The sequence below is a fragment of the Bufo gargarizans genome, chromosome 1, assembly GCF_014858855.1.
Source record: "Bufo gargarizans isolate SCDJY-AF-19 chromosome 1, ASM1485885v1, whole genome shotgun sequence".
NCBI lineage: Eukaryota > Metazoa > Chordata > Amphibia > Anura > Bufonidae > Bufo > Bufo gargarizans.
In genome coordinates this window covers 383,993,856-384,065,944 of record NC_058080.1, presented here as the reverse complement: position 1 = coordinate 384,065,944, position 72,089 = coordinate 383,993,856, and the positions used below count along the sequence as shown (strand labels likewise).

The 72,089-nt window shown below is 43.7% G+C and overlaps 2 protein-coding genes across 2 annotated transcripts; one reads left to right on the top strand and one right to left on the bottom strand.

Annotated features, from left to right (window-relative positions):
• Positions 1 to 19,839: 19,839 nt before the first annotated feature.
• On the top strand, positions 19,840 to 44,350 carry LOC122927412 (protein DVR-1-like). The gene is given in 3 exon segments (XM_044279234.1): positions 19,840 to 20,107; positions 43,550 to 43,947; positions 43,949 to 44,350. Coding segments are annotated over 3 exon segments (1,068 nt in total).
• A 5,974-nt stretch (positions 44,351 to 50,324) lies between these two features.
• On the bottom strand, positions 50,325 to 52,864 carry LOC122927406 (derriere protein-like). Its single transcript, XM_044279223.1, has 2 exons — positions 52,612 to 52,864; positions 50,325 to 51,136 (listed from the first exon to the last, which is right to left on the bottom strand). The coding sequence occupies exons 1-2, from the start codon at positions 52,862 to 52,864 to the stop codon at positions 50,325 to 50,327; spliced, it is 1,065 nt and encodes a 354-aa protein (XP_044135158.1).
• Positions 52,865 to 72,089: the final 19,225 nt, after the last annotated feature.

The window sequence follows — 72,089 nt, the reverse complement described above, 5'->3', positions numbered from 1 at the left end:
CACTGCTACTAGTGAACCCATTTGCATGTCCTTATGCTATCTATGTACCAGATCACAGATGTACTGCTTGTTTGTTGTTCATCCTTTTATGTTTGTTCACAAAGTGCACTTGTATGTACGTTGATGACGTATTGATGAAAGAAAATATAAATAAAGATTTGTCAAAAAAAAAAAAAAAAATGCCCCTTCTTAGTGCCCTCAGCAGATGTCCCTAAAGTGCTCCTCTCCCCCATAATGTGCTAGTAAAAAATGCCCCTTCTTAGTGCCACTATATGCCCCAATAGTGCTCCATTCCCCCATAGTGCCCCAAATAATGCCCCATAGTGCCGCTCTCCCCTATAGTGCCTCCCATAATGTGCCAGTAAAAAATGCCCCCTTAGTGCCACCAAATGCCATAGTGCCCCCCATAATGTGCCAATAAAAAAGGCCCCTTTAGAACCCCCACTTCCCCATAGTGCCTGCAAATAATGCCCCTATAGTGACACCAGATGCCCCATGTTGCCTCTCACCCCTATAGTGCCCCCATAATGTGCCAATAATAAATAAAAAAAAAGCCCCTTTAGAGCCCCCAGATACCCCCATATTGCCAGCTCCCCCCCATAGTGCCAGTTCCCTTCATAGTGCCAGCTCCCCCCCCATAGTGCTAGCTCCCCCCATAGTGCTAGATCCCCCCCCATAGTGTCACCCCCCCATAGTGCCAGCTCCCCCCATAGTGCTAGCTCCCCCCCATAGTGTCAGCCCCCCCATAGTGTCAGCCCCCCATAGTGCCAGCTCCCCCCATACTGCCAGCCCACCCCATAGTGCCAGCTCACCCCATAGTGCCAGCCCCCCCCATAGTGCCAGCCCCCCCATAGTACCAGCTCACCCCATAGTGCCAGCTCCCCCCATAGTGCTAGCCCTCTTCCCCTATAGTGCCAGCTCCCCCATAGTGCCAGCACCCCCCAAAATGCCAGCTCCCCCCATAGTGCCAGCGCCCTCCATAGTGCCAGCTTCCCCCGCAAAGAAAAAAAACAAAACACTAATACTTACCTTCATCAGCAGCGATGCGATGCAGGCCCCTTCCGGCCTGTGTCCCTGCTGTGTGCTACCCGGCTCAGGCGGCGCGATGATAATGACGTCATCGCGCTGCCTGAGCCGGCCTCTGATAGGCTGCAGGCATTAGTGCCTGCGGCCTATCAGAAGAACAGGGGTGGGAGACGCCTCTCCCTCTTCTGCCCCACAGCTCAGCCATCTGTATCGCTGTCCTGAGGACGGCGATACAGATGAATATGGAGATGAGCGCTTCCACAATGGAAGCGCTCATCTCCTACTGCCCGCCGCAATTATATCTAGGGCCGCGCCGCCTGTGGTGATCGGCGGTGCAGCCCTGAGGAATTAAACAAAAATAAAAAATATTTGTTAAAGACGGCCCTGCGGCCGTTTTTTTAGGGCGGCCTGGGGGGCAATTGCCTCCCTGCCCGCAGGCCCAGTCCGCCAATGGTGGTTGGTAATTATTGTTTAAAGAGAGTCTGTCACCTCAAACTAAGCATTCCACCCAGTACAATTGTTGTTCTGAAACATAACTATACCTTTCTTGTCAAAATCAGATCTTCTAATCCTGAGAAATACTTCTTTAATTTGTATGCTATTAAGGTTTTCAGGACAACGTGGGCAGGGCCGCTCCATTTGGTGCAACACTTCTCCACCAGTAACACAGCTCAACACCTCCTCACTAGTGTCTGATCTTGTATTGATGACACAGGGAATACCACATGTTTCAAATGAAACATTTCTTAGGATTAGAGAACTGGATTTTCACAAGATAGTTATTTTCCAGGGCCTGGACCCAATATACTTGATTGAAGCTGATTTGGGGGGAGGGGGGCAAACAAGGTAAACCAATGGTTATTATATTTTTCAGAAACAGAAAAAAAATACAACATAATATGCAAGTAGTAGTTTAGCAATATATCATAAAATGGCAATAGGAGAGGACCATGTTCCAGACATAAGAACTAAAATAAATAAAAATTCCTAATGGCTCAGGCAGGTACCACCATAAAACATAGCAACATAGGCCCTGATTTATCATGCCTTCACTCCAGAATTCTGGATTCAAAAATGTGCAAAATAGGGCTTTCAAGACCTTTTCATTTGCCCCAAGATTTTGTGAATTTTTGCATTTTTACACCACTTACTCTGGTTTTAAAGTAGATGATGGAAAAGTAGGTGTGGTTAGCTATGTTAATAAGTTCCACTCCAGATTTATCATTGAGACTTTTTTTTTTTAATCACAAAAGAAGTTGCAATCTCACTCCAGTAGGAAGGTACTACTCCAGTAGAAAGAGGGGGAGGGGGTGATGCACCACTGACTCTACCCACATCCCTGTCCCTGCCTAATTTTACTATCCGTCCTAGGTAACGGAGCACAACTGGGCAGCGTTCCCTAGCCTTGGTAAGTTCGGAGGGACAAACAAGACAGACAAACATAGATTGGTCAACAAGCCGAGTCAGAACCAGGAGATAACTATAGTACCAGATAAGCAAAGACGGGTCAAAAACAAGCCAAAGTCAAAAACCTGGAGAAGCGAAGCAGACACAAGGAGCAAGCAAGGACGGAGACGATAACAGAGTAGGGAGTCAAAAGCCACGGAATCACACTAAGGAACACTGAATAGAACCTGTGGCCAGCAGGTTGCCTGTATATATAGTGGGGAAGAGGAATCATGTGACGTGGCCAGCGCCACATGACTCATTCCCCTGCAACCAGCCGAGCGCCGAGTGCTCAGCTCGGCGCTCGGACTCCTTACAGTTGCCATGGGAGTGGAGGACGCCGACCGCGCTAAGGAGGTGAGTGCAGCTGGGCCCTCCCCATTGCTGTGGAGACGAGAAAGCAGCACACGTCCTCACTCCGTACTAGCCACAGGGCGCCAGCAGCACTGAGGAGGGCGAACGTGAAGCCGGCGTCTCGTTACAGGTAGAGTAGGAAAACTGGAGTAGCTTTTCTAGACAAAAGTGTTAAGTTTAAGAATAAAACTAATTTATCAAGCAATATGTGACATTTGATAAATGTGGCATAAAGTGCTCCAACACATATTCAAGCAAAACTGACTTCAAATATTCCCCTTATGATAACTTCCCCCATAGTAAGGCTGAACAAAAGATAAACGTCCATCCAGTTCAGACTATACTAGTTATCCTGCAAAGTTTCAGTTCAGAAAAAGGCAAAAACCCCATGAAAGTTAATTTTCCTCATTTTAGGGAACCAAAATTCCTTCCCAACTCCCAATAAGGGCAAAACTTGCTCATTCAGGATTTTGTGGAACTCGTCCGTCTAGCCATCTGGTCCAGGCACCTTGCTTAGTCCCAGGCATCTGATGGCTTTCTGTATATCTTCTATGGTTATAGGGGCATTGAAAGACTGTCTCAGATCGTTAGTCAATGTAGGTAAAGGTATGGAGCATCCTCAGTAGTCGATATAGGATAAGAATATAGTTGTTTCTAATAGTCTAGCAGGATAATACATCTTTATTATCATGTATCCTTTGTGGGTCATGATGTAGGGTGCCTTCTTCTGCTTTTAGTGCTAGGATTGGTGTGGAAGTAAAACGGCCATGTGCAAATCTAGAGAACAATTTCCAAACCTGTATTACTAGGCTTCCCTTTGAGTGTGGTAGGGGTCCTCCTTTGTATGCAACCAAATCTCAAATTGGGATTTAGCGTCCTGCCAGGCCTTCTTATTCATTAATGTAGGAGAGGAGGTGAAAGTAGTATATGCCTGTCTCAACAGGAGGCTGTGTTGAGCTAGCTGATTAGTTATATTATTTTTCCTATGGGCCATATAGTCAAGCATACGTTCTTTTATCACCACTTTGCCTGCATCTAGTGGCGTGCCCAGGGTGTTTGGCACCCAGGGCAGGACATTTCTCTGGCACCCCCCCAATACTTGACCACATACCTCTAACATCATGTAGACCTTCTCTTTCCTCTTCGCCTCTGTTAGACCGCCATGAGATATTCTTTCAGCCGCATCTTGTCTCTACAGAGTTTGTAACACAGACACATTAGATTTCTCAATTTTTCCATCAACCTGTGTCCCCACAGTGTCATCCTGCTGCCACCCCCAATACCTTTGCCTGTTGTGCCCCCCAATGCCCCAGGTACTATGCTGCTGAAAAAATAGTGACCCTGCTAGACATAATTGGGGTCCTATATCAAACTGGTGTAACGTAGAACTGGATTTCCAAAAGAGCTGTCAAATATGAAAGGTGGAATCTGATTGGCTGCTATGGGCAACTAAGTCAGATCTACTTTACACCAGTTTGATAAATGACCCCAAATGCTCCTATAGTGTCTGCAGCAGCTATAATGTCCCCTATAGTGCCCCCAGTAATAATAACTAGTGTTGAGCGCGAATATTCGAAAAGCGAATTTTTTTCGCGAATATCGCAACTTCGCGATTTCGCGAATATTTCGAATATAGTGCTATATATTCGTAAAAACGAATATTCGTTGTTTTTTTTTTTTTTTTTTTTTTCACAAAATTACAGTACACATATAATTGATTGTTTCCCAAAGGTCCAACAGCTCAGATCTTACTCACATTGCCTAGAAAGTGATTGAGGCGCGAATCTTCGTAAAGCGATTTTATTAGCGCACATGCGAATATCGGCACGTCCCAGAACAGAGGCAAATTCATACATTCATACATTAGTGAATTGAGTTGCGAATCTTCGTAAGGCGATTTTATTAGCGCACATGCGAATATCTACACTTGTCCCAGAACAGAGGCACAGGGCTTTGCATTACATTAGTGATTGAATTGAGCTGCGAATCTTCGTGAGGCGATTTTATTAACGCAAATGCGAAAATCTACACTTGTCCCCAGAACAGAGAGACAAAGGCCTGTGCATTCATATAGTATAGCACCATATTCGCGAATACGTAGAACTTCGTAAAATTCGATTTACGAATATTCGTATTTTTTATTTTACTTTCCACCTTACAGATGACATTGATCTGTACTCTGTCAACTACTGTCATCACCCCCCACTGTATCTCGATTGATTCCCAAAAGTCCAAAAGCTCAGATCTTACTCACATTGCCTAGAAAGTGATTGAGGCGCGAATATTCGTAAGGCGATTTTATTAGCGCACATGCGAATATCTACACTTGTCCCAGAACAGAGGCAAAGGGCTTTGCATTCATACTGTATGAATGCAAAGCCCTTTGCCTCTGTTCTGGGACAAGTGCCGATATTCGCCTGTGCGCTAATAAAATCGCCTTACAAAGATTCGCGCCTCAATCACTTTCTAGGCAATGTGAGTAAGATCTGAGCTTTTGGACTTTTGGGAATCAATCGAGAAACAGTGGGGGGTGATGACAGTAGTTGACAGAGTACAAATCAATGTAATCTGTAAGGTGGAAACTAAAATAAAAAATACGAATATTCGTAAATCGAATTTTACGAAGTTCTACGTATTCGCGAATATGGTGCTATACTATATGAATGCACAGGCCTTTGCCTCTCTGTTCTGGGGACAAGTGTAGATATTCGCATGTGCGCTAATAAAATCGCCTAACAAAGATTCGCGCCTCAATCACTTTCTAGGCAATGTGAGTAAGATCTGAGCTTTTGGACTTTTGTGAATCAATCGAGAAACAGTGGGGGGTGATGACAGTAGTTGACAGAGTACAAATCAATGTCATCTGTAAGGTGGAAACTAAAATAAAAAATACGAATATTCGTAAATCGAATTTTACGAAGTTCGAAGTATTCGCGAATATGGTGCTATACTATATACATGCACAGGCCTTTGCCTCTCTGTTCTGGGGACAAGTGTAGATATTCGCATGTGCGCTAATAAAATCGCCTTACGAAGATTCGCAACTCAATTCAATCACTAATGTATGATTCATACACACAGTAGTGTCCCCCACACAGCAGTGTCCCCCACACAGTAGGGTCCCCCACACTGCCCCCATACAATAGTGTCCCCCACAGTAATTTCCCCCACACTGCAGTGTCCCCCACACTGCCCCCACACAGTAGTGCCCCCACACTGCCGCCCCCACACAGTATTCCCCCCACTCTGGCCCCCACACTGTAGTCCCCCACGCTGCCCCCCACACAGTAGTGTTCCCCCACGCTGCCCCCACACAGTATGTCCCCCCCACGCTGCCCCCCCCACACAGTTAGTGTGCCCCCACGCTGCCCCCCACACAGTAGTGTCCCCCACGCTGCCCCCCACACAGTAGTGTCCCCCACATAGTAGTGTCCCCCACGCTGCCACCCACACAGTAGTGTCCCCCACGCTGCCCCCCACACAGTAGTGTCACCCACGCTTCCCCCCACACAGTAGTGTCCCCCACACAGTATTGTCCCCCACACAGTAGTGCCCCCCACATTGCCATCCCTCCCATAATAATTTGCCCCCCACTTTGCCACACAGTATCCCACCATATATCCCCCCCACGTCCTCTGTCCTGTGTGCACCCTGGCCCCCTCATGTCCCCCAAAGTTGGCACATAAAATAAAAAAAAATATAAAAAAAAAATAAAAGCTAAATACTTACATGTGCTTGCTCGCAGAGTCCCAGCACTGTGCTGCTGAGTCCCGACACTGACGTCATCACGTGCGCCTGCGCCAGGATTTCACTACCGCAGGAGCCTATGGCGGTGATCGCGGCGGAGCAGGGAACTATGCACTCCGCTCCCTGCCCCACCGCAGTATGCGGGACTGGGTCACGGGTGTCAGCACTTCAGCAATGTGCGCTTCCATCTGTATTGATGGAAGCGCTCATTGCTTCTGGGCCTGCTGGCACCTCCGTCAGAGCCCGCACCCGGGGCGCACCCCCCCCACCCCACCCCCCTGGGCACGCCACTGGCTGTGGGAACAAGTGGATGAGGTGAGTTAAATTTTTTTAATTTTTTTTTTAACCCCTCCATCCCTAATTTACTAAGCATTCTGTATTAGGAATGTTATTATTCCCCTTATAACCATGTTATACGGGAAAATAACAACACCTAACCCAAACCCGAACTCTTCTGAAGAAGTCCGAGTTCGGGTCTGGGTACCAAACATGCCGATTTTTCTTACGCGCGTGCAAAACACTTTAAAACGCTTTGCACTCACGCAGAAAAAATCCCGCAACACACCCGCATCCTATCCGGCCCTCACACGCGACGCCCTTGTGAAAGAGGCCTTAGTCTTTTTGTTTGGCGATATAGCATTTACTAAAAAGTTAATGTGTATGGAGATAGTTGTAGGTAGTAAGGCTGGAAAAAATGTCAGTCTATCGCGTTCAACCTATTTCTTTCAGTAAAGATCCAAAGGAAAGCAAAAATCCATAAAGGTACGGTCGCTTGGTCAGGTTTCTGCAGTTTTGAAAGCCAAATTCAGGAGTGTATCATAAAAAGAGAGAAAGTATACAGGACAGATACTGCTTCTCTTTTTTTCATTCACTCCTGGTTTTGGTGATGGAGTACCACCTATAAGAATTAGAGGAATGCTTAGCGATCAGACCAGAGTAGCCCCATCAGGGCAGTACAAGAGACACTGCTGTCAGAGCTGGAAAAATTGTGGGAAAAGTAGATGAGCAACATAGTAAAAAAAATTCTGTTAAATGGAAACAAATTGAAATTCACTGCATAAAAGGTCCCTTTGAGTTCATTAGGATCTGTTTAAAAAAGCATCCCCTAGTGCCATAAAAAGAACAACTTCACATAATAGAATCCCTTAATCTGGACTGGAGTGATGATGGTACAGAGGTGATGATGACATAATGGGCCATGTGCGTCACATTATCTGACATTTAAGGTCCATAGTGTGTGGTAAAATCACGGATATTACATCACTGCCTTGCTGATGTAACTTCTAATTACATCATTAGGGAAATTGTAAGAGACACAAGGCTGATAAACTCATAATAGGCAATGTCAGTGACATTGTATGACATCTTCTCTTTGAAGCCCTTTAGGACAGGTGGTGACATCATACATGTGTATGGAACATATGTCATCACAAGGGGTACTAAGCCTAGAAATCGAGTGTTGAGACCTGCAGTTGCTAGACAGAAAGAGTAGGGGAGTCCCATGCTTGATACATGTGAATCTGATTTAAGGCACCATAGTGGGTGTTAACATCAAGGGCATGATGTCTCAATAGCCTGTATTACTGATTTAGTGATGTCACTTAGTGGGAGCTATGCCACAGACATGTTCTGGTGGTACACTTTAAGTCAGTGTTGTTATGATATCAAAGAGGAGTGGTGATGTCATGGAAGTGATGATGCTATAATGGACAATATCTGTGTCATTGTCTGATATGTGCTTAGATACAGTCCTGATCAAAATTTTTAGACCACTTGAAAAATGGCAAAAATCATATTTAGCATGGCTGGATCTTAACAAGGTTCCAAGTAGAGCTTCAACATGCAACAAGAAGAAATGGGAGTGAGACAAAACATTTTTTGAGCATTCAATTTAATGAAAACAACGATTAAACTGAAACAGGCTGTTTTTCAGCTGATCCAAATTTTAGGACCACAAGCCTTTCAAAGGCCAAATCTGTGCAAAGATGTGGATCCATTGTCATTTTCTGTCAGGTAGTCACACGTTGTGATCAGTGGCGTAACTAGAGTGTTATGGGCCCCAGTGCAAACTTTGGATCGGGCCCCCCCCCCCCCATTTATACAAAGAAGCGGCAGAATTTCTTACTAAGGGCTCTTTCCCGTGCGGCTAGTCCGCTGCGTGAATGAGAGCCAAGCCCCATTCCGGACAGCAGAGACAGCTCCGTGCCTCTCTGTGACCTTTTTACTACAAAATCACAATGAGATAAAGTTGTCACCGTGATTTTGTAGCAAAACGATCACAGAGAGGCAAAGAGCATTATCAATCATGTTACTACTCAGTGTCTCTGCTGTCCGGAGCGGGGCTTGGCTTTCTTTCACACAGCAGTTTAGCCACACGGGATCCGCTCGTGTTAAAGAGCCCTAAGCCCAATGCATGGCTACACTCACCCAGTCCTAATAAAATCTGGTCCTACCTCATCCAGGGTGTCTCTGGCGTCGGCGTGATGTCCGCTGGATCCAGAACAAGGTTCCTGTGGTGATAGAGAAAAAAAGAATAATCACATAAGGAAGGGATGGTGACTGCCCCTATGAAACTACCAGCAGGGGGCGCTGTGCTGGCCTGGTAGACTGAGCTATGCCAATGTATAGCAGGGTAATTTAGGACATTTCCCCTAAGTGCAACCACACAGTACTAATGTCCACATTGTGGCCCCTCACAGTACTAATGCCCACCTTGTGGCCTTTCACAGTAATTAAGCCCACCTTGTGGTCCCTTCACAAAAGTTATGTCCTTCTTGTGGCCCCTCACAGCAGTTATGCCTACCTTTGTTCCTGTCACAGTAGTTATGCCCAGATATGTGTCCCTCACAGTAGTTATGCCAAATATGTGCCCCCTAACAGTAGTTATGCCAAATATGTGCCCCCTCACGGTATTTATGCCAGATATGTGCCCCCTCAAAGTAGTTATGCCCAGATAAGTTCCCCCTCACAGTGGATATGCCCAGATATGTGCCCGCTCACAGGGGTTTGCCCAGATATGTGCCCGCTCACAGTGGTTATGCCCAGATATGTGCCCCTCACAGTGGATATGGCCAGATATGTTACCCCTCACAGTAGTTATGCCAGATTATGTGCCCCTCACAGTAGTTATGACCAGATATGTGCCCCCCTACAGTGGTTATGCCAGATTATGTGCCCCTCACATTAAATATGCCCACATATGTGCCCCTCACAGTGGTTATGCTAGATTATGTGCCCCCCTCACAGTAGTTGATATATGTGCCCCCTCATAGTTATGCCTTTATATGTGCCCCCCTCACAGTAGTTATGACATATTAGGTGCCCCCTCAGTAGAGATGCCCACTTTTGTGCCCCCTCACTCTAGTTGTGCCCATCAACCCCCTTCCCCTTTGCCCCCAGTCTGCAGTGTTAGGAAAAGAAAATAAAAAAACACATACTTACCCTCTTCCCTGGTGTTGCGCTGCCACACTCACATGGCGCAGCTGGCTGTACTGAAGGCAGTTTCCCGGGCCTTCAGAGCTCCTCCCACAGCCAGCAGCGCGATGTGCGGCCAGCAGAGGGAGCTCTAGAGCTCCTGCTTCACTGATGATCTGGATACAGCCTGGCAGTGACAAGAAATGCCGGGCGGACTGTATGTGAGTGAGTGAGTGCGCGCATCCCCCCTCTTCCTCCTCCCCCCCTCTGCGCAAACCTCCCCCACCTTGCTTCATATTAAACATGTAATGGAGCGCCCTGATGGGGGCCCGGCATTGTCACTGTACTTCATGCTGGGCCCCGTCACAGCGCTTCATTACATGTTAGTACAGCGGGCCCCTCCCCCCGCCGGGCCCGGTCGCAGTCGCACTCCCTGCGACCGCGATCGTTACGCCCCTGGTTGTGATGGCAAAGGCAAAAAAACTCTCCCTTTTTGAATGTGGTCGGGTTGTTGAACTGCATAAGCAGGGTCTCTCACAGCGCGCCATCGCTGAGGGTTATGGAACAAAAAAGTCAAGTGGAAGACCCAAAAAAATGTCACCAGCACTGAGCCGGAGGATCCAATTGGCTGTCCGTCAAGACACTGGACGATCCTCGACCCAAATTAAGGCCCTTACTGGTGCTGACTGCAGCCCCATAACCATCAGACGGCATCTGAGACTGTGGTCAATCTTTTGATCAGGACTGTATAGTGATGCCTCAGGTGGGATAGTTCCAAGTGATGGCAAAGTGAGCAGAGAAGTTACAAGGGGTGCGGCCCCATATATTGACTGCACCTACAGAGACTGCATGCACAAATAGGTGTCACTGATAGTTGTACATGGGGAGGTGTGATTAGTGATTGATAGCATTCTCTGTGTGTCTATATAGATAGCTGTCAGTCACTGATAGTTGTACACAGGGGAGGTGTTATCAGTGATTGATAGCATTCTCTGTGTAAGGGATCATGCACACAAATGTACTTTCTTTCTGTTTCCGTTCTTTTTGCGGACCGTATGCGGAACCATTCACTTCAATGGGTCCGCAAAAACAACGGAAGGTACTCCGTGTCCATTTCGTTTCAGTATTTCCGTTCCCCAAAAAAGTAGTGCATGTCCTATTATTGTCCACAAATCATGGTCCAAGGCCCCATTCAAGTCAATGGGTCTGCAAAAAATACGGAACACACACAGTACACATCCGTATGTCATCCGTATTTCATCCGTATTTTGCGGATCCATACTGTAGAAATGCTATGCCTAGCCCATATTGCTCATTTGTTTGGTGATTAATAAGTTACTGTTTCCGATCCGCAAAAAGCGGATCGCATACGGAAACCATACGGATATGTTTTCTGGAATAACGGAACGGAAGAGGACTTAAATCAGAGCTAAAAAAAATTGCGAACAAGAATAGGCAGTTATATCAATGGCTGTCCGTGCCATTCCGGAAATTGCGGAACGCACACGGACGCCTTCCATGTTTTGCGAATCTGCAATTTGCAGACCGCAAAACACACAACGGTCGTGTGCATAAGGCCTATTGTGTATAGAGACATAGCTGTCAGTCACTGACAGTTGTACACGGGGAGAGCTGTTATCAGTGATTGATAGCATTCTCTATGTAAGTGTTTATACATACATAGCTGTTAGTCACTGATAGTTGTACACAGGGGAGGTGTTATCAGTGATTAGTAGCATTCTCTGTGTCAGTGTGTATACATAGATAGCTTTCAGTCACTGATAGTTGTGTACAGGGGAGGTGTTATCAGTGATAGCATTCTCTGTGTAAGTGTGTATACAGACATAGCTGTCAGTCACTGATAGTTGTACACAGGGTAGGTGTTATCAGTGATTGATAGCATTCTCTGTGTAAGTGTGTGTACATATATAGCTGTCAGTCACTGATAGTTGTACACGGGGAAGGTGTTATCAGTGATTGATAGCATTCTCTGTGTAAGTGTGTGTACATATATAGCTGTCAGTCACTGATAGTTGTACACAGGGTAGGTGTTATCAGTGATTGATAGCATTCTCTGTGTAAGTGTGAATACAGAGATAGCGGTCAGTCACTGATAGTTGTACATGGGGGAGGTGTTATCAGTGATTGATAGCATTCTCTGTGTAAGTGTGTGTACATAGATAGCTGTCAGTCACTGATAGTTGTACACAGGGAAGGTGTTATCAGTGACTGATAGTATTCTCTAGTGTGTATACATAGATAGCTGTACATGAGGGAGGTGTTATCAGTGATTGATAGCATTCTCTGTGTAAGTGTATATATATAGCTGTCAGTTACTGATAGCTGTACAAGGGGAGGTGTTATCAGTGACATTGTATTCTCTGTGTAAGTGTGTATACAGAGATAGCTGTCAGTTACTAATTGCGGTACATGGGGGAGGTGTTATCAGTGACTGATAGCATCCTCTGCCAGATCTCAATACCAGAAAACAACAATGGCTGCAGGATTTCCTGAGCTGTTAGTGTCCATCGTATCAGTGGCATACATAGAGAAGTAAGGCCCCATAGCAAAGATCAAACCAGGCCCCACATACAGGACAAAAGGGTTTCCACCTAAACCCTTTACAATGACCCTTGGGTAATTTTTCTACTTCCTGATTTGCTAAAAATGTTCCTTTAGAGGGTGGAGTCCTGACCAAGTTTTCATCTCAAGTAGAAGATATGATAATCCCAACTAAGACTGGGCCCCTTAGCAGTCGCATGGTCTGCCGCTATGGAAGTTACGCCCCTGCCTTGTATCATCACTAGGGGTGACTGGCTGTTGTATGCAATGGCTCACCTGATTATCACACCAGCATTTGGGGCCTGGTGTTGCTCCACAGGAAAGGCAGGATTGAACTGCTTACCATGAGGGCTCCATTCTCAAACTCATATCCGTCCTTGGATCTCAAAGAGAACCTAGATTCGTCGCTAGGTTGCAGTCCGTAGCAGTCCAAGTTTCTTGTTCACAACACCACTGCAAGCAGTGACTGGCTGTCAATGGCAGGACACATAATTGCCCCTTGACGCCAAATGTCCTTCTACTAAGCACTTGTAAATAGTCCAAGCAAAGACAGGGGTGTTGTCACGGAAGGTGTACAGAAAACTAGAAGACACAAAATGAAGATCCGACTGACTGGATCCAAAACTAAGGAACCAAAGGGTAAGCCCTGCAACAGACCTGGCTCTCTCCCTAACTGCTCAGCCTATGCAAAAATCTCAATAGTAGATGATTGCATATCCTCGTTCCTCGACTGTATAACACCTGAACACCCTATAATAGTGAGGGGACACGACCATCGGCTCCCTACACTTGATACGGAGGGAGTCAGGGTCACCTGGGATCCAGCAAACAGGAAAACACAAATGAATGAACAAAACTTATCTGTAGAAGACTCAGTAGTAGCATCCAGCATGCACACACACTCCAGGAAGTTGTATAAACCGCAAAGTGATGCAGTATGGGAAGGGATTTAAAGGGATGCAATCAGTGCAACTACATGACAGCTGAGAGAGGCTAACGAGATAAGAAAACGAAAGCAAAACAAAAGGAACCTCAAGCAGGAGGTTCAGAAGAACGTCTGTCAGAGCTTCTCAGGTGTCTAGTGGTGACAGGTGTGTAATGAAGATGCCACCAGTGTCTGGATAGTGGGCAACAAAACTGTAAGAGTTGCTTGTGCTTGTCGGCAGAGCAAACAATACTTTCTACTGATGGTCTGTCTGGGCCCTCCAGAGCCTGTTTGCCATGTGTCCATGCCCTGACATAACCACTACTACAAATACCTCACAACAGCTAGGTCAGTACGGCCTACATAGTGGGCAATTCGTCAAAATGAGCAACCAGCTTCTCTCAGTCCAATGATAGTCCCCCTCTGAAAGTCTGTCAACAGGGCAAAATGTCACAGACAAGAAGCATGTCTAGCAGTCCACAATTTGCAATCCAGTATGCCTTAGCAAGTGATTTCCTCCCTATTATTTGATATTATGCTTGTGTTAACAGGGTTCAAAATGGTAGAGAACCATTTTATGGATTTTTTGGGGGGTCTGGTCATTTGGCTTTTAGAAAATTTGTCTTGTGAGGTTTCTCCAACAAAACTTAATCCACAAATGCATTTTAACAAAGAGAATGCATGCTATTTTGCCCCAAGTGGATTATTCAATTTTCATGGTTCTTGACCAAGGACTTTGCTTCCTCTAAGGCCTCCTGCACCTGAATGTGTGCTGCCCGTTGCCGTATTTCAGATCCACAATACACGGGCGCCGTGCAATGGGCATTCCGCAACATGGATGCGGACCCATTTACTTCAATGGGTCCGCAAATCCGGAGATGCAGACTGGTGCGGAACAGAAGCACAGAACGGAAACCCACTGAAGCACTACGGAGTGCTTCCGTGGGGTTTCGTCCCATACTTCTGTTCTGCAAAAAGATAGAACATGTCCTACCTTTTTTGCGGAACGGGCGGATCGCGGACCCATTAAAGTGAATGGGTCCACGATCCGCTGCGGCTGCTCCACGGTCAGTGTTCGTGCATGGCCACAGGGCCACAGGGCGCACACGTTCGTGTGCAGGGGGCTTAACACTGTAACTGGATACCAGAAGGATTCCAAGGACTACATTACCTTCCCATATTTTTTTTTTTAAATAACTAATTGAAATAAAATAAAAATGATAACCTAGCCGCACAGCAATCTTTATATAACATATGAAGACATACTGTATATGACCTATAGTATTTGCAAAAAGCTCAGCGTGAGCCAAAATATTACACCATTACTTCATTCTTTATAAAGATAAGGAAAGTAAATCTACCTGCTGTCTTTTTTTTTTAGGTTTTTTGCTTTTTAGGGCTCTTTCACACCTGCGTTATTGTCTTCCGGCATAGAGTTCCGTCGTCGAGGCTCTATGCCGGAAGAATCCTAATCAGTTTTATCCTAATGCATTCTGAATGGAGTGAAATCCGTTCAGGATGCATCAGGATGTCTTCAGTTCCGGAACGGAACATTTTTTGGCCGAAGAAAATACCGCAGCATGCTGCGCTTTTTGCTCCGGCCAAAAATCCTGAAGACTTGCCGCAAGGCCGGATCCGGAATGAATGCCCATTGAAAGGCATTGATCCGGATCCGGCCTTAAGCTAAACGTCGTTTCGGCGCATTGCCGGATCCGACGTTTATCTTTTTCTCAATGGTTACCATGGCTGCCGGGACGCTAAAGTCCTGGCAGCCATGGTAAAGTGTAGCGGGAGCGGGAGAGCAGCATACTTACCGTCCGTGCGGCTCCCGGGGCGCTCCAGAGTGACGTCAGGGCGCCCCAAGCGCATGGATCACGTGATCGCATGGCACGTCATCCATGCGCATGGGGCGCTCTGATGTCACTCAGGAGCGCCCCGAGAGCCGCGCGGACTGTAAGTATACCGCTCCCCCGCTCCCCGCTCCTACTATGGCAACCAGGACTTTAATAGCGTCCTTTGTGCCATAGTAACACTGAAAGCATTTTGAAGACGGATCCGTCTTTAAATGCTTTCAGTACACTTGCGTTTTTCCGGATCCGGCGTGTAATTCCGGCAAGTGGAGTACACGCCGGATCCGGACAACGCAAGTGTGAAAGTGGCCTTAGCTTGTAAAAACGCAAGGAATTTCTAGCCTTTTTGCAAGCTTTTTTTAGGGGTGTCATTTTTTCAGTCAAACCATCTTTCTTGGTGTTTATTTCAGGCATTGTTTTCCCTCTACAGATAAGTCTATGGGAAAACACCTGAAAACATTGACACTCAGAGCATGCTGTGCTTAAAAAAATACATGGATGGTCATTTACAAATATTTTCCAGCTTTTGATGTAAAAATAGTTGCAAGACCCCTTTTTGATGCTTGTGCGACAATATTTTGTTGCACAGGCTTGTTTGCGCCATCTCCACCACTTGGGAGTGATCCGACACATTTACAATCATGTTGTGTTTGGAAACAGGTGTAAAAGAGGAATAAAAACTACTCCAGAAGTTTTTACTCTGGGCACACGGACTGCCGGATGAGCGCCTAATTTATGATGAGGCCTGAGCCTCGTCATAAATTAGCTGCTTTCTCCACCAGCACGGGAAAGGGGGGAGACAAATAGAAATAAAAAGCCAGTCTTTGTAAATGACCCCCATTGACAAAAAATAAATAAAAAAAATCTCAAAGTTGAAAAAACTTCACTACAAAAAAAGGCTATTGACCTTGCATTTAATACTTCCCATAGACTTCCAATGCAACCTCTGGAGATCACTTTCTTTGCCTAAAAAATGACAGCCCAAAAAACGCAAAACCTCTCAAAAACACCAGAAAGACCTGCGTCTTTAAATACATTTTAAACAGGAATCCGAAGTCTGGTTTGGTACCGGCTAGTACCTCAGTACCAAACCCGCCTTTGAATTTGTAAGTTTAAGGGCTCATTCACACAAAAACGTTTTTTTTTGCGTTCCGTATACGAGCTGTTTATTGCATTCCGTATACGGAACCATTCATTTCTATGGGTCCGCAAAAAAAACTGAATGTACTCCATGAGCATTCCGTTTCTGTATGTCCGCATTTCCTTTCCGCTACATTTTGAGTCTTGTCCTATTATTGTCCGCAAATCACGTTCCGTGGCTCCATTCAAGTCAACGGATCCGCAAAAAAAAGGAACACATACGGAAATGCATCCGTATGTCTTCCATATCCGTTCAGTTTTTGCGGAACCATCAATTAAAAATCTTATTCCCAGCCCAATTTTTTCTATGTAATTACTGTATATGCCATACGGAAAAACGGAACAGAAAAACGGAACAGAAACGGAAACACAACGGAAACAAAAAATGGAACAACGGATCCGTGAAAAACGATCCGCAAAACACTGAAAAAGCCATACAGTCGTGTGAACAAGCCCTAAATGTTTTTAAAAATGCAGAAATGAATGCCGAATTTATTTACTGAACTCTCGCACGTCTTCTGGTGAAACTAATTTTGCCTCCACGGAGCCAATACATTTTAATGCATCATTCACACGTCAGTGTTTGGTCAGTGATTTCCATCAGTGATTTTGAGCCAAAACCAGATGCGGCTCTAAACACAGAACAGGTGCAGACCTTTCCCTTATACTTGATGTCTGTGGAGGCTGCAGTCCTGGTTTTGGTTCACAATCACTGATGGAAATCACTGACCAAACACTGATGTGTGAATGAGGCTTAATGCTGTACGGAGACAGGTTTCTGGACAGCATTAAAAGGAAGTGTTTGAAGAAATCGACTTCTGATCTATAATCCAAAGCTCAATTCGAAGTGCTCAATTTGTGCATGCAAAAAAAAAAGCGTGACCAGAAAAATGCCAACATAAAAAACACTTGTACAAACAAGATTTCATGTTTTAGGCTACTTTCACACCTGCGTTCTGAACGAATCCGCTCATATTAATGCAGACGGTGGTTCCGTTCAGAACGGATCCATCTGCATTATAACTTCGAAAAATTTTCTAAGTGTGAAAGTAGCCTGAGCGGATCCGTTCAGACTTTACATTGAAAGTCAATGGGGGACGGATCCGCTTGAAGATTGAGCCATATGGTGTCATCTTCAAGCGGATCCGTCCCCATTGACTTCCATTGTAAGTCTGAACGGATCCGCACGCCTCCGCACGGCCAGGCGGATACCCGAACGCTGCTTGCAGCGTTCAGGTGTCCGCTCACTGAGCGCTGGCAGACGGATGCATTCTCAGTGGATCCGCCTCCACTGAGAATGCATTAGGGCCAGACGGCTGCGTTCAGGGCCGCTTTTGAGCCCCTTCAAACGGAGCTCACGAGCGGACACCTGAACGCAGGTGTGAAAGGAGCCTTAAACTCAAAAATATGAAAAAGACACAAAAAGTGACAAAATGTGTAGGAAGGAAGCCTAATGGCATGTTCACACAATGGAAAGATACATTTTTGGTGGTGGAACCCACTGAAAAGATTCAAGGCTGACCCCTGGATTTCTGCTGCTGTTTGCAATTTGCACTACTGTGCAATCCAACTGCAGATTAGCCCCATTCAATTGCTTCCCAACATGATTTTTGCATGGAAACAAAATCCACAATGTGAACATGTACTTAGGGTATATTCAGCTAGCATAGTTGTTGCAGAAATTTCCGTGACTAGAAATCTGTTCCATTCCTGTGCATCGTGATGTTTTTGCAGGAACTACATGGATTTCTGCGAGCAAGATTGAAATTAATAAATGCCTCTAATCCAAGCTCAGTTTTGGATTGGGGCAGGAAAACAGAATTATGACTCATGCATACGGCCGCAGTCCGCAAAACATGGATACCGGCTTCGTGCATTTTGCATTTTGGGGAATGGAACATTGGAATGGACTACAATAGAACAGTCCAATTCTTGTCTTGAATGCGGACATAGGATATATTTTATATTTTTGCGGATGCCACGGCACAGACAAACGGATTCGGACAGCCTCCAAAAGAGGCGCAATTTCAGTAGTAAATCCAACAAAAAAATAAGACTAATAGCATTTTTTAGACTGAAAACAGGTGGAAACGCTTTAGTAAAGGTGCCCCAGAATCTGCCATAGATTACAGGCATGCGGAAGATTTGAAGACTTCCCGTAGTATATGATTTTATGCTGGGGTCAAATTTGACTGATTTACCGCATGGAAATCCGCAGCGTTGTACAATACCAGCAAAGTGGCTGAGAATTTAAGAATTTTCATCCATATGCAGCGTTAAAAAAAGAAAAACACAGCAGAAAAGCAGTGGTATTGCAGCTTTGAAATCCGCAGCATGTCAATTCTTAGGCTAAATGCACACGATCAGGATTGCGTGAGGAAAATCCGCACCGTAGGTCATGTGCATTGTATTCTATGAGAATTTTAAATTCTCAGTGCACACGATGCAGATTTTTTCCGCTTGGATTTTATTTTCCCTGACCGGATTTTCTTCATTCACTTTGTAAAATCCGCACGCAAATCCCCACCAATTGATGCGGATTGACCGCACAGATTTGCCTGCGAACACCTGCGGATTTCAGTGTGGATTCTCCGCACATGAATCTTGAACATGTGCATGTACCCTTACAGTGGATTTCACCCTTCTCAATGGAGAGGGTAAAATCTGCTGGCTTTTCTGCAGCAAAAACCTGCATGTAATACGCGCGGTTTAGTCCCTTTTTTTGTCAGTTTTTGCTGCTAAAACACGTGTTCCTGGGTTGTGCAGCGATTTATATTGATGATCTATCCTCAGGATAAGTCATCAATATCAGATCGTCAGGGGTCTGACACCCAGCACCCTGGCTGATCAGCTGTTTGCCTAGTAGGAGGCGCTCTATGCCTGGTCTTTACACTTCACGTTGCCTCCTGTGGAGCGGTTGTGCAGTGTAATTACAGGTACTCGCCCCATTCTCAGAAGTGCAGCGTGCTCCTGTGACTGCCGCTGCTTTCTCTGTGCTTACCAGGCACAGCGCTGTACATAGTATAGCGGCTGCACTTGGTATCAGGCTCAGCCCCATTCACTTCTAAGGGGCTGAGCTGTGCCTAGGCCATGTGACCGATGAACATGTTGTGACTGCCTTGGATAAGCTGAGAGAAGGCCGCGGTGCTGCTGCTAGTCCCACTACCTTCTCGTACAGCTGACGGTGGAGGTCCCCCACTGATCAGATATTGATGAACTATCCTGAGGTTAGGTCATCACTATAAATCACTGCACAACCCCTTTAAAGGGCTTGTCTGAACATTTGAGCCACAACCATCTCTAATTAAGAGCTGATTACTGACTACAAAGCTGGGTTATTAGTGAATGCAGAATGGCTCTGTACAGATTATCAGGATGCTGGTGCTCACACTGGGGGTCTTTCTGTCTGCGGTTGTCCCATTGATAGCAAATTCTGACATGAAGCGTACAGAAGAATTGTTCTTAAGAAGTTTGGGTTTCCACGCTAAGCCAAATCCTGTCGCTCCCCCTCCTATACCTCCTGTATTATGGAAGATCTACAACCAGCGCATGGGAAGCATAGCCCCCAAGAAGAAACAAGACTTGTGCTTTGTAGAAGAGTTCAATGTCCCCGGAAATATCATTCGAGTCTTTCCTGATCACGGTGAGCCTAGGTTCACAAAAGTTGCTTGTTTTTTAAATGTCTATTTGCTTACATTTACTAATCTGTAGCATATTAACTCCACCACATCGTCAAATGTATGTGACATTTGGCCATGTCTGGGAAAAAATAAGGGTCATTTAAAAATTTTGAGTGTCCATGCAACAATATCTTGTCACATAAGTATTTTTGTGCTGTCTTCGCCGTGGGGGAGGAGGTGGGGCAAGGTCCTTGGCCCTAACACATTGGGGCACATTTACTAAGACTGGCTTTTTACCTCTGTCTTAGTCTCTCCCCCCCCCCCCCCTGTGCTGCTGTTAGATCCATGTAATTTATGATGAGGCGTGATGTTTAATAACCGCTAAATTATCTGCCACGCTGATGCAGTGGTCCAGACAGCCTTTATTTTGCTGAGGCATTTAGGGAAAAGCGAATTGAGTTCAGATGAAATATCCAAAATCAATTTGCTTAAAACTTCTTTCTAATACTGTACGGAAGCAGGAGCTTCATACAGTATTGGCTCTGAGCCGAAGTTATTGCTTCGGGAAGTCTTGCAAGACTTTGCGCAATAACTTCATAAATTAATTTGTACTATAAAAAGCCATTTCCTGAACTCGGGTTCCATTCCAAGTAGAATAAAGTTTTATGCAACTCGACTACTGATGTTTCATCCGAAGTTGATTCGCTCATCCCTAGCTGCATTCATGTGGTATACATCCTTAAGACCATTACAGCTAATCGCTGGCCTCCGTTGTCTTGTGCCATAGAGGCCAGCATCAGTGCTGATTGCTAGTAATTGGCTGCAGCAGTCGTGTGGATGTATGGCATGTGACCAGCGCAGTAAAGTAAACTGTCAGAGTCCAGCACAGCATTGGCGCTGCAGGGTATTTAACAAGTGCATGCTTGTTACTAGGGATGAACGAACTTGATGGGTTTGGTGGCAATTAGGATGAGACCCATGCTCAAAGATCTCAGTGAATCGCGGATATGTGCTGTTCTCCACAGACAGAACATGTACCCACTAGGGCACATATATCAAGCTTGCCTGTTTTTTTGGGCGTAAAATTTGACTGGCGTGTTTGATTTGTTGTCAGTCCTTTTACCTAGTATTTATTAAGTCGCACAGCGGCTGATAAATTTGACTTGGGCGTATTGGTATTAGGGCTCATTCATACGGCCATATGTTTTGTTCCGTACCTGTTCCGCATTTTTGCGAAATGAGTGCGGAGCCATCCATTTTAATGCGACCGCAAAAGATGCGGACAGCACACCGTGTGCTGTCCGCATCCGTTGTTCCATTGCCCAGCACCGTAAAAAAGATAGCGCATGTCTTATGTTTGTCCGTAAAACTCGGTTCCGTGGCCCCATTCAAGTCTATGGATCCGCAAAAAACTAAATGCATACGGAACTTATTCCGTTTTTTTTTTTTTGTGGAAAGACTGAACTGTCTGCAAAAAAAAGTATATGCATTTTTACGGACGACCAGAAAAAACATACAACTGTCTGAATGAGCCCTCTGTCTGACCTCTGGTGGTTCTTTTTCAGTTAGACAGGTTCATAATCGCTTAGAATGGTCTAATTTATTGGCGCCTGAAAAATTGTCGCATCTGTGCATAGAAGTCGCACAACTCCCTGAGGTTTTTTTGTTATGCAAAAACAGTGGGGGGGCAGAGCCTGGCTGCTGAAGCAGATGGCAGCGTGAAGCTTTAGCTCCTCTGCACCCAAGCACTATAAATCATTCAACAGAAGAGAACTGGTACCTTTTAAATACCCAATAAAATAAATCTTTATTTTGACATAAAAACATAGACAAAAATACATATACGTAGAGACCACACAGGGTGCCTTCAGAGAACAGTCCACAATAAATGCTATAATCCCAAATGGCAGGTCATTTAGTATTCTACACTTATCGTGTGAGATACTGCATATAATATATGTCTGAGTCAGCATACAATATATAAGCTGTCTCTAGTTATAGATGCAGTTATCTCTCACCCTAAATGTATATAGCATCACTATGACTGAGGTATCAGTAACATCTATATTCAGAGGCTGGTGCCGATGTAATTCATAGCATATCGCATAAAATCTATTTGTGCTCGGATCAGCTCATGATGAGGGTCCCCTACCTAAGCCTATACTCCCCCCTCCTACCTAGAAGCAGCAGAGTTATGCCGGAACTGCTTATCGAAGGGTAGCCTAAAGGGGGCCACACCAATGATGAGTCTTGAGAAGAAGGGAGGGCTTCTGGGTGGGTCGAAAGCATTTGAACCGGCAAGTGGGGGCAGGAGAGCCAGGTTTAAATAATTAAAGCCCCGCCTCCCCTCACACAAACACGGCACTCTTAATTGCCTACCACTTGTGCTCGGATCGGCTCATGATGAGAGGGTCCCCTACCTAAGCCTATACTCCCCCTCCTACCTAGAAGCAGCAGAGTTATGCCGGAACTGCTTATCGAAGGGTAGCCTAAAGGGGCCAAAAGAACCTTGCATAGGAGTTTGAAAAGACTTTGATAACAGAAACTACAAAACCAAAACTCGAAAGCCAGTGACATTTCGTATTTAAGGATCCGGGATATAACACGCGGAACTGAGATGACCCAACCGTTTGATGACATGTACTGGCACCTTATGCATGGATGCCGCAACTTCCGCGCCCATGCGGAAGGAATGTCCTGTGCTCCAGAGAGGACCGACCCCTGAACCTGTCAACTAACCCGAATGTACCTAAGAAAGGCCGCGGTGGTTAGCCGGGCATTGCCTAGTTCGAGTACGGGAGAACATGCCGGCTTGGACTAAATACTACGCAGCCAAGCCTCCAAGGCCTGCACCGGACACTATCTGCTGTCCGTGGGAAAGTATCTGACCGCCACCGATTCCCCCGGCCGTGACGTCTTGGACGAGGCCAAGGTGAGGGCATAGATGGACCCGCCCGGATGAGCTGACCTTTCCGCAAGCACCCAGCCAGCGTATTGGTGCCCATGAGCTCGCCTGACCTGACGAATGCATGGAAGGCCAGGTACCAGGCCGTTTCTACCAGCGCGCTAACCTGCGGCCTGAACGGTTTACCCTGCAGTTTGTCTGTCACGGCCTGAACAAGCTACCGGTAAATGGCTGACGCACATGTCGTTTCCCAACAGACATCTTGCGCAAACCCTTCAACGCCGCTTTGATCGGGTGGCGGAGAAGAGTGACGGTAGGTCCGGATGTAGCATGTACCAATGGTGCTGAATACCTGCCAGGTATAGTTAACAGTGCTATAGGACAGGTTTAATTGAGAGTGGCAAAAACCCAGACGAAGCCCAATAGGTGAGTGATAGGCCCCGGCGGCCGGGTAGGTGTTCTCATATCTCTGAAACAGGCGCCAAGCTGTCTTGTAAGCCCTCAGAGTATTACTAGCTATGGTGAGATGAGAGACTAGTCCCTGCGCAGCTGGGCCTGGTGAGGAATCTTTTTTTTTTTTTTTTTTTCCCCCATGCGTGAGAGACTCTAACGGCGGAGTCATCTGTGTAAACCTAAAGCGGAGAAGCCATGCGCGAGACTAATGGCGGAGCCATGCGTGAGAGACTAATGGCGGAGTCATATGTATAAAACTAAAACGGAGAAGCTCTGCGTGAGAGACTCTAATGGCAGTCATATGTGTAAACCTAAAACGGCGAAGCCATGCGTGAGAGACTCTAATGGCGGAGTCATATGTGTAAAACTAAAACGGAGAAGCCATGCGTGAGAGCCTCTAATGGCGGAGTCATATGTGTAACCTAAAACGGAGAAGCCATGTGTGAGAGACTCCAATTTTATTTTAATTTTTTATACTATAAACCACTTACGCAGCTCCCGTATGGGCACAGCTCTGAGTACGAGCATGGTATAACGCAGATCACCTGCACGGACTAACTAAAATCCTGTGCCTAAATAACCCCCTTGGAACCTTATGTACGGCCGGCAGCAGGAAGCCAGCCACCGCCTATGATCTGCTCCCCCTGACCGAGCCTAGTACTCCTTCCCCTGATCCCTGCCTACCTAACGACACGGCGGCCCGTGCCAGACTTTATTGAAGATGAGGAGCCTTTACCCCCAGCCGCGTGGGGAGCTCACGCTGCTCCCCGGCAGAACGGTGGAGCCCCCCCCCCCCCCCCCTCAGCTAGGGCCGACCCACCGCCGGCTGGACACTCGTCCCGCGTGGGGAGCAGCACCGCTCCCTGGCAATGTGCACCGGATCAGAGGGAGCCCTTCCTTTACCGTGGGCCCCGGCCCCCGCTGGTTTGAATCTTGTGCCGCGTGAGGAGCTGCACAGCTCCCTGGCATTGTGCGCCGGTGCGGGAGCGCCCCCCCCCCTCACCTAGGGGCTGGTTTGTTGTGACTGGAACCCGCTGGGAGACTGAAGCCTGACCGGACCTACCTGTGACCGTGAAGGCTGACCTCCCAGGCCGTGGCTGACCCGCGTGCGTAGACATGACGCAACTACCCGTAGATGCCCACCCAGTGCCTGTAGTCCACCGGAGTGTGACCGAGTCTGTGGATGTGACCGACTAGCCCCTGTAGTCGTGAGGGGACCCTACATCGAGAGTAGCGGTAACGGACCATCGCCTGTAGACGTGGTAGTATTACCTCACGAGTCTGTTGTTGTAAGACTACGGTCTGCAGTTGTGGCTGGCCTTTATAATGAGTCTGTAGTTGTAACAGATTTGTGCCTGCAGTCGTGGCAGGGCTTTAGAGCGGGTCTGTAGTCGTGACAGACTGATGCCTGCAGTCGTGGCAGGGCTTTATAAGGAGTCTGTAGTCGTGACAGACCTGGCAAGCAACATTCCTATCTATACCCCCTTTTTTTTTTTTTTTTTTTTTTTTTCTCCCCCCACCAAAGGCCACGACTGAAGGCGCCACCCTGTAAGAGATGCGCCAGAGGCCTGGCCATAATAATCCACCATCCCCCGACCCCCAAGCCTACGCAGGAGAAAAGGAGGGGGTTGGCCCACGCCTGCACCACCCCTGACTCACCTGGCGGCCATGACAGCAACAAACCCCACAGTATCGTAAGTTAGCCAACCACCTGTGGACCTGAATAAACAAGGACAGACATGTGAGTGAGCGCACGGTGGCTGGGTGACCCTTCACTCCTGCCACCGCTCCTTAGCTGAGCACCGGATTATTGCGACTGCGCCCGAACCAACCCCCTGACTCGCCGTATGGGCTTGCGGGCGGCCCGGCTGAGTGCGCAAAGTGACGTGGCCAGCCCCCCTCTTTTGGAGCCCTCTTTATATTTGATCCTTAAAACATATCCTATATATATATATATATAAAAATTTTTCCCCATGTCCTGCCTTAGTACCTGTCACGTCTGCAATTTTTCCAACAGTGGATCTCAACTGCGGAGTAAATGGGATCAATCAGATATGAATCTCAGGCGTCACTCACAACCTCAACGGTGAGTTTGAGATTCTACCATCACGTGATCACAGGAGAACAATTCAGGTCCGCACAGTACTATTGCTTCATAGACTGCGGGTAGGTATTAGAATACTAGAATGCGGTAGCTGCCGCAGAGTTAACAGGGGGTACTCGGTAAGAGTCGTACACAGTTATCTCAGCCTGCATGCAGGTAAGGGAGAGGTGCTCTCTCACAGATGGGGTACTTGCGATTGGCAGTAGTTATGCGATGGCTGAGACTCCCAGGTGACTGCAGTATCTGGTCAGAGCGGATCCGACTTCCAGATGGTAGCGGGGAAATGAGAAGGGTCCGGTTACGGAGCGGATCCGTCTTCCAGATGGTAGCAGGGTCCGGTTTGTGGTGGTCCCATACACAGGTGGTGAGGCAGCAGGCGTTCCGACAACAATCGCAGCACGCCATGCTGCCTCATCAGTGCCCTTAAATGGAACCAGGAAGTGAATAGGGATTTCTGATTGGTACGGACGACTTCCGCGTTCCACCGTGGAACGCAGCCGCCGCGTCACAACCCGGAGTTTGTGCGACTTCCGCGTTCCACGGTGGAACGCAGAGGACCGCAGCAGACGAACAAAAGGCCGTCCCGTCGGCGGCATTACAGTATCCCCCCCCCCCCTCAAAGGAACGCCTCCGGAGTTCCCCCTGGGAGTAGGCCGATCAGGATACCTACGATGGAACAAACGGGTCAACCTAGGAGCATGTACATCCCGTGAGTCTTCCCAAGAATCATCCGCAGGAGTATAACCCTTCCATCGTATGAGATACTGTATCGATGATCCCCTTTTCCGGGAGTCGAGTATCTTGTCGACTTCGTACTCAAGCTCACCCTGGACCTCAATTGAGGGGCCAGGGGGGGAGGCTCTAAGGGGGAGTCGGTTAGGTTTGTACGGTTTAAGCAAGGACACATGGAAGGAGGGATGGATTCTCCAGTCGGGAGGGAGAGTTAGGCGTACCGCATTTTGATTCAGGACTTTCTCGATGGGAAAAGGCCCGATGTACTGGCGACCGAGTTTCCTAGCGGGCACGTTAAGGCGGAGATTTCTCGTAGACAACCACACCCTGTCTCCCACACAGTATGTAGGGGGACTAGAGTGTCGAGTGTCATAATGTCTTTTTTGTCGCTCCTTCGCGGTCTTTAGGTTGCCTTGTATTGCAAGGGAAGTCTCTCTTAGACATTCGAGATAGTCCTGAACTGCAGGAACGTTACCGGGTAAGTAATCAGGGGGCAGGTTGGTGGGGTGGAAACCGTAGTTTGCATAGAAAGGAGAGTATTGAGTGGAGGAGTTCATTGAATTATTGTATGCAAACTCGGCTAGAGGCAGTAGATCAAACCAGTCATCTTGGAGATGGCTGCAATAGCATAGAATGTATTGTTCTAAACACTGATTTACTCGCTCTGTTTGGCCGTTAGTCTGCGGATGGTATGCGGTCGACATCCTGTGGTCAATTTGGAGGGCTGTGCAAAGTGCCTTCCAAAATTTTGATACAAATTGACTGCCCCTGTCGGAAATAATCGCGGAGGGTAAACCGTGCAATCGAAGGACTTGGCTGAGGAAAGTTTGGGCGGTTTCTTTTGATGATGGTAATCTTTTAAGTGGGGAGAAGTGAGCCATTTTGGTTAGTAGGTCGACAGTAACCATGATGGTGTTGCAACCCTCTGAGCGAGGGAGGTCGACTATGAAATCGACAGAGACAATCTCCCAAGGTCTGGTGGGTGTTTCTAGTGACATCAGTAACCCATAGGGAGGCTTCCTGTCGGTTTTGGTAGAGGCACAGACATCACAGGTGGAGACATATTCGTGGATTGATTTGGTCATGTCTGGCCACCAGAATTTTCTGCGTACAAGTTCCAACGTTTTGGTGATGCCTGGGTGGCCCGCTAGGGGTGTGTCATGCATGAGTCGAATGACAGAAGGTTGCATTCTAGGAGGGATGTAAAGTTTGTCGTTTTTGAAAAGGAATCCATCGGTTGGTGTCAACCCAGGAGGAACGGGAGGATCCCCTTCAGAGGGAGCATGTTTTAAGAGCTCCTTGAATCCCGTGGCGAGTCCCACGAACCGGTTTGCCGGAAGCAGCAAGGCAGGAGGCTCCGCGTCAGTACTCTCCTCGTATAACCTGGAGAGGGAGTCAGCCTTTGTATTTTTGGAACCTGGTCTGTAAGATATATGAAAGTCAAAACGATCAAAAAAAAGGCTCCACCGTACTTGCCTTGCCGACATGGTTTTACAAGTTTTGAGGAACTGTAAATTACGGTGGTCAGTGAAGATCATGATGGGATGTTTGGCTCCTTCCAAAAGATGTCTCCAGTTGCCCAGAGCATCCTTAATAGCCAACAGCTCTTTTTCCCCAATGGGGTAATTTTTCTCAGCAGTATTAAGAGTTCGGGAGTAGTATGCAACTGGGTGCAAGGGTTCAGAAGAGGATGGTTGTTGTGATAGAACTGCTCCTATGGCGAGGTGGGAAGCATCAACCTCTAGAACAAAATGGAAATCGGGGTTGGGCAATTGGAGTATGGGAGCTGAGGTATATCTCTGAGTATTTCGAAAGCCTTTTGGGCCTCGGAGGACCATGTATAGGGTATTGTAGAACTGGTTAGTCTCGTCAAGGGTTTTACTATCTCTGAGAATTTTTTTATGAATTTCCGGTAATAGTTGGAAAAGCCTAGAAATCGTTGGAGTGCTTTGCGTGTGTGAGGCACAGGCCAGCCCTGGATGCATTCCACTTTGGACTGGTCCATTTGAATCCCCTGGGGGGAGATGTTATATCCCAGGAAGGAAATGGAAGGCTGTTCAAAGATGCATTTCTCTAATTTCGCATAAAGGGAGTGGACCCGAAGACGGGACAGCACCCATCTTAGGTGCCTCCTGTGGTCGGTAGGACTGTCCGAGTACACCAAAATGTCATCCAAATAGATCACCACGCAGACGTCCAGCAGATCTCGAAAAATATCGTTAACGAAATGCTGGAACGTCGCCGGGGCATTGCACAACCCGAAAGGCATTACCATGTACTCGAACAGTCCGTATCTGGTTCTGAATGCCGTCTTCCACTCATCCCCTTCCCGGATCCTGATCAGGTTATATGCGCTTCTGAGGTCAAGTTTGGTGAAAATACGGGATGATTGTAACCTCTCGATCAGTTCGGGGATAAGTGGAAGAGGGTAGCGGTTTTTTTACGGTAATTTTGTTGAGTCCTCTATAGTCAATTATTGGCCTTAATCCGCCATCCTTGTTTTTCACAAAGAACATCCCTGTGCTAGCAGGCGAGGTTGAGGGCCTTATGAATCCTTTTTTTAAGTTCTCGTCTAAGTAAGCCTTCAGGTGGACTAATTCTGGTTGGGAAAGCGGATAGATGCGCCCCGTAGGAAGAGGACTGCCTGGAATAAGGTCAATAGGGCAGTCATAGGGTCTATGTGGGGGGAGTGTGGCTGCACCAGATTGGCTGAAAACATCTTCGAATTCAACGAGATGGGGAGGCAGCCCCGTGGGAGCGATCTGCATGAGTGCAGTGTTCGGATAACAAGTGGTGGTACAGTAGTGGGAATCCAACTGTACCTCCCCTTTAGGCCAGAGGAGAGAAGGTTGGTGAAGTCTGATCCAGGGAAGCCCCAGCACTACAGGGAACATGGGAGAGGAAATGACATCAAACATAAGGTGTTCGATGTGACCCTCTCCACAGGCCACGAGCAGTGGTTGGGTGTGGTGAGAGATTGGTCCTGAAGGGGATGTGGACCCATCTAAAAAAGTAATTGAGACCGGTTTTTGCTTCAATGTGTGGGGTATTTTATTTGACTTAACCAGCTGTGAATCTATAAAGTTGCCACAGGCTCCAGTGTCTATCATGGCCTTAGCGATGATCCTCTCGGTATCCCACTGTAAGCTGAGAGAAATGTATATGTAAGAATTGCGGTGGGAGAGACTGTGTCAATTTGCAGATATGTATTTCCCTACCTCCTGTCTTCTTTTTAACCGCCGGGCAGTCGTCCACTACGTGGTCAGGGGAGGCACAGTAGAGACATAGGTTCAACGTGTGTCTCCTGGCCTTTTCAGCCGATGTGAGGGGTCCCCTCATGGTTCCTAGCTCCATTGGCTCCTCTTTAGGGGTAGGTCTGGCTCCTCTTAAGGCTGGTGTGGGGGTGAAGACTCTTTCTGCTCTCCGTTCACGGAGGCGGCGGTCAATTGTAACAGAGCGTTGGATTAGGTCATCTAAGGTGGGAGGTAACTCATCACGGGCAATTTCATCTTTCAAGGCCTCCGATAGGCCGAGGCGGAATTGGTTACGAAGACTGAGATTATTCCACTCCGTCTCCCTGGCCCACCGTTTAAATTCGGCTATATAATCTTCGACTGGTCGGCGGCCTTGTTTAAGTGCTCTGATGGCAGTCTCAGCGGTCAATTGTTTACTGGAGTCATCATAGAGGAGTGCCATGGCCTCCATGAATCTGGGGAAGGAATCTAGGACCTCATCCTCTTCATCAAAGTAGGTCTCGGCCCAGGCTCGGGGTTCCCCTTTAAGGTAGGAAATGAGTGTGAGTACCTTTATACGGTCATTGTAATAAGTGCGTGGGCGTAGATCAAACATGAGTCTACACGAACTTATGAATTGACGAAATATTTTCCTATCCCCGGAAAAGGGTTCGGGGGCACAGACCTTTGGTTCAGGTCCCTCTCTGGGAGGTGCAGCACCTGTGTTTTGGTTAACCAAAGTACGCAATCTTTGGTTCTCCACCTGCAGGTCCTGCACAGAGGCAGATAGGGTCTCGACTCTCTGGGATAAAGAAACCATATGTCTAGCGAGTTCCGCTGGATCCATCTTTACGGGTGCTGTGATACTGTCACGTCTGCAATTTTTCCAACAGTGGATCTCAACTGCGGAGTAAATAGGATCAATCAGATATGAATCTCAGGCGTCACTCACAACCTCAACGGTGAGTTTGAGATTCTACCATCACGTGATCACAGGAGAACAATTCAGGTCCGCACAGTACTATTGCTTCATAGACTGCGGGTAGGTATTAGAATACTAGAATGCGGTAGCTGCCGCAGAGTTAACAGGGGGTACTCGGTAAGAGTCATACACAGTTATCTCAGCCTGCATGCAGGTAAGGGAGAGGTGCTCTCTCACAGATAGGGTACTTGCGATTGGCAGTAGTTATGCGATGGCTGAGACTCCCAGGTGACTGCAGTATCCGGTCAGAGCGGATCCGACTTCCAGATGGTAGCGGGGAAATGAGAAGGGTCCGGTTATGGAGCGGATCCGTCTTCCAGATGGTAGCAGGGTCCGGTTTGTGGTGGTCCCATACACAGGTGGTGAGGCAGCAGGCGTTCCGACAACAATCACAGCACGCCATGCTGCCTCATCAGTGCCCTTAAATGGAACCAGGAAGTGAATAGGGATTTCTGATTGGTACGGACGACTTCCGCGTTCCACCGTGGAACGCAGCCGCCGCGTCACAACCCGGAGTTTGTGCGACTTCCGCGTTCCACGGTGGAACGCAGAGGACCGCAGCAGACGAACAAAAGGCCGTCCCGTCGGAGGCATTACAGTACCTAGCCACTGTGCCTGAGCAAGGAGCCCTGCACCTGGACTGCAGTACCAGTATGGGCCTGTAGGTGTCGCCCTCTATCAAGCCAGGACCTGCTGGAGCGCAGCAAGCCAGTGAGCTGCGCTGAGGAGCCGACGGCCGGCGTGACCGCTGCTCTGGGTATGCAAACGGACGTGTGACCCGTCGCTGCTGAGCCACAGGTGAGGGGTGCCCGCCTGGGGGACGCTGCATGTGGGAGCAGGGGTGCTTGGCGCAGGGCCTGGAGCGGATTGGGGTGCCTGGAGCGGGGTGCCGGAAGCGATCGGGAGTGCGGGCAGTCGTCAGTGCGGTTGGGGACCGGCGGCACGCTCAGCAGCCCCGCATGTTATACATAGCGAGACGGGTGTGCAGCCACCCTGCCTACCTAATCACCGAAGCGACGAGCCCGACGCAGCCGACCACCCGATTCTCCAGTGACGCACGCACTTCTCTGGCCTCAACCCACGAGCCGATTCGAAAGCATTCGAACCGACAAGTGGGGGCAGGAGAGCCAGGTTTAAATAATTAAAGCCCCGCCTCCCCTCACACAAACACTGCACTCTTAATTGCCTACCACTATCTTAGCACCAAAACTAATCTAAATTCCTCTCTTACCCGATATCCAGTGATTTCAATGTGGGCTGTCTCTGTCTGGCAATCCTCGACGCACGTTTCGCTATCGCTTCATCAGGAGGATTTCGTTTCTAAATGGCTATGGAGGTCTATTTATTTGGGTAGTGACCAATGGCTGGCTACACTGAGATCATGTGTTTCTACTTCATATCAGCTGTAGTTAATATCCTCTTGTGGCGCATCGCAAGATCGTCAGACATGGATGTTCAAGGGACTTCCACCCTTCCCCTTCCGTCTGCGCGATCCAGGCGAGGGCAGAAAGCGTCTGAAGTCACATGGAGCACGCCTGACGGGACGGCGAAAGTCCTCCTATCCGCGATCTGCGATGCGCTCAGGAATCCCTATTCTACTTGTTAGAGGGTAAATTTATGATTATAGCATTTATTGTGGACTGTTCTCTGAAGGCACCCTGTGTGGTCTCTAGGTATATGTATTTTTGTCTATGTTTTTATGTCAAAATAAAGATTTATTTTATTGGGTATTTAAAGGTACCAGTTCTCTTCTGGTGATTAATATATTAAGGAGGTACACCCTTGCTTCTATACAAGGCTGTGTCAATCCAGTTGAATATTATAACCCAAGCACTATAAGCCCGTTCAATAGCTAACGACCGGACCTATAATGGTGAAATACGGGAGAGAGAGAAGGGTCCAGAGCCGAGTGACACCCTTAAGCATTGCAAAAACCAGCAGGACATGCAAAGTTTCTTCAAAAAGAGACAAGCAGAATTGAGGAGCGAGACCCAAGATAGCTGCGGGCTCAACTCCTGCGTCACACATGGCTGAAGACGCTGATCCTGAAACCATGCCTGAGATAGGAGAGGACATGGATATATCCAAAGCTTTTCTCGCACAGGCATTAGAGCAAGCTCTGAAGCCGGTGCTGGCTGAACTATCCATAAAGTCGAAGCTATCACAAATGGGCAATAGAGTGGAAGCCCTGGAGAACACGACTACAGACATAGTGGTGCACTCTACAGCAATAACTAACCAGGTGGCTAAACATACAGAGGAAATTAGCAGAGCCTTAACGTTGATGGAGGACCAAGAGAATCAGAACAGACTCCAAAACATCCGGATCAAGGGGCTTCCGGAAACACGGGCCACAGAAGCGCTTCACAAGGTGGCGATGGCCCTATTTGCTGAATGAGCCCAGTCAATAGTAATAGAACACACCCATAAAGCACTGAAACCTGTGCCAAAGCTTTCTGAGACCTAGCTATGTGGTTTGCTCTCTTATGTGGATATGGCGTGCATTTTATCTGCAGAAAGGGAAAGGAACAGAATCTCATATGACTGAGTGTCACGGCCTATGGTATGTTATGTGACACTTCACTTGGTTGCCCGTGGCAACGTGTGGTGTTGTGTGTGCGTGTGGTGGCAGTGTCTCAGCCCTATGGTTGATCCCCAGGACATGATTGCCACACATGCCGTTGCCCACGGCAACAGGTGAAGTGTGTTGGTTTATGTGTGTATTCCCCTTTAAGTGGCCTGTCTTCCCTTGCCTTGTGTTTGAAGGGTTAATTCCCATCTGTGTGTGTGAACACTGGGTGTGTCTGTGTGGGTGTGACTACTTGGGCCTATAAAGCCTCAGTGAATGGTGCAGTTCAGAGGGGTACTTCAGCCATGGTTAGCTGGAGCATCCTCCTGTGTATTACATCTGCCAGTGGGGGGGCCACCCTTGTGGTCATAAGTTTATGTAATGTTCTGTTGATGTTTTCCTTTTGTTATTTGGTGCAGCTATGGATCTGGGTTCCTGTGTGTGGCTGTGTGTGTGCTGTGTTCATTTGTATTGTGTGGACATCAGCTTGCCAGCACAGGGATCCAGTCAGCAAGGCTGTGGCAGGTGGCTGGAACTAGTGCAGTTCACCTACCATATCCATAGGACTGTTTCTGTTCCCCTTTTCCCTGCAGCTTGGCCAGTGAGACTCCTGTTCCTCCGTGTCCAGAAGGAACAGGTCGTCTTACCCTACTCCTAGTTCAGGGACCGGCGGAGGGTGAGTAGGGATCCGAGGTTCCTGAGCATGGGCCCTCCTACCTTCAAGGTCGGCCCATGCAGCTAGGAGTTAGGGTCGGATTAGGGATGCGTTAGGAGGTGACCTGCTCCCTAATTCTCTCGTCCTGGCCAAGCAGCCGTTAACATCTTCTGGCATCGCACGGCTGAGGATTTTCCCCATCCTCAGCCGTGACACTGAGCCGATCTGGCGTTCTATTAAGAGATGGCTCCATCCACGTTGGCTAAGAGACTGCTACTTAAACCGCTGCTAGAAATCCTCTGTGATGCCAAGATTCCATACTTCTGGCTCTACCCCTTCGGCCTTTCTATACTTAAAGGAGGCAAACGGATCATTATCCATACACCAGACGACCTGGAAAAGGCATGGCAGGCTCTCGACCTACGTCTGGTGGAAATACCATGATGGCTACCAGTGCCACTCAACACTCACCTGCCAGCCCTTCCTCATTTGGAACTGTAGTCCAAAGTCATCAAACACAAACTGACCATAGGACTAGGAGCTCCAATTATTTACATAGACTGTTTAAGAGTTTCATCTGTTAACCCTCTAGCCTCTCCTATTATCCTGTATCTTTCCTCCCCCTTCCGATCCCCTGCAGAAATTTAGATTTCCTGGTCATTCTGAGTAACTTTAAAATTCTGCAACTGCATTGGTGTATTTGTTAGTAATTGTGAACAGCATCTTAGGAACCCCCCCCCCCCCCTTCCTTTTGCAAGACATAAATGGCTGACATACTGATTACTACTTTCAATGTAAAGGGCACAAACTCCCCTAATAAGTGGGGGCAACTTGCACTAATGCTACGTAAAAACACACCTACAAAAACACCTGAGTAAGCTTCACAAGAAAATACAAGAGTTGTGTTTTAATGATGTATGGCAACACGGTCACCTCAATCCTACTGTGAAGGACTACTCTTTCTATTCTAACCCACACGCATCCTTCCAGAGACTGGATTATGTTTTAATTTCTACTTCTCTCTTGCAGTCTTGCAGAAATGCAAACACAGGTTCTATCACGATCTCTGATCATGCTCCCTGTACGGTGACCCTCGCCTTGGCCTCCTTGCCCCGCAGAAACTGGAACTGGCGATTTAAATGAATTGTTGCTGTGAGCGGCTCAAAGATACTACCTCCCTTTTTTTTTTTTTTTTTTTTTTTTTTTTTACCCTGGATTGTAAGTATCCAAATGTTTGGGAAACTCATAAGGCGGTTGTGAGGGGGATCTTCATTGCACTTGGCACTAAAGTTAAGAAAGAAAAACAAAAAGCTATAGATTCATTGTCGGCACAAATGGCGACTATGGTAAGGATTCACAAAAAATCCACTTCTATTAAAACGCAGGTAGATTTAACAAATCTAAGACTAGAGTTGAAAAAGTTACTGTCACAGAATGTAGCAAAACCTATATACTTTATTTCCAACATTAAATATATGCTTATGGGAACAAGGGCAATAAAATGATGACCTCCCTACTGAAGAAAGCTAAACACACCTCATATTTTCAAAAATTACAAGAAAAGATGGTACCCTGCAACTAGATACACAATCAATAGCTAAGAACTTTTAAGAGTTACTTGGAGTTATATAACCTTAACAAAGAAAGCGGACAAGACGAGGTATTAGATTTCAACTCATCACAATTTTTAAGCACCCTTAATCTACCCTCACTCCCAGCAGAAATGGGTACGCACTTAATTTGACCAATTACACAAGAAGTGCGAGATGTACTCTTTCTTTGCACCAAGAAAGAGCCCGGACGGTTTTTATGTTTGTTTATTACAAAAAGTTCCAGGACAGCTTACTCCCCCCATCTCATGGAGGTATGTAATAGCTTATTGAGAAGCGAATCATTCCCTAGACAGTCACTGGAGTCGTGTATTCTACTTGTACCCAAAGAAGGAAAGGACCCGTTGAGCTGCGGTAGCTACAGACCGATCTCACTATTAAACATCAACTTGAAAATATGGGCAAAAATGATGGCCCTTAGATTGAGTTCTGTGCTACTGTTGCTCATAGGATGCGAACAATCTGGTTTAGTGAAAGGAAGGGAAGGAAGAGCCTATGTGCAACGCATTTTCCATTCCATTCATGTAGCTCAAAATAGGAAAACCCTATTGGTTCTGTTGAGTATCGATACTGAAAAAGCATTTGACAGAGTAAATTGGTCCTTTATGAGACTTGCGCTCCATAAATTCAATATCCCAGATATATTTATACAAGCAAATAAGGAATTTGTTGACCCCTTTTGGAGAAACAATTAGTTTTTCAATCTTGAAACCTAAGAAAGTCTCGGTCCTTTATGTGCTCTGGTGGAGTGGTAAAAGGAGTTGGGTCTTTCGCTGACAAAGGGAAGTGAAAAGCATATTGACATCATCTCATGGCTTCTCATCATGTATTTGAATGCAGGAAGGCTATTATAAACTAGAAATCAAAGGTACTGGGCACTCTCGGATATGCGACCAATATTGTATTTGTTAATTAAAAGTGTGTGCTAGACAATAAAAATCCAAACAATTGTAAAACAATTTCAATCATAAAAAAACCAAATCAAAACACCATTAAATATCTATTAAAACAATAAATATAGCTAGTGGCTTATTCGCATTGAAAATTCCAATCACTAGCAGCATTCAGAGGTGTAAATCCATTCATTCGAATATACAATCCGAATTTACTATATGGAGATAATGTTTGCAGGAGCAATTGGATCGACAAAGTCCTATTTAAATTACACCAAAATTCGAATAGATAATAATGTCTTTTCCACTAATCGGCTTGCATGAAAGTACTTGAATAGTCGTACAGCGGCGTCCCACTATATAAACTTCTCAGTGGCGTCCCACTGAGACGAATCTGTGTATGCCAACACACAATAAATAGTAAATTCGAACAGTCTTACCATTCGGTGTAGCTGAATGCCTGTGTCTTACTCTGGACATTGGTCTTGGTATATAGTCGACTGTGGTCTTTTGAGTTGTGACGAATATTTGAGTCTGTTAATTCCACACCGGCCGCTTGTTTGCACCTGAATAATACTCACTATGTGCGATCTTTCTCAAGCTTCCGAACGTTTTTGTGGATACAGGCACTGATTTTACCAGGCAATATTCTTCATCATTAGTCCATTCGTTATAGTTGGATCCTTTTGGGGGGGGTTGGAACCAGACGTGTTTCGGGGTCTTATGTTACCCCTTCGCTATTATAAACTATTTATCTAGATGGTATAGAACTCCTGAGTTCCTTTACAGCAGAGGGCTGTCTGACACGTCTGTGTTGGCGGTGTGGGTTCGTTGTCTCCTATCTGGTGGGCTTGCCCAGCAATACAACCCTTCTGGGATAAAGTCCAGGATATTCTTAAACTCCCAAGCCAAGATTTTTGCATTTCACTGGACATGATGGTCTTGGCAAGATCAAACAAGATATCATTATGCACCTACTTGCAATTGCTAGATCGTTAATACCATTACATTGGCTTGATAAGAGTCCTCCTTCAATTGGGGCGTGGAGAGGGAAGGTGGACCAAATATGCCAATTCGAGGAAATGTCCAGCTGGATTAATGGCACACATGAGAAGTTCCTAAAGATTTGGCAGCCATGGTGAGATATGGTAAACAGAGAGGATTTAGTCCTTCTTCCCTATTCGGCTTCTCCCAAGGCAGGCTACAGGCTTGTACCAAGAATAGCTAACTCGGAGAATTAGCAGGATAGAAGTAATATGAACATGCACCCCTTCCACCCCCCCCCCCCCCCTTATGATATATACAGATACTCAAATTTTGCTCTGTTACCCATTTATTTGGCATTGTTAGCAATGAGCTGTAACTTCTTTTGGAGCTGTTGTGTAGATTGCTCATTACGTTGTTCAGATTTACTATTTGTAAGTAAAAAATAAAGAATATTAAAAAAAAATGCAAAAAAGTCACACTTTACCACTAGTGATGAGCGTCAGGGCAATATTTCCCGACTATTTTGTAGAATATTCGTGAATTCGAAATTTTATATTCTTGATTGCAAAAAATCGCCAATGTATTATTCGCGAAATACCTGCGTGGGGTAGGCAACTTTTCTATTGGTTGCTAGGGATGTTGCTAAGCTGTGACAAAGCCTTCTCATTGGCCCACAATCTAGAAGGGAGGAATTTATCACCTGATATGTACTGTTTTAAAAAAAAATATATAATAATAATCATCATTACGAATATATAGCACTATATTCTAAATCTAGGAAAATCTGGATAGTAAGTGGCTCACCTATCAAACTGGAGATGGAGACGGTGCACACCACACTGGCTCACCCTATGCCTGTACCACAAACAAACTATAAATATGAAAGCACGGGGGGCACTCAATATCTGGCCATATGGATAACTAAATCAGTTTATTATAAACACAACATAACGCCTGGCTAAGGGTACTTTCACACTTGTGTTTTTCTTTTCCGGCATAGAGTTCCGTCACAGGGGCTCAATACCGGAAAAGAACTGATCAGTTTTATCCCCATGCATTCTGAATGGAGAGTAATCCGTTCAGGGTGCATCAGGATGTCTTCAGTTCATTTGTTTTGATCAGGCAAAAGATAAAACCGTAGCATGCTACGGTTTTATCTCTGGCGAAAAAAACTGAAGACTTGCCTGAATGCCGGATCCGGCATTTTTCCCCATAGGAATGTATTAGTGCTTCCATCCGGCGCATGCGCAGATCGGTAAAAATTTGAAAAAAAAATGCAAGACGGATCCGTCTGTCTGCATGACAAGCGGAGAGATGGATTCGTTCTCACAAATGCTTCCAGTCACATAAAAATCGGCGGATCCGGCGGGAAGTTCCGACGACGGAATTGCCCGCCGGATCACACTGCCGCAAGTGTGAAAGTAGCCTTAAAAGAATGCAATAAATAGGATGAGAGCAATAAATACTAGGATAAAATCCACTGCTACAATGTAGTTGCGACAAACTATATGTATACACTATAGTTCGCTGGTAATCTTGCACTTAATCAAAGTCCTCCTTCTTTCATTTCATTCCAACCTGTGTTCACAAGCTGAATGTTCACTCAATTTGCTGAATGCAACAAATAAATGACAGCGTAAGTGTTGGTACTTTACCACTCTCCACTCGTGTTCGGTCTTATCGTCTCGAGACTGATTCTGTTTCTCTTTTGGCCTGCCAGGACATACGCGGCGTCCCACATGATCCGGCTGTCTCCTTGTGGCGTCCCACGTGACTGAGGCAGGTAGCAGAGTGAATCCTCTAGGTCCTAAACTGCTGCAATAGTAAATATAATTGGTGTGCCGAACTTCTTAATTTCTGAATCTCCTCACACTACCCCTATCTTAGGGCCACACAGGTGGGGGTCCAGGTTCTTTACTGTCTTTTCCAAACGCGTTTCAGGGCTACGACATGCCCCTTCCTCAGTGGTAGGATTCCGAATATTCACGCTCCTATTTACCACTCAAAGCTGTCGACTAAACACAAGCCAGCCCTGGAGTGGAGTAAAAATTTGACAGTTTTTTTTTTGATAAGTCGCATGTAAAAAGTGCACCTACATGAACGGATCGAAAAAAGTTGCAAGAATTAGACCCTTCCTGAATTGGTCTAAAACATCTAAATAGTTGAACGAGGAGCCCCCAAAAAAATTTGACTGTTTTAAACAGCTTTTGTGTGTGTGTTTTTTTATTTTTTTTATTTACTAAACAGGCATAATATACACTATAGCAAATGTGCCCCATTGATTTTAATGTCTGCCAGCTGTTTAACCACTTCATTATTAGTATTTATCCCCATTTCTTACCAGGCCATTGTTTTAGTTGTAGCAATGGTCCTATCTAACAGCAAAAATTTTTTTATATTTTTCCCTACTTCTCAAATAGTTTTTTTCTATTACAAAAGGTTTCAAGACAAAAAATATGTAAAACCATTACTGTACACTTGTACCCTGAAAATGGATGCTATTTATGTAATTTATCTACTGGCTGGGCCTGGTGCAAGACTTCAAAAGACTGGAACGTATTTATTTAGGATTTTTCTGTTGCTGGTTCTATGGCACTGTACTGTCAGAAAAAACTTTACAAGCCTTTTTTTTGTTCCCCTAAGGCATCCTCAAACTGCGGCCCTCCAGCTGTTGCAAAACTCCCAGCATGCCCGAACAGCCTACAGGTATCAGCCTACAGCAGGGCATTGTGGGAGTTGTAGTTTTACAACAGCTGAAAGGGCTGCAGTTTGAGAAAGCCTGCCCTAAGGTATTCATCCATTGGGGAATTTGGACATTTTAAGGGTTGTTGTTGTGGTGTGTGTGTTTTTTTTTTTTTTTTTTGTTTGTTTTTTAAGAGAAAAATATGCGTGTGTTTGTATATTTTACGCAGAAAAATAACTCTGCCATACAAAATATAGCTAAAACGAATACCTAGATTTTTTAAATAAAGTTTGTATATTTTACACACACAAATTTCACTATACTATTGCTAAAACGAATATAAAAATATATATATATATATATATATATATATATATATATATATATATATATATATATAAAAAAATTAACAAGAGGGGGAGATTGGATTGGTGTGTACCTAGTCTTCTATACTATTGCTATAACTTTTACATTATTATTATTATTTTTTTTTTTTTTTTTTTTTTTTGTGAATGTAATTCCTTTCTGCCAGTCAGGGCAGGAAGGGGTTTATTCACAGCCAGCAGATGGCACTCTTGCATAAGGAACAGTGCTTTCTGACTGCTTTTACATTTAGCACTGTGATAGATCCTTGTAGCAGGGTGCGGTTAGGATTTATCACAGCCTGTCAGCTCCTGCTGGTCTCGGAACTTCTCCCTGTGATCAGTTGTCTAATGACTGCACGGTCACATTGACCTGCAGCGACATGGGCCACTGGCAGATCTCGATGTAACCTGGTGCTTTTATATGTCAGGTTACAGATAGGAGCCTACCGCTGTGATGTATAAAGTCATGCGGCAGTAGGCAAAAGGATAATACAGCTGGCACCCAGATGCAATGACTGAGATCAGAGAACTCCAATCCCTGTCATGTAACCTCTCAGATGTAGTGGTCAATAGTGACCGTGGTGTCTGATCAGTTAGACAGAGGGAGGGGACTCCCTCTGATTGAAGCCCACTGAGAGAATGCAGGGCCTTGTGAAGCCTCCATAGTGTCAGTGAGCTGCCTTCAAAGCCATGCCTGTGGCACGGCCTGACAAGTGGCCTGTAAGAATCTCCTAAACTGCAATGGTATTGGGTAATCTATTGCAGTCTATGGTACTGCAGTCTATTTTTCCTCCAAAGGGGGGGAGGATTACAGTGAAAAAAAAGTTCTGGAACACATGTTAAAGGGGTTGTTTCATTTCAGACAATGAGGGCATATTGCTATGAAACAGAGCCCCGCAAAGTGGTCCAGCCACCGTCAAGTGCTCTCCACCGTCCAGCCACCGCCAAGTGAATGGGAGTGCATCGCGCATGACCAGCCACTGCTCCCATTCACTTCTTTTAGACCAACAAAAATGGCCAAGCCAGAGCTTAGTGATCTTCGGAGGTCCCATAAAATGAATAGAGAGTGGCTGCACATCACTTTCGGGGCTCCATTCATGCACCTTTCAGACAATGGGAATATCCTAGTGATATGACCCCATTGTCTGAGATGAGAATAATCCTTTAATTCACATCAACCCCACTCCCTTCCCAATTTTACACATAAAAATAAACCTAATGGGTAGTGTCATGTCCAACTTAAAATATAAAAAGTTTTCCTGCATGGTGAATGCTGTAAATAAAATTAGAAATTCACAATTTGATGTTGTTGGTCACCTTGATCCTCCCAAAAACTGAATAAAAGTAGAGCTCGCCTTACTAAACAAGCCCTGTAGACGAAAACAAAGTGATGGTTGTCAGCATAGGTTGATGCAAATAATTATTTATTTATAGTTTTTGTTTTTAATAAAGGTAGTAAAACGTAATAAACTTGATAAATTTGGTTCTGCCATAATTGTAATGACCCACATAATAAGCTTGTCATTTCATTCGTAATGTATAGTGAATGCCATAAAAACAATACCAGAAAACCATGGTAGGCACTGCTTGTTAGTTTTTTTTTTTCCAAGATTTTTGTATATTTTTTCACTTTTTTTATAATTTTTTTGTAAAAGATATGGTGAATTAAATAGTGCCATTAAAAACATTGTCCCGAGAAAGAATAAGCCCTTTTAAGGTTGTGTGAAAAGTTTAAAAATTGTGTGTTTGGAAGCTGGATAGGAAAAAAGAAAAATTCAAAATTGGCCCGTTACCAATTAAGGGGTCAAAAGGTTGCAGTTGATAAACCTGGAATAAATCAACTCGAGAAGCTAATCTATCACACACTTTTCAATAGTGTGCTGTACGCATCTGTGTGTCTTTTCCATTGCACCTGCAAAAAAAGTTGCATATGTCCTATTCTTGTCCATACTACGGACAAGGATAGAACTGTTTTACAGAGGGCAGAACGTTCCATTCCTTAAAATGCAGAATGCACACAGCCAGTAGCAGGCCACAGTTGTTAAACATCTGACGTCGATTTGCATAAAACATTGTTGCAGTACTGTACGGAGCAAGAGCTCCGAACAGTATTAGAATGTATTGGCTCCGATGAGCCGAAGTTATTGCTTCACAAAGTCTCGTGAGACTTCGCACAAAAACTTCATAAATTAACTTGTACTGTAAACAACCATTTCCCGAACTCTGGTTCGGTTCCAAGGTACCACTTGGAAGCAATAACTTCGGCTCATCTGAGCCAATAAGTTCTAATACTAGTACGGAGCTCCTGCTCCGTATAGTATTAGAATGAAGTTTTATGCGAATCGACTTCAGATGTTTCATCCCTAGTCGTGAGCATGAACCCCTAGTTTGTGGGGAAAGCCAGCAGCAAATGGTCAGTTCCCTTGCAGTGCTACTATGGGGCAACATGATCATTAGGGCTCATGGATACTACAGTGAAAAGCGGTTGTATAACAGCCATTTTTGTAACGTCTGTTTTCAGAACTAATTAAAATCTGGGGCTATTCACATGACCATTTTCTTAAAGGGGTTGCCTCACTTCAGCAAATGGCATTTATGTAGAGGAAGTTAATACAAGGCACTTACTAATGTACAGTGATTGTCCATATTGCTTCCATTGCTGGCTGGATAAATGTTTCTATCAAATTATACACTGCGCATTTCCAGTGCTTGCACACTATAGGAAATGGCTCCGGCCTATGCACACTCCCACAGTCCCAGCTACCAGAGAGGCCTTTTCCTATAGTGTACAAGCATGGCCACTGCTGCTGGATTACAGGGTGGTCGTAACCTTTGGAAATAGGACATGTCCATTTTCACAGCCAGACAGAACCTACTGAAATCAAAGGGTCCATTTTTAACTACCTTTTAGGCAGGAGAGCTTGTCTTCTGACTACGCATTCCTTCTAACGGCTTTTAAAAATGGGAACACTATGTATAAAAAAATCTGGGGTTAAAAAAAATAAAAATACCACCTCCACTTGCATGTGATGGAAAACTTGATCTGCACCTGCACTGGAGGCAGCAGGACCTGACGCTCCCAGCTTTTTAATGGCACGATGTTGGGAGTGTCAGGTCCTGGTGCCTCCGATGCGGATCAAGTGTTCCCTCACATGCAAGTAGATGAGATTATTTTATTTAATGTATTTATTTCTAAAGGATCGGTCAACACTACTGGTTAATTAAGTTACTAGAATCCTAATTGAATGTCTAATTACACATTTTTTTATTTTTTTATATATGCTTTCACATTAGGTCGATTTCTTCCTCAGTCTTCGGTGCCTTCTCCCAACCTTTGTTTTGAAAAGAGACTCTTCTTCAATATTTCTGTAATGGAAAAGGAGGAGAAGGTAACCATGGGCCAATTGGAACTAAGGTTCAGCCAAAACAACTACTACGGACGAACATTTGAATTGCGGCTATACAGGATTCTACAAATGTCGTTAAAAGGAATGCGTAGTCAGAAGACAAGCCGAAAACTCTTGGCTGCTCAGACTTTCCGTCCACTTCACAAGTCTCTACACTTTAACCTGACAGACACATGCCAGATTTGGAGAGACTCTCATAAGAACCTGGGACTGACTCTAGAAGTCTTGCATAGCAAAGAAGGCATGCAGGATGAGTGTCAGGATATACATACGTTTCTTCACACAGTCTCTGCTCGCTGTAACCCATAATCCATTACATTGTAAAAAGCCACGAAAAAAGAGAAGTTATGGCAAGCTTACTTTCATGCCCAGCAACATCTGCAAAAAGAGGCGCCTTTATGTTGACTTTAGAGATGTGGAATGGCATAACTGGGTGATAGCTCCTCGAGGATACTTGGCCAATTACTGTTATGGAGAATGCCCTTATCCTCTGACAGAGATACTAAATGGCACTAACCATGCTATTTTGCAGACTCTGGCTCATTCTTTTGAGCCTGATGATATCCCACTACCCTGCTGCGTTCCAACAAAAATGTCACCCATCTCCATGTTGTTCTTTGACAATAATGACAATGTAGTCCTGAAACACTATGAGAACATGGCTGTGGATCAATGTGGATGCAGGTGATACATGCTGGTTGTCATAATCCTGTTGTATTTTGAATACAGTTAATTTATGGTAAAAACCTTTTTTGTTTTTAGTATATAAATGTTTGCCTCAATACATGTACCGTAATCTGCTTATTTAATAATCTTTGTAATGCAGATGAAGAAAATTCTCAATGTAAATTATTTCTAGAAGACAAATAAACTGTCAACTTTTTTTGAGTTTAGTTTTTATTTAAATTCCATTACATTAGTGTCATTTGACTGGCACTGCAAGTAATCTCTTAAAACAATGATTTAATAAAATGTTCAATATAAAGTCATAAAAGCCATAAAGAATATGTAAAATTGTGCTTTGGATTCCAGATAGCAAATAATCACATTGGGCAAAACATGCTAAAACAGACAATATATAGATCTGTGATATATGGTTATATTATCAATAAAGTCCTGGTTCAAAATGGCTGCCAATGAGGGCTCTTGACCTGTATAATACAGGTAAGGTTATGAGGACTCTTAATTAGCTTGTCTGACAGAGAGAATACAAGCACACTTAATTTTCTCTACTGAGAGAGGCCATACAGGTTTGATTGAAGTTTGCTCATGGGTAAATTTTTATGTTAATGGAGTTATAAAAAGGTCCACAATAATTCTCCCAAATGACTGGTATTGCAAAAGTATCCAAAGTCCAGTCAGTAAACTGCAGCAGCATAAATAAGTGATATTATGACTAGTGAAAAATCCATGTTAGTTGATGGCCAATAATAGACTAGTTATGGTCACAGTCATAAAACTTCTTTAGGTCACTGATTACTTGATATAATTATACAATATTCTGCTGTATGCTTAAATAGTGTTAGTAACATAGTACATAAGGCCGAAAAAAGAAATTTGTCCATCCAGTTCGGCCTGTTATCCTGCAAGTTGATCCAGAGGAAGGCAAAAAAAAAAACCCTGTGAGGTAGAAGCCAATTTTCTCCACTTTAGGGGAATAAAAAATTCCTTCCCGACTCCAATCAGGCAATCAGAATAACTCCCTGGATCAACGACCCCTCTCTAGTAGCTATAGCCTGTAATATTATTACACTCCAGAAATACATTCAGGCCCCTCTTGAATTCCTTTATTGTACTCACAATCACCACCTCCTCAGGCAGAGAGTTCCAGAGTCTCGCTGCTCTTACCATAAAGAATCCTCTTCTATGTTTGTGTACAAACCTTCTTTCCTCCAGACGCAGAGGATGTCCCCTCGTCACAGTCACAGTCCTGGGGATAAATAGCTGATGGGATAGATCTCTGTACTGACCCCTGATATATTTATACATAGTAATTAGATCTCCCCTCAGTCGTCTTTTTTCTAAAGTGAATAACCCTAATTTTGATAATCTTTCAGGGTACTGTAGTTGCCCCATTCCAGTTATTTCTTTAGATGCCCTCCTCTGGACCTTCTCCAGCTCTGCTATGTCTGCCTTGTTTACAGGAGACCAGAACTGTACACAGTACTCCATGTGTGGTCTGACTAGCGATTTGTAAAGTGGTAGGACTATGTTCTTATCACGGGAATCTATGCCCCTTCTGATGCAACCCATTATCTTGTTGGCCTTGGCAGCAGCTGCCTGACACTGGTTTTTGCAGCTTAGTTTGCTGTTTATTAAAATTCCTAGATCCTTTTCCATGTCAGTGTTACCAAGTGTTTTACCATTTAATAAGTACGGGTGACTTGCATTTTTCCTTCCCATGTGCATAACTTTACATTTATCAGTGTTAAACCTCATCTGCCACTTATCTGCCCAAGCCTCCAATCTATCCAGATCCCTCTGTAGTAGTATACTGTCCTCATCAGTGTTAATTACTTTACACAGTTTAGTGTCATCTGCAAAAATTGACACTTTACTATGCAAGCCTTCTACAAGATCATTAATAAATATATTGAAGAGAATAGGGCCCAATACTGACCCCTGAGGTACCCCACTAGTGACAGTGACCCAATCTGAGTGTGTACCATTAATAACCACCCTCTGTTTTCTATAACTGAGCCAGTTACTTACCCGCATACAGACGTTTTCTCCCAGTCCGAGCATTCTCATTTTATATACTAACCTTTTATGTGGTACAGTGTCAAATGCTTTGGAGAAGTCCAGATATACGACATCCATTGATTCGCCGCTGTCAAGTCTAGAACTTACCTCCTCCATAGAAACTGATTAAATTAGTCTGACATGACCGATCCCTCACAGTCATGCTGATATGGCGTTATTTGCTTATTTCCGTTGAGATGCTCTAATATAGAATCTCTCAGAAAACCTTCAAACAGTTTACCCACAAAAGATGTTAAACTTACCGGCCTATAGTTTCCAGGCTCTGTTTTTGGCCCCTTTTTGAATATTGGCACCACATTTGCCATGCGCCAATCCTGTGGGACATTCCCTGTCAGTATAGAGTCTGCAAATATCAGAAATAAGGGTCTGGCTATGACATTACTTAATTCCTTTAGGATACGGGGGTGTATGCCATCCGGTCCTGGCGATTTGTCTATTTTAATCTTTTTAAGTCGCTGATGTACTTCTTCCTGGGTCAGACAGGACACTTTTAATGGGGAATTTATTTTTGCATTCTGCATGTCATCTGACAATTTATTTTCCTCAGTGAATACATTGGAGAAAAAAATATTTAACAGCTTTGCTTTCTCCTCATCGCTCTCTGCGACTTCCCCCTCATTACTCTTTAAAGGGCCGACACCTTCAGATTTATACTTTTTAACATTTATATAATTGAATAACATTTTAGGGTTAGTTTTACTCTCTTTGGCAATTAATCTCTCGGTCTCTAGTTTGGCCGCTTTTATTAGTTTTTTACATGTTCTATTTTTTTTCCTTATAGTTTTTCAGTGCTTCCGTGCTCCCCTCCTGTTTCAGTGAATTATATGCTTTCTTTTTGTCATTTATTGCTTTCTTTACAGTTCTATTTATCCACATTGGTTTCTTTTTGTTCCTTAACCTTTTATTACCATACGGTATGTACCTCTCACAATGAGATTTTAGGATGGTTTTTAAAGATATCCCATTTTGTGGCTGTATTTTTATTTTTGAGGACTTTGTCCCAGTTAGTTTGGCCTATGGCCTCTCTTAGTTGGCTAAATTTAGCTTTTTTGAAGTTTGGTATTTTTGTTCCTCCCTGTAGAAACGCTCTTTTGAATGATAATTGGAAGGTTATAACTTTATGGTCACTATTTCCCAGGTGTCCCCCAACCTGCACGTCTGTTGTTCTGTCGGGCCTATTGGTTAATACTAAGTCCAGTAAGGCTGTCCCTCTAGTCGGGTCCTGAACCAGTTGGGAGAGGTAATTGTCTTTGGTTATTGCCAAGAACCTGTTTCCCTTATGAGATATACAAGTTTCAGTTTCCCAGTTTATATCTGGGTAGTTGAAGTCCCCCATAATAACCACCTCATTATGATTTGCCGCCTCGTCTATCTCGTTTAGTAGTAGATTTTCTGTGGACTCTGGTATATTAGGTGGTTTATAGTAAACTCCTATTAGTAATTTATTGTTGTTTTTAGCTCCATGTATCTCTACCCACAGTGACTCCACATGTTCATGTCCCTCACTTATATCTTCGCAGAGTGTGGGCTTTAGACCGGACTTTACATAAAGGCAGACCACTCCCCCTCTCCGGTTTTGACGATCCTTTCTAAACAGACTGTAACCTTGTACATTAACCGCCCAATCATAGCTATCATCCAGCCATCACGAATATTCAAATTGCAAATTTTTATCGCAAATATAGGTACTTTGAAAATTCGTGAATATTTAGAATATAGTGATTTTATATTCATAATTTCGAATATTCGCAATTTTTTTTTGCGACTTTTCGTAATGCAAATTTTTATCGCAAATTTTTTAATTGCCGAGTAAAAAACATGATTCCTTCTTGCTTGTGGGCCAATGACTCATTGGCCCACAAGCAAGAAGCAGGGAGGAATCATGACTTTAAATGGGAAAAATTATGAATATTCTAAAAAACTAATATATAGCACTATATCGAATATATTAGTTTTTTTTCGAATATTCATAATATTCTAAAACAAGAATATATAGCGAATATTTGAAGAAAAAAAACTAATATAGTGCTATAATCTTCTTTGTCTAATAGTTGTAATTTTTTTCTCATCTGAAATTCAGATTGGAAAAAGATTACAACTATAAAAAAAGATTATAGCACTGTATTAGCTATATTGCTCTACATTTGTTTTTTTCTAATATTCGCTGTATTGTCATATATTCTTGTTTTAGAATATTACGAATATTCAAAAAAAACAAATATATTCGATATACTGCTATAATTCATTGGCCCACAAGCAAGAAGCAGGGAGGAATCATGTTTTTGCTCGGCAATTGAAAAATTTGCGATTAAAAAGTCGCATTACGAAAATTTGCATATTATGCGATCATTAACTTGTCGATTTTTTTTTTGAGTAAAAGAAATTGTAGAATATTCGAATTCGCGAATATTCTACAAAATATTTGTGAAATATTGCGAATTCGAATATGACCCCTGCCGCTCATCACTATACTTAAACTAGGACATTAATGATGATTGAAATGGATTGTATGTGCTCCAGTTCCCAATCCTGGATACTGAGAATCACAATGTCTTCACATTACAGGCTGGCTTGTGCTTGGTATTGTCCTCTTGTGCAGTTAGCAGACACCGATTGTATGTCAGCAGGGGTGTAGTTATAGGGGTTGCAGAGGTAGCAGTCGCTACCACGTCTGATGGGGCCCTAAGACCCTGACCTTGTGCCACATAAGAAGACACCAGTATTATAGAAAGTGCATGCTGGTCAAGTTGCACCTCTGGCTGGAGGGAAGGGGTTAGGTTAAGAATTTGGCGTCCGTTTGGGGGTGTCGTTTTAGATTTTTGCCTCGTGTACCACAAAGGCTATGTGCTTCCCTGGCCACAAAGCACTGAGGGAAGGGGGGCCCAAGCTAAACTCTTCCACCAGGGCCCATGAACCTTTAGCTACACCCCTGTATGTCAGCAATAGTCAGTGAGTGCATTAACTGAAAATATTAATGGATTAATAATGTTGCAAAGCCTTCTTCAATGGCCAGACACAGTTCGGAGCAGTTGTGTTGTCAAAGGGATATTCCGGTTAAAGAGTTATCCTGTGGATAGGGGATAACTATTAGATCAGTGGGGGCACTGTACTTGCTATTTCCAGTGCTCCTATAGAAATGAATGGTGCGACTGCTCGCATTTCGAACCAGCCGCTCCGTCGGTTTCAGGGGGGCTCAACGGGATATGGGATGTTTGTCCCAGTGGATAGGGGATAACTTTCTCCCTCTAACCGGCATGCCCCTTTAACTTTAGCAAAAACTGTTTTACAATGACATTTTTATATTCCAATGTTTGTCTTACTACATCTTATACACTTGTTTAATAATCTTTTGTAACCGATGAAGACAATTATTGTAAATGAAGACTTGTACATATTCTGAGACAAACTGTCAAGCTTTATTTTATTTTCTATTACATGGCCTTCATTGAAATGCATAGCTGTGTGGCAATCCTTCAATACAATCGTTTTGTGTGCTAATATGCATGCATCCATGTCTCCATCATAATGTTCCAAAAAATATAGTGCAAAGCTACAGTCTTAGGAATACACACAGTTTTACATTTCTAATATCTTAAGACTCTAGTTTAATGTCCTTTTTAGTCTGTATTAAATATTACTTCAACTATTGTAGAAGACTCCTGTGATCCTGGAAATATTGCGCCTTTTAGAGTAGAGCAGTCCTTTAATCCAGGTCTTGGTGGAGCTCTGTACTTCATTTGCTTAATTACATTACACAAATTTCTCAAAGTCAATTTCCTCCCTTTTATTTTAAGTTGCTTTTGTGCTATCCAACAATGGAAAAAGTGCTCCTAAATAGTCCAACAATTGCATGAAGGAGCATTTAGGTTGGAGGAGTAGAGTCCAAAGGTAATAAAGCCTCATTTGCAGCCACATTCATCCACTACCATATCTTCATAATGTCTTAATACAACATTGTCATTGTTGTCATAATAGAGCATGGAGATGGGTGAGAGCTTAGTTGGAGCACAGCAAGGCAAGGGTGTTACTTCTGGCTCTATAGAGTGCACCAGTGTCTGCAAGACCGCATGGTTGGTGCCCTTCAACATCTCAGTCAGTGGATAGGGACACTCACCATGGCAGTAGTTAGCCATGTAACCTCGAGGGGCAATAACCCAGTTTTGCCAGCCAACATCCTTGAAGTCAATATATAGTCTCCTCTTTTTGCAAATATTGCTGGGAGTTGGCAGTGAAGGTTCTGGGCTTCTCTTGATACGTGCTGTTTTGCAACTGGTTGGGTCAAGTGAAACGGTGAGCAAAGAAGCCTGGATGAAGGAATGGATTTGCTCACAAGAGGAAGAAACATGATTTGCCATGCTACTATTACCATCAGCAAATATTTCCAGAACGAGTCCCATATTGTTCTTTCTGTTGGTCCAGTCTTGAGTCACCTTTGTAAGGTTGAAAGAAAGAGACTTATGATGAAGTTGGAATGACTGGGCAAACAAAAGTTTCCTATTGGTTTTGTGGTCTCTCATGCTCTTTAACGCCATGTGCAAAGGACGATACAATCGAAGCTGGAATTCCTGCCCTTGATACCTGTTGTGCTTAAATTTCATCTCCAGTTGTCCAAGTGTTAATTGTTCTTTTGTTTCCATTACAGAAAGGTCAAAGAAGAGGTGTTTTTTGAGGCATAATGGTCCAGGAGACATGTTGCTGGAGCTTAAAGGCCCTGTGAATGAAAAATAAGCAAAATAATACATTAGCCTACTTAATTCATTTTATTAATAAATAGCACATTTTAATTTGTAATAGAATATGTTAATACAGGCATCAGTGAGCCTCTTAAAGGGTTGTTCCATTAAATTACTATGCAATGAATAGGGCATTGAAAATAAGGTATTACAATACAAAAATAAAAATATTGCTTAGTTTTTACATTTTCTTCCCTGGTAGGACACTTGCTATATTTCTCCTGCGTTCAATGATGGACTAATATGCTCAGTAGCCTTCCTGCTCCCTTTTCCTCCTCTGTGCTGACCTAAGGATCCCATAGTGAAGCAAGGGAAAAAACCCAGAACTTGCATTTATTCCTACATCTAAATTTATAGAAATGCATATCTATCTCTCAGACAGTGGAGAATGGAATTTTGGGGGCATTACATACCATATGTTTTTGTAAGAAGAAGCCGCTGCTGCGTGAACGCTCTATCTAGGCCATGGGCCTTCACTGTACATCATTGCAGCTCAGCCCCATTGAAGTGAGTGAGGCTGAGCTGCAATACCAAGCACAGCCTCTATACAATGTGCGGCGCTGTGCTTGGTAAGCTGTGGGAGCCGGCTGCGTTCACCAGAACTCATATGCACACACATACTTAGTAGTCGATTATTTTAATATTCTTGTGGTACAGTATCTTTAAATGGCTTCAAGTAAGATGAAAGCAGTAATGTAGAATAATGTAATCCTACAGACACTGGATACTGTTGGGACATATTGGACAGCAAAATATTTTATTAACCCGTTTAAAAAACTACGGCACCCTTAACACTGGTAATACATACTAGGACTCGGTTAAACGCCAATAGTATAGCTATCAGCCACAATCATCTCGTTTAGTTAACACAAAACACCTTAATATAATTTTAAACTCTCCCAAGGCACAAGTGATACTGCAGGGGGGCATATTCATGATGGGGGCATACTTGTTAGCTTTCATTATAAGGACAATTTGGGCTTTAAAAAGGACTATCTACCTACAGCTATGAGTAAACACCTAAAGTTTTTTTTTTTTTTTGCTTATTTCAGTGAAAGTAGCCTGGAGGTTACCTGGCCTGGAGTTGCGACTGGCTGCAACTTTTTGTGACATTTTTATAAATTAAAAGCAAGCTATTGGCAAAACCTAACTTCTCACTCCACTTCTGAAGGTAGCATGAGAAGGTGCAGCTCAGATAAAAGTCGCTAAATTTGCGAATCTTACCACAAAATGTTGCATGTCACATCACTTGCAACATTTTTACTCCACAAAACTGATGTAGCAGATGTGATAAATCTCCCCCTATATATATATATATATATATATATATTCTCAATAAATGTCAGTTTAAATGTAAAAAATATATACATACAATTACTATTCCCATTGTAAGTGAAATTTTGATATCATGCAATTATTTCACATATATTCATTTTTCATATTTCCAACTTACCTTGATCTCTGTAGGATCTAACAATATTTCCAGGTACTTGAAATCCCTCCATCCTACATGGATTGTCTGCATTAACGCCCTTCTCAAAAATTTTCCACAGGGTCTTCGGTACAGGACCTGGAGCAACAGGTTTCGGTCGTCCATTTAATCCCAAGGCTTTGAGAAGCATCCTCTCCTGGAATGGGAGCTCAGAGCAGTCAACCAGCAAAAGATAGGATAACAGAATAGAAAGAAACAGCACAGATGTGTCCATGGTGATTTCTGTCAGTGGTCTACTGGCTTGGCTTGGAACCCCTTCCTAAATACTCCCAAAAACAGCCATGTGTGAAATTTGTCAGCTAGATTGAGCCAGGGGAGGTGTTAACAAGTCATTGTCCTATCTCCTCCTTTTTTATGTAAATGCATTCCAGGAGCCCATTTCTAATTCTTAAAACAAAGACCTATTTCATAGTCCCTGGAAATTCTTTTACATATATTCACATTACTTTCTGTAATCAACCCCTCCCCTCACATTAAAAATAAGGTTTCCTGATAATGTATCAGTTTAGAAACTCATGCCAGTTTACACAAAGAATATGTTCGGAGATTGACATTTACATGCAAACATATGTGCCATTTGATAGTACATATGCAGATACCAAACACAAGCTTTGGATGAATATGCTGCAGAGCTTTATTAAGGGGTTATAACCCAGCGGAAAATTAAATAAATTAACAAAACTTTTGATTACATTTTTGCCATAATAACACATTTCTTCTGTAATATACTTCATTAATGCATTTTGTATTTTTAATATACTCCCCCCTCCCCAAAGTGCACCTTTCCCTGTGCGCTAAAAAATGTATTTTTCTGTATACAGCTGACTTCTCAGTGGTGTACGGAGTACAGGCTCTAAAGTTTATGAAGTGCATGGAGTGCATATTGCTGCTCCTGCCCGTGCCCCCTGGAGGTTTACCAAATGCTAGCTTAGCACATGGGTACCCTGTAACCATGTGCTATGCCAGGATTAGCTGAGCGGAGCGACTTCTGCTTTTGCCTGCTTCGCTAAGTTAAGAGCTGATATGCAGTTCTTTTAGATTAGCGAAGCAGGCAAAATATGGAGTCGCTCCGCTCAGCTAATCCTGGCATAGCACATGGTTACAGGGTACCCATGGGCTAAGCTAGCATTTGGTAAACCTCCGTGGGACATGGGCAGAAGCAGCAATATGCACTCCGGCCTGTACTCCATTCCCTGCGTTCCCATTTATAAACTGTGAACTCTGTACACCGCTGACAAGTCAGTGGTATACAGAAAAGTGAATTTTAAGCGCATAGAAAAATCTGCGCTTTAGGGAAAAGGCTATTGAAAATACAAAAAGCCTTAATAAAATATATTGCAAAAAAATCTTATTATGGCATTAGGGACATTTTAACAAAAAAGTTATCAAAAGTTTAAATACTCCCAAACAGCTGGGGTAACCCATCCCTTAAGAAAGCACATGGAAAGAAAGTCCAAAAGTTCATAAAAGTGTGGGGGGGCACTTCATCGTTTTTACTGGGCAAATGGACACCGCTGCTGGACAGCTGGGCCTTTTGTAGTTGATTTACCCACCGTTCCCAATGAGACAACATGAGGACAGTCTTCTAGAATGTTCTGAGGTGAGCTCATGCCACAGTAAACCCTTAATATAACGCAGAGAAATAAATCTATGGGCAGAAACATCTGATGAAATTTACAATTATCTGCCCACCATCTCCAAGACAAGCACCAGGTTGAATTGCTACTCTTGTGTTCTGCATGTGGTATACAGAACAAGATGGATCTCCAGTCCAGGAGAAAGGATATGCACCACCTGTAATCCATTTCAGCATGTTAACTGCTGAAACGTTCTAATGCGTAAGATCTTGAGATTTTGCTGCATGTAGGGTCAGGCTGGCACACAAGGGCACTAGGAGATCCTCTAGTGAGCCCAGTTTGTTTCATGGTAATTGACCCTAAGCTGACTAACATTTCTTGTTGATTCACAAATGTTCTATGAGGCCTTGTTGATGATATCTCCTACAAATACAATGATAACAACAAAAAACTATGAAACGATTCAAATGGATGTGTACACGTGCTATAATGATGGATGCCAGGTCCTGGGAATCATCTCCTCTGATCGGCCTAATGAAACTCACTGTAACACTGACTACATGGATAATTATTTTTAACCAGATGTGTAGTGCAAGAGTGTGGATCTGCGGTATGGATTTGTTTCTACCCAGTAGACCAGGGATCAGCAACCTTCGGCACTCGAACTGTTGTGAAACTACAACTCCCAGCATGCTCCTTTGACTTCTGTGGGAGTTAAGAGAACAGACACTCTAGTGTGCATGATGGGAGATGTAGTTTCACAACACCTGGAGTGCCGAAGGTTGCTGATCCCTGCAGTAGACCATAGACTTGATGAGTAGACATGCATGCATAAATAAACATTCACATCTGTACGTTGTCTTGAGGTCCCTTTACATGGGACGACACAGCAGCAGATTGTCAGGAAGCGATCTTCTCCACAGTATGGTGAGGAGTGATCGCTAATGCCATTGCTCGTCCGCATACAGACTAGTTGTATGCCAGCATTACACAGCATGATCTGCTGCCAGTAAATGACCATTTTTGTGTGTGCACAAATGATCGAATTACCTGATGAATGACTGTTTCACTAATTCATCAGGAAAATGGCGGTACATTTACACCGACAGATAATCGCTTACTAGTGTTCCTATGAATTCTAGTTAGCAATTAGCTTTGGGACTCTCGGCCCATGTAAAAGGGCCCTTTAGTTTAAAATCATAACTAGTCATACCTGCCGGTGCAAAAAAACAATGTAAGTGATCTCAGAGAAGACCACATTATTAAACAAGCCTTATTATGATGATAATAATTGTTTCTTCTATAACAAAGTACTTCTACATGGAGATGTAGAGCTAAAGAAAGGGCCAAATGGAGGCCTTTTTACATGTGGCAACAAATCGTCTGATCATTTGTACAAACATTTGTTTCCAGTCATTGCCCAGTGTAAACATGTCCAATAATCACACAAATGTAATTATGCAGATATTAAAGAGCATCTGTCACCATGGTCAACCCTATCAAACTAGGCATACTGTATGGTAGGTTTGCTGATGGTGACTAAAATGGGCCCTTTTTATCTGCAATCAATATTACCGATGCAGAGAAATTCTTAACTTTAGCTATACAACAGGGATCCATAATATGGTTGTGAGAAGACGGCTGAAGTCCACATTAAGACATCTGTGTATGGGAGCTGTTATTTACATGGAGCTCCAAGGACAGGATTGGATCGCTTCAATGGTTATGCAGGTTGCCTTTGCCTTTTTTTTATGCATTTACATTTAGAATTGCTTACCCAGAAGTTCAATGTCATTTATAATATTAGCTATCTCAGCAGAAGCAGCATTTACCAAAGAGAAACCTAAATTCTTTGTATTTGCGATGAATAGTTCCACTAACTGATTTTGTTTTTGTTTATTTGGGCCTAGAATGTCAAAAATGGAATGAGGTATTGAACTCTAGCTTCAGTTTTATCTGCATTTGCAAACTGAATTCTCGCCTTGAATACAACTTTATGCCAACTACGGAACACAATGAAAATTCTGTAGAAGGGAATTGGCTAGAATGAGCACCTTGGTCGGGGAATAAGGATTTCTGACCTCCAAGCCTCATAATGGTCTCAACTATTGATTAATATCCTTGGCTTGAGAAGCGTAGTGGGCTGTGGCATCTGCTTTGGTTTTGGCACTAGTTCCCATGGCTTCCCCACTATCCTTCCATAGTAGGCACTGTAAATAAACTAGGTTTAGTAGGTCCTGTAAAGCCAACTGGTGCCTTACTTTGCCCATCCACCAGACAACAGAGATAAATAGATTATATTTTTGTGCTAAGATATTAATGTTAAATCTTAATTTATAGCAAAAGGAGATTGGAGACCTTAGAGATGATTGGTGAAAATGCTTCATTTAAATACGTAGAGGTGGTAGTGTCTAGGAGTATGAAGGATAACATTGATCTAGATATAATCTCCTTGATCCATAGATTGAGAGGGGAAATTAAGATATGGAAAGGGCTTCCATCACCCTTAGCTTCTCGGGTGGTTGTAAAATGGTTGTATTCCCCCAATATTTTTTTTATTTCCCCTCATTTTACAGTTGAGTTGGATCTACAGTTCTGGACTAAATCTTCTGAAATTATAAGAATTTTCTTTTTCATTTTTTTTATTTTTTTATTATTTCTCTCTCCCTTTTGGGTGGCGTGAGGTGGTGGGTGAGGTTGGGATATATATATGTACTAAGTGTATTTATGTAGTAACATTTATTAGAAAAATAGTAATAAAAATAACTAATGGAAGCAGTTGGATATAAACACCTATGAAATATCTCCTATTGCTTGTTTGGTTCAATGTTGACCCCAGGTATGGAAGCATCTTCTGGCAAAGAACAGCTTGCCGGGTCTCTCTACATGCCAGAATCTACATGAATTAACAAATAACCGCTGCACACAGACAGATGCCGATTCTTGGCATATTTCCGCCAGTCCCCATTATAGTTAATGGGGCCTGATGGCATTCTTGTAGCTTCCGGCAATGCTGGATCCAGGGAGACCCGACAGGCTGTTCCCTGCCGAAACTAGCCTACCATATTTCCCAAACGCCATTGTGAAAGTAGCCAAAGAACAATCCATGTTGCATAGGAAAAATGTACTGTAGTAAAATGTAATAATGTCTAGAAATATGTTATTTGTCAATTATTTTGTCATAATCACAATGTTTCCTGTATGTTTGCTGACAGGAGGAGGGTCAGAATCAGGCAGATCACTTCACACATTATGATGCTCCTTTACTATTTAATGACCACAGAAGCAGATACTGTATCTTCCTAAATATATGGTGATGGAATTATCAGTTTTATAAGATGAATTTCCTTAATAAAGAAGATGTTAATTTGTTTGCAAAGAAGGATGTAAATGAGTTCCCCTATTGTTTCTCTGCCAACTGTTAACATGTCACTTTCATTGATACTCACCATTTCTGGGTCTTGCCCTGCTGTGGAGTGAAATTTCACACCTGATAAGAGCCTCCCAGGCTTTTAAGAGGTGTCGGAATTGTGACTACCCAACTGACGCAATCCAGCCACTTTTACAAGGCTAAGCTGCTCGTTGATCTTAATGTGAAACTATCACCTTTCATTGTTTTGAGCAAACACAAACTGCTCTCTCTTCTTGTAATGAGGTTTTTAGTATGCTTTTGAAAACTATCATTGCTCTGTACACATTCCTAGGATCCGTTCACACTAGTCATGGTGAGTTCAAGCATGCAGATTATTGATTCAAAGGAATTTCAATAATCTCACAATGTAATACACAATACAGGTGAAACTTGAAATATTAGATAATCGTATAAAAGTCCAATTATTTCAGTAATGCAAATTAAAAGGAATTGCATTACTGCAGCTTAAAATTCGAATTTTATGAAACGGTTAAATATTCTAGGCTCAAAGTGTCACACTCTAGTAAGCTAATTAATCCATATCCCCTGAGCAAAGGGGACCTCAACATTGTGACTTTGGGTTTTCATAAGCGATAAGCCATAATCATCCAATGTATAACAAATAAAGGCTTGAAATATCTCACTTTGCATGTAAAGAGTCTATCTCATATGTTAGTTTCACCTTTTAAGTCGCATTACTGAAATAAATGAACTTTGCACGATATTCTAATTTTCACTACGAGTTTCAGTGAAAGATAAAACTATGTAAGGGAAATTGGTTGTTTATGCATAAAGATTTTATAATTTGTCTACTTAGTACATTAACCACCATTTTAATTAGCTAATATGCTGAAAGTCAAACCCCCTGTGATCTGATATTGATGGCACATGCTGAGAATAGGCCATTGGTATCCAGATCCAGGAAAACTCCTTTAATTATTTTGGCAGCTGGGGATAATTAGAGGGTTATCCCATCTGGCACATATTGATAGGATATTCCATAAATGGTAGATATGTGCGGGTCTCATCTCTGGGACCCACCCTCAGGATGAGCAATAAAACTTTGTTGTAATACAGTACGGAGCGGGAGCTCTGTACAGTATTAGAATGTATCTGCTGAGATGAGATGAAGTTATTACTTTGCGAAGTGGTACTTTGTAACCAAACCCGAGTTCGGTATCAAGTTTTTTTTACATTAATAATTAATTCACAAAGTTATTACACAAAGCCTCGCTAGACTTCGTGAAGTAATAACCGGCTCATCAGAGCCAATACATTCTAATACTGTACAAGGCTCTCGCTCCGTACAGTATTACACCGAAGTTTTATGCGAATCAACTTCGGATGAGGCATCCAAAGTCGATTTGCTCATTCCTAACCCAGCCCTATCTCCAGAATGGGGCCCCAAAGTGAACACCACGCACACTAGACAACCCTCATGCACTACTGTGCCATAAATGTGCTGGATGAAAATACCCCTTTAATAGCCCATTACAAAAATTATATAACATGCACATTTGTTTCATCTTCAACCATTGAGGACCAAGCTAACTTTGACCTAAATGGCCAGATTTTTTTTCTATTTTTGTCCTACACTGGCCAGACTCAGTAGATTTATGTCAGCCACCCTCTCTGTTTTCTGTGGGACTACCCAACTACTGTATTTAATATATGAGGGGGCTTCTTGAATATCCCCTGATAGCAGATGTTGGGGGAGATAAGGATGGGGCACATTGGGTTTCAACTGCCCAATACTAAAAGAGTATTATGGCCACTAAAAAAGTGTTTCAAGCAATAAGATGATGATTATTATTATTAAGAGTACTTTACATAATGTCAGAAAAGGAAGGTGAAAGAAAATTATAAGGGTCAGCTGAATTATTAAAATAAGCATATGCTGCAGGACATGAGTTAGACCTCTTTCACACAAACTTATATTTTTTCCGTTTCCGTCCCGTTTTTGCGGTCCGTATGTGGAACCATTCATTTCAATGGTTCTGCAAAAAAAAAAAAAATGAATGTACTCCGTGTGCATTCCGTTTCCGTATTTCCCTACATCTGTTCCACTAAAAGATAGAACTTGTCCTATTATTGTTCGCAAATAACGTTCCGTCGCACCATTCAAGTCAATGGGTCCGCAAAAAATACAGAATGCATACGGAACACATCCGTATGTCATCCATATTTTGCGGATCCATGCCCACTTTGCCCATGTGTTTACTGTTTACAAACATTACAGTACATTACAGTAATGATTAAACATTTTATGTTTCCATTTGCGATCAGCAAAAAACGGATCGCATACGGAAACCATACGGAGATGTTTTTGCGGAAATACCAAACGGAAACATAACGTAAACAAAAAAAGGAACAGCGCATCCGTGAAAAACGGACCGCAAAATTCATACAGTCGTGTGAAAGAGGCCTAAGTCTGAGTTCACACTTCAGTTATTTAGTCAGTTATTTTGATCAGTGAACCAAAACCAGTGATGGGTCAAAAACACAGAACCGATGCAGATCTTTCCATTATATCTTATCTCTGAGTGGGCTTCACTACTGGTTTTGTCTCACAATCACTGATGGAAATTACTGACCAAATAAGTAAAGTGAACTGAGCCTAAGGGCTCATTCACATAAACGTGTGCTGCCTGTTGCCATATTGCGGCCTGCATTTGCAGATCCGCAATACACGGGCACTGTTCCATGTGCATTCACTTCAACGGGTCCCCAAATCCGGAGATGCGGAACGGAAGCACGGAATGGAACACTACAGAAGCACTACTGAGTGCTTCCTGGGGTTCCATTCCATGCCTCGACACCGCAAAAAGAGAGAACATGCTCTATCTTTTTGCGGAACAGACGGATCGCGGTCTACAGCACGGGCTTCACAGGGTTGTGTGAACAAGCCCTTAGGCTAATTTCACACCAATGTTTTTGCTGGATCTGTCATGGATCAGCAAAAACGCTCCCGTCATAATAATACAACCGCCTGCATCCGTTCTGAACTGATCAAGTCTTATTATCTCTAAAATAGCCAAGACGGATCCGTCATGAACACTATTGTAAGTCAACGGGGGACGGATCCGTTTTCTTTTGTGTCAGAGAAAACGGATCCGCCACCATTGACTTACATTGTGTGTCAGAACAGATTCGTCTTGCTCCTCACCAAATCGGACAGAAAAAACAAAAGTAAAATTGTAAATTGTATCACATAGCTAAAATAATTTTTATATTTCACATATTTGAATAAACAGAGGGACAGTGCCACCTATGCATTTTCTGCAGACCTCACATTATTCAATAAAGGAACCAGCTCTGAAAAAGAAATTGAACTCAGCAGTAAAAGATGTCCTCAACCTTACTACCCACTAAAAACAAAAGATGCATGATATTAATCTAGAGCAACCCCCCACTGAACTCTACCCATCAGTCACTAAGGAAGGATGCTGTCAGAGATGTTCCCTGCTGACACCACAGGACACCAGTAGGTCATGTTTCCATTGCATCCTTCTTTCCACAGCTTAGCCATGAAAGCCAGAACAGAATACACAAGTCACCAATGTAGACACATTTTAAAATCTGGATGGTGATGGGGAAATAAAGATATGCTCTTGAAACTGAACTGCTCCATAGTGGGCATTGCAGAACTCCAATGGTTTTTATTTTAATGGGCAACTCTGAGTAAGAATACATTTTCCATTTCATGTTTTACTGGTATTCATTTTTTGTGTTGCCTGAAAAAAGGGGACCGATGCCTTATTCCATACCGTGAGCTGTTAATTGCATATATTGGCCAACATATACTAACCTGAGTGCACCTGGGCCTTGTTGCAAATGGTGCTAAAATTTGGTGCAGTTCGGGACACAGTGATGCATCTATATTAAGCAATATCTACTGCGTCTAGTACAACATGGCGGCATGACTTAGTGGGAAATGGACGCGGCCTTAAAATCTCCAAAATTTGCCACAATTCTGACAAAAAATTCTGTTAATATACATCACTGCTGAGATTTGACGCTAAAAAGAAAACAAAAAAGCTTTAGTGAAGTATATCTTTTAAAATGGGGAGGTACCACCCAATGAGATCCATTACCAAGCATTTAACTGTAGAACTAACCAATGTAGGTATGGTTCCCCATTGCGGGATGGCCAAATTGCAGGACGGAAGAGGACTCCTAGTACTTAGGGTCCACAATCAATAAATTATGTAGCTTGCACCGCACGCCGCCAAATTAAAGTTATGACTGTTATATAAGGCTAGCAAGTCAATCACACCTGTTTGTCACTGTATTGTCAGTAATGATGTAGTGATGAGCAGCCTTCTTGTTGAAACACGTGTTGTTCAAGGCTGCTGACCTATCGGTCATCCCCTCGCTTCTGCTTAAAAAGATAAGTTTCTGAACTATCTGATACTTTGCTACATTAGATGTAGTCCAGATGGATTACACCCAAGAGTGCTTAAAGAGCTCAGTTCAGTCATTCCTGTGTCCCTGTTTATAATTTTTAAGGATTCTCTAGGGACTGGTACAGTGCCAAGTGATTGGCACAAGGCAAATGTGGTGCCTGTATTCAAAAAAGGATCTTGGTCCTCCACAGGTAATTATAGACCAGTTAGTTTAATTTCTGTTGTGGGAATTTTTTTTGAAGGACTCTTAAGGGACTATATACAGCAGTATGTGACTATAAATAATATTATAAGTGATAACCAACATGGGATTACCAAGGACAGAAGTTGTCAGACTAACCTGATTTGTTTTTCCGAGGTGGTGAGTAGAGGCCTGGACAGAGGGGCGGCTGTGCATGTAGTGTGTCTGGATTTTGCAAAGGCTTTTGATACTGTCCCTCATAGATGTTTAATAGGTAAAGTAAGGTCTATAGGCCTGGAAAGTATAGTTTGTAATTGGATTGAAAAATGGCTGAAGGACCGTGTCCAGAGAGTTGTGGTCAATGATTCCTATTCAGAATGGTCCTGGGTTATAAGTGGTGTACCCCAAGGTTCAGTGCTGGGCCCTCTATTATTTAATTTATTCATTAATGATATTGGGGACAGGATTAATAGCACCATATCTATTTTTGCACATGATACTAAGGTATGTAGAACTGTACAGTCTATGGAAGATGTCCACAAACTACAAGCTGACTTGAACACTCTGAGTGATTGGGCATCAACTTGGCAAATGAGGATCAATGTGGACAAATGTAAAGTTATGCATCTTGGTAGTAATAATCTCTGTGCTTCACATGTCATAGGTGATGTAGCACTGGGAAAGTCACTTATAGAGAAGGATTTGGGTGTCCTTGTGGATGGTAGATTAAATAACAGCATACAATGTCAATCAGCTGCTTCTAAGGCCTCCAGGATATTGTCATGCATTAAACGATGCATGGACTCACAGGGCAGGGCAGGGATGTAATATTACCACTTTACAAAGCGTTGGTGCGGCCTCCTCTGGAATATGCAGTTCAGTTCTGGGCACCAGTCCATAGAAAGGACGCTCTGCAGCTGGAAAAAGTACAAAGGAGAGCAACTAAAATTATAAGGGGCATGGAGGGTCTTAGTTATGAAGAAAGATTAAAAGAATTGAATTTATTTAGTCTTGAGAAGAGACGTCTAAGGGGGGACATGATTAACCTGTACAAATATATACGGTAAATGGGCCATACAAAAAATATGGTGAAAAACTGTTCCATGTAAAATTCCCTCAAAAGACAAGGGGGCACTGCCTCCGATTGGAGAGGAAAAAGTTTAGTCTCCGGAAGCGTCAAAGCTTCTTTACTGTAAGAACTATGAATCCGTGGAATAGACTTCCTCAGGACGTGGTCACAGCAGGAACAGTGGACAGTTTTAAAAAGGGTTTAGATGAATTCTTAAAAGTAAACAACATTAATGCTTATGAAAATGTGTAGAAATTTTAGTTTCATTTCCTTCTGGGATTCACAACCCTTCTTATCCATTGGTTGAACTTTATGGACTTATGTCATTTTTCAATCGTATGTAACACTATCTGTATCGCTCCACCTATAGCTCATTGTGTTTCTGCACTACAGTGGTGTGTCATCAGGGGCCCAAGACCACAGACAGTTATTAGTTACATAAGCACCATTGTGCCTGTTGCCTGAGTGCTTAGAGGCAGCGTGTTCGGCACTAGCGGAACTGAATTCTTTTAGGGGTGAAACCCCAACCATCATCCGGACTGAGCCCACGCACCAGTGAATCAGGGGAGAGGAGGAGTGCCTGAGGCCAGATTATCCCCAATGAATCGCCGTGCATGCAGGGATTAAAAGCATATCAAGTATGGTATGGTCAGAGGAAAATCAGACATGGACAAGTGGCATTTATAGGTTAGCCTGTTCTTTACATACCAATACCATGCTATGAAAGACAAATGTGATTATTTATTTAGTGCTGCCTCATGGCCTGCACTTCTTCACAGTACTAAGTATGTATGTTTGATAATTTGATTGTAATAAGGGCAAATTCAATAAAAAATGGACAAGTGGCATTCATATAAGCCGTGTAACCAACATTTCCATAGTGAAGCAGGGAGGCGTCCGCTCCCTTCTTCAATGTTCTGCTGATCTCTGGCTCTCCCCAGCAGGCCACACATCGCACTGCTGGCTGTGTGGGAGGAGCAGTGAAAACCCAGGAACCAGCCTCCTGCACAACCAGCAGCCCGATGTGTGTGTGTGACTGTGTCTGCTGCTGCTGTTGGGGAACGCAGGGTGTGCCCATCATCAGGGAGAGGGCAGCTGGAGAGGGCACTAGGGCCAAAGGGGGGCACAAGGAGGATATAACTACAGCGAGGGGGCACGAAGGTGGGCATTACTACTGTGAAGGGGCACAAAGGTGGGCATAACTACTGTGAAGGGACCACAAGGTTGGTATAGCTACTGTGAAGGAGCCACAAGGTGGGCATAACTACTGTGAAGGGGCACAAAAGTGGGCATAACTACTACAAAGGGGCACAAAAGTGGGTATGCCCACTACAATAGTGGGCATAACTACTGTGAATGGACAAAAAGGTTGGCATAACTACTGTGAAGGGGCTACTAGGAGGATATAACTACTGTGAGGCGGCACAAAGGTGGGCATAACTACTGTGAAGGGGCCATAAGGTGGGCATAACTACTGTGAAGGGACACAAAGATGGGCATAACTGCTGTGAAGGTGCCACAAGGTGGGCATAACCACTGTGAAGGGGCCACAAGGTGGGCATAACTACTGTGAGGGGACATAATGTGGGCAAAACTGCAGTGAGGGGGCACAATGGACATTTCTGCTGTAAAGGAGGCACAATGTGGGCATAACTACTATGAAGAAGGAACAATGTGGCACAACTACTGTTAGGGGGCGCAATGTGGGCATTAGTACTGTGTGGTAGCACTAATGGGAAATGCCCTAGATTACCCTGTTATACATTGTAACAGCTCAGTCTTACAGGGCCAGCACAGCGCCCCCTGCTCGGTACTTCAACCCTTCCTTATGTGGTTATTCTTTTTTGCTCCTATCACCACAGGGACCTTGTTCCAGATCCAGTGGACATCACGCCGACAGCAACACCCTGGATGAGGCAGGCCCAGTTGGTTCTTTCATTTATTGCAAAGTGTATTGGTACCATTGGTACCGCCATGTACCCTATGATATATTTTATTAGATAATTGGGACTGGGTGAGTATAGTTATACATTGGGCAGAGTTAGAGGAGTGGTTTAGTGTAAAAACTAATTGACAAACTTTTCGTTCTTTACGTACATTTGAGTGGCAACAGTGGAGGGGGTGGGGTCGAAAATCGGAACCCTTGCCCCAGGTGCTGAAAAGCCTAGCTACACCTCTGATTTTAGGGCTAAGGGGCACACTCTGCTGTGACAAGCCATATGGCAGACCCTTGGACAGGGGCTTAAACAATTGTGACCCACCTGTCACAGTCTGCTACTATGGTTGGACCTTATGTACAGCATATAGTTTTGGACAGGCCAATTACACAATATTATGGCTAAGAGCTAAGGGCACACTCTGCTGTGATACGCCAAGTGGCAAACCCTTGAACTGATCCATGATGTTGAGGTAGGTGAAGAAAAGGGCATGCAGGGGATGGAACCACAGGTCATCCTGGTCCCTAAATCCTGCACAATTCAACGCCATTGTCCCTATACTGATAAATGCCACAGATGACAAGGAGATCATTCAATGAAGCAAACATATTAAATGTGATCCTTCAGAGTATCCTGGCGCACAATTTTTAGGCTAAAGGTCCATTGTGCTTCCTTTTTCAGCAATTTCTTATCCAAATCCCCACCTCTGGGAGAAGGTTGTATTACCTTCACTCCCTGGAACTGGATAGCATCAAAGGCACCAGCTATATGGCATGCTAAGGGGGTATCAGATTTTTTGCAGATGTCATTTAAATGCTCTCTGATATGTCTCCTAAACTCTCTAATGGTCTTTCCTAAAGCTGCCTCTCCACCCCTGGCCCACATTTACACTTATTGACAAAAACCCCCACTAAGGAGTTGTTAGAATTGAATAAAACTTTCTGTGTTTTAATGTAATGGTGATTACAATATTATTGTGAAAGGATACCCTTATTGGGGAAAACTGTATAACTGAGAGGAGGCTCTAGTACCCTTTCAGGCTGCTTCTAGCCTGCATATAAGATGAGATACGGTTGGACATTGAGGCATACAGGTTCTGTATGGTATCCTGCGGCACATTTGCTCACAGCTATGATAGCTAGGGATGTAGATCCTGTATGCTCTTAGGTTGCCGAAGCTGGCCCCCCAGCTGGATCCATAAATGCTTGATTGGCGATAAACCTGGTGATCGGGCAGGCAAAGGAAGTGCTGCAATCTGACAGAGACATTCCTGGGAAACCCTTACTGGCTAAAAAATGCCAGTTGGAAGACCTTGCATTACAGTCAACACGTGGTCCCTGCACACATTGCTGAGTTGTTATTGCCCTTTGAATCACTATTAGGGTCCATTCACACGTCCGTTGTTTGTTTCCTGATCTGTTCCGTTTTTTGCTGAACAGATCTGGACCAGTTCTGTACCAGATTTTTTTTCTGGACCCATTGAAAATGAATGGGTCCAGATCTGGTCCAGATCTGTTCAGCAAAAAACGGAACAGATCAGGAAAGAAACAACGGACGTGTGAATGGACCCTAAGTGGTGGCCGGTTGTATGCGGTGACTACCCAGATTATCACACCAGGAGTTGGAGCCATGTGTCACTCCACAGCAAAGGCAGAATTGAATAACTCACCATGGGCCTCCATACTCGAACCCAACCATTGTTGAATCCCAAACAGAACCTTGATTCATTGCTTAATATGATACATTTCCAGTTCATAGCAGTCCAGGTTTCTTGTTCTGGCCGGGGTCGAGATAGGGGTGTATAATAAAGATGCTACCTGTGCCTGGATGGTGGACAACAAAACTGTGGGAGCTCTTCAGTCTGTCTGGGCTGTCCGGAGGCTGTTCAATGTGTGTGCATGCCCTCATGCAGTAGGTGGAAGGTGTAAAAAGTTAACAAACATCTTCAGAACTATGTAAAGATGTAAAAAATATATTAAAATTGTGCAACAATCACAAATGAAGGTAACGTTGTTTTAAGCAAAAAGGACTTCTTAAATACTGCATATGATAAATTCCCTCCATGGGTTTTAAAAGCAAGGTGTGAATGGAATTTTCAAAAATTCATTTGGAATTCACCTTCTGGTATGTCATATAGGAAATCAACAGCATAGATTGTTTATAGGAAATAGTGATTTTTCTGAACCCTTTTTAACGGCGCTGAAAACAGGAGGCAATGTTCCGCGTAATTTTGTATAAAAGAAGATAGATTTTTATTGTTTCGTCAACGCGTTTCAAGGGCGCACAGGACAATAATGGCATATATGTCCTGATGAAGAGGGCTGTGCGCCCTTGAAACGCGTTGACGAAAGAATAAAAATCTATCTTCTTTTGTACAAAATTACGCGGAACATTGCCTCCTGTTTTCAGCGCCGTTAAAAAAGGTTCAGAAAAATCACTATTTCCTATCGCCAATACTTTATCTCTCTTGCCGCATCTGGGGCAGAGAAAAGGAACCTTGGCAGCAGTACAGGACCCCGCACGCTGGAAGCAAAAGCATCATACAGTTGTTGTGGCTTCACACAACAATAAATGGTAAGCGCTTCTTGCATAAAGTGCCGTAAAAACTGTCATACAGCCACACACACGAGGCGCGGCCTCCTGTCTTCTTTTTCTTCTCTCTTTTATAGATGGTTTATAGGCAGGGCAAAATGGTAATTAGTACAGAAGTCTCCACCACCTAGGAGCCTTTGCCTTTAAGTTCCCTAGACACTCCCAGCTGCAAGATTTGCATGACACTACTGACTATATACCTGCAATAGCTGAAAGCTATACCACCTACCTCCTCAATACACATACTCGCTTGGCTAGGCGTGTATGTGTTTTCTTTTGGGAGAGGTGACAAAGATACAGCCAGACTTTTCTCCCAGGAGAACAAAAGGGTCAAGTGCTGAAATTCAATATGCCCAATACTTCTTTTTCCCAACATTATCTGTCAAGGAAAAGTTATTACAATATTTATTTTGCACTACTTATAAAGCGCTGCTATGTTCCACAGCAGTATACAGACATTAGCATCAAGCTGTTCCCAATGGGGCTCACAAACTAATCTATCAGTAAGTCTTGGAGTGTGGGAGGAAATCAGAGCACACCCACGCAAACACAGGGAGGACATATAAACTCCATGCAGTTGCTGTCAGATTCAAACCTAGGACCCCAGCGCTGCAAAGCACCAATGCTAACCACTGAGCCATTAGTCTTGTTTAACCCTAGAGATGCACTCAGCTATACTTGTCCCGCCAATTCTCTGCATACTTGCCGGATCTCCGCCAGACTCCCTTATAGTTAATGGAGCTGGCGGGCATTCAGATAGCATCCGGCAATGCCAGATCTAGAGAGCTCCCGCAGGTTGTTCCCTGGCGGAACAGCCTGCTGGAACTCTTTACTGCTAGTGTGAAACTAGCCTTAGATTGTCGGTCGTCCCATTCGAAAACGGTGGGTTTGCCTGACGATAGCCAAATGTGTATGGAGGCCTTAAGAAGTCTGGTTGAGGTTGCAGATTTATAACCATGAAGAGAGGGCATGCAGCTGCAAAATGCATCTGAAATGGCTTACCTTTAGGTTGAATATAGAATCTGGTATACAATTACATGTAAATAAAACATACTAGACCTTCATTATAGTGATGGAAATCCCCAGCATACCATTAATGCTTGCAGATAAGACAGGACACACAGTAAATCCCCAAACAAAGGGAAAGTGGGACTCAGTAGAGTAGATGATCCATTTTGGCACTATGACTTGGAACCTACAATCCAACATTTCCGGTGATTTCAGCAAGTGTCCATTGCGCAATTGTAATGTTACGGTTTCCTAATTACTAAAAGCAGACTCAAAAGGCGTTTGGCAGATGATTTGACAATTTACTGAGGTAAAGGAGAGAAAATGAAAGCATGGTCATGGTCTATGGAAAGCATGGTGGCAAATCTAATGGCATTAGTGTTCACCGTCTGTATCTGAAAATCCCTGATAGATAATGCCAGACACCTCCCTGTTTTCCAGGGAGGTGTCTGGCAGTGCCTGTCTCCTTTCTCCACAATGAAAACTAATATACATATGGCCAGATTAAGCGTGTATGTGTATGGGGGAGTTGGAAGTTATAGCTGTTGGCTGAAAGAGCATTTGGCTGACATCTATTGAAGGTGTATGGGCAACTAGGTCAGGATTGTTGTTTTTGTCATTTTCCAGACAGGTACTGTAGAATAGTGTTGAGCGCGAATATTCGAATCGCGAATTTTTTTCGCGAATATCGGCACTTCGCTAATTCGCGAATATTTCGAATATAGTGCTATAAATTCGCAATTTCGAATATTCGTTTTTTTTTTTTTTTTTTTTTTAATTGTTATATTTTTTCCTTTCCCACTTCCCTAAAGTTGTTCTTACCTGTCCTTTGGATTCCTGGCTTCCTGGCTGCTCCAGTCAGTGCCCGTTGCCGCTTCTGCCGCCTTCCGTGCTCATGGAGCGTCCCCATCTCCATGGGAACGTCTCCATATACTAGAATGTACTGTCGGATTTGAGAATTACGTTGAAATCGCAATTGCGATTAATATAACACGAAATAATCGCATTTGCGATTTCAACGTAATTCTCAAATCCGACAGTACATTCTAGTATATGGAGACGTTCCCATGAGCATGGAATATAGCATTACTAAGTTAAAAATCGCAAATGCGATTATTTTGTGTTATATTAATCGCATTTGCGATATTTTATTTTTTTTTTTTTTTTTTTTTACTATGGTTGGCTTCAATGGTAGAATTAGCGAATATGACGAATATATTCGTTATATTCCACAAAACGAATATACGAATGTATTCGTCATATTCCACAAAACGAAGATAACGAAGTATTCTGCATCTCAGTTATATCTACCTATTCATCAACTTCGCTAATTCTAGCAATCATATAGGACAGTTTACTATAGAGACAGCTAAGTATAATTCGCTATGCGATTATATGACTGCTTTTTTTTTATATAAATAGAATAATTATAATACCTGATAATTATTATAATCTATTTATATAAAAAAGCAAAGTAATATAATCGCATAGCGAATTATACTTATCTGTCTTTATAGTAAACTTTCCTATATGATTGCTAGAATTAGCGAAGTTGATGAATAGGTAGATATAACTGAGATGCAGAATACTTCGTTATCTTCGTTTTGTGGAATATAACGAATATATTCGTATATTCGTTTTGTGGAATATAACGAATATATTCGTCATATTCGCTAATTCTACCATTGAAGCCAACCATAGTAAAAAAAAAAAAAAAAAAAAAAAAAAATCGCAAATGCGATTAATATAACACGAAATAATCGCATTTGCGATTTTTACTTAGCAATGCTATATTCCAGGGATCAGCAACCTCCGGCACTTCAGCTGTTGTCAAACTACGACTCCCAGCATGCTCCATTCACTTCTTTGGGAGTCCTGAGAACAGCCATGGAGGTGTGCATGCTGGGAGTTGTAGTTGCACCACAGCTGGAGTGCCGAAGGTTGCTGATCCCTGCTATATGCCATGCTCATGGAGCGTCCCCATCACCATGGGAACGTCTCCATATACTAGAATGTACTGTCGGATTTGAGAATTACGTTGAAATCGCAAATGCGATTATTTCGTGTTATATTAATCGCATTTGCGATTTCAATAGGAGAGTAGCCTTTAAGTTTAAAAAAAAAAATAAAAAAAAAAAAAATAAAAAATTAAAAAATCGCATATGCGATTTTTTAAATCGCATATTATTCGCAATAACTAGCATAATGACGAATATTCGATTTCGACGAATATAAAACGAATATTCTATCGAATATTCGCGAATTTCGTCGAAATCGAATATGGCACCTGCCGCTCATCACTACTGTAGAAGGGCTGATCTCTTGTACAAAAAAAAAAATTAGGTTCAAAGTAGAGATAAAAGGGTATAAATCTGCTAGGGGTGGGAGGACATGGCTTCAATTCCAGCCATGATTTAACAACAAACATTTGTAATGCGCTTTTCTCAGAAGCTTCCAAATGCCAAACCGAACAGGTGCATTTTCAGTCTTGTTGTAAAAGAGTCCTTTGATGACATCTCTCTTATTGATCTGGGTTGTGCATTCCTGAGAATGGGGACTCTATGACAGAAAGCTTTGGCTCCAAAAGTTTTATGGTGGATCTTGGGTATGGACTGAATTGGTGGTTGGCTCACACTTAGATAATTACGGGCGGGTGCTGCAAACTCACAAATTGGGTGCCCGAACCCAAAAATTGACAAACAATGTGATAAAAAGAGAAAGGAGTGAGCACTCACACTATCTGGACCATGGGGAATAAATATTATTTAATTCTTAATTAATAACACCACTCAAATACAATAAAATCACATAAAATAACATAAAATAATAGGTGGTACCAACACAAAATCACACTGGCGGGTGATAGTTGCACAAGCCTTGTATATTGAATTCACAATTGCCACCAACTGGGATTAAATGGTGGCAATGAAACCGCAGACCGTAAATGCAATGTCCCAATATAGATTCGTGTGGCTCCGGATTAAAGTGTCCACGTGTATGAAAATGTCTCTCACATAAACAGACTCTCCACAACTGGTACAGTATGTCCGCAAGGGGCTATAGGTATTATATGCCCAATTCAGGTTCCTACCTTAGTCCAAAGTTTTACCAGCTGTTCTCCGCTGGGCCGTCCTGCCACGAGCAGCAAGTGTGCCGGCCGCTTCGGCGTCTCACGTCACAGATCTCGAGCCGCTGGCGTCACAGTATCGCGGGAACACAGAATTTGGCTGGTATGGATGGTAGGCGATTATTCAGAC

Bases quoted from the DNA above. Each gene is read 5' to 3' on its own strand.
- LOC122927406 (XM_044279223.1), bottom strand. From the start codon at position 52,864: ATGGACACATCTGTGCTGTTTCTTTCTATTCTGTTATCCTATCTTTTG. The intron at 51,137-52,611 runs GTAAGTTGGAAA...TTTCATTCACAG, and splicing joins TAGATCCTACAGAGATCAAG to GGCCTTTAAGCTCCAGCAAC.